The 72,089-nt window shown below is 41.0% G+C and overlaps 1 protein-coding gene across 1 annotated transcript; it reads left to right on the forward strand.

Annotated features, from left to right (window-relative positions):
- Nucleotides 1-15,568: 15,568 nt before the first annotated feature.
- Nucleotides 15,569-49,070, forward strand: LOC311033434 (uncharacterized protein; the record flags this gene model as incomplete). Its single annotated transcript, XM_084040945.1, has 6 exons — nucleotides 15,569-15,776; nucleotides 17,262-17,372; nucleotides 18,841-19,002; nucleotides 19,430-19,565; nucleotides 42,998-43,122; nucleotides 48,988-49,070. The coding sequence occupies 6 exons, from the start codon at nucleotides 15,569-15,571 to the stop codon at nucleotides 49,068-49,070; spliced, it is 825 nt and encodes a 274-aa protein (XP_083897071.1).
- Nucleotides 49,071-72,089: the final 23,019 nt, after the last annotated feature.

Below are 72,089 nucleotides of genomic sequence, written 5' to 3' on the forward strand. Positions count from 1 at the left end.
TCAGTTCACATGGTGATGGAGTTCACTGTCAATGGTAAACTCTGTCAACTGCACCTTACATTAAATTATGCAGAAAGTAGACAGGGTATCATTATGTGACATCTGCGGTGTCACCGAGCACTGCCAAAATTATAGCCCGGAGTACCGTGCGATTGGCACTTAATGAGCAAATGTGAGTGACAATGAGACTCGGCCCCGGGGGCAACAACAGCACGGGGCAGTGGTAGGTCATGAATCTGGAATAATGAAACCGTAAACGGTCTCCATCACTGTTATTGATTTTCCTTAGGCTCACAGTGCTTTATGCCCGTAACCGTGCACTAAAAAAATGATAGCCGCGCACGCACAGTAAGGCGAGATGGACATGAGGCAGCAGTGTTGATTTTGACAGCAAATTTTGATTTAGTTTTAGTCATAGTCTTTTGAATACAATTTTGTTTAATTTTAGTCATATTTTAGACATCCGAAATGTTTACTTTTAGTCTAGTTTTAGTCGACTAAATCTACAGTCGATATAGTCGACAACATTTTTTTTTTTGGCGGGCCGTGATGGCATCGAAATGATTTTCACTGAGCTGCATGCCGAAAATAGCCGATCTACAAGCTCACAATGCGTCGCAGCTTGTAGATCTGCTATTTTCAGAGCGCAACACCTGAGCACAACCAAGCATACCGTAATGGCTTGTCTTTTATCACTGAATCTCCTCTCCACTAGTCCCTCACTAACATTTTAGTCTAGTTTTTATTTGTTGACGAAATTGTCAATATATCTAGTCTTAGTTTTAGTCATCGTGGCTTAGTTTTTATTGAGTTTTTAGGACAGCTCAAGCGAAGCGAGCTGTCCTCTATGGAGAGAGATGAAAGGCGTCTGAGGTATGTGGGATGTAACCTCTGCAGGCTTATAAAGAGAGGAGGTGGCTTAGGCGAAAAAGGGGCGTAACGGGGCGTGATTTGGTCAGGGACTCTCTGTTTGTGGGAAAAAGTGGGCCGGCTTGCTAAAAAAGGGTCTGGTTGCCACCGATTGGTTGCTGCAACTTGGATTCATGCAGGGAGACGCCCCCTCTTTGCTCCAAACACCGATTGGTTGCTGCAACTTGGATTCATGCAGGGAGACGCCCCCTCTTTGCTCCGAAAAATTTGGAACGGCTGCCTGTTGTCACAGGCACTCAGGCACTGCAGAGAAGTAGACACAGTGGTGGAAAAAGTACTCAAATTCTTTACTTAAGTAAAAGTACCAATACTGCAATATAAAAATACTCCGTTACAAGTAAAAGTCCAGACTTAAAAATGTACTTGAGTAAAAGTACAAAAGTATTGGCATCAAAATGTACTTAAAGTACCAAAAGTAAAAGTACTAAATATTTGAAAATAGCCGATCTACAAATATTTGAAAATAGCCGATCTACAAGCTCACAAGGCGTCGCGATGCGACGCGTTGTGAGCTTGTAGATCTGCTATTTTCAAATAGCCTATAGGTATGAAATAGGGCTAAAGTGGTTAATGTATATTTCATTATATCATAGTTTATATCTGAAAAGTAACTAGTAACTAAAGTTTTCAACTAAATGTAGAGTAAAAGTGCAATATTTGCCTCTGAGATGTAGTGGAGTAGAAGTAAAAGTATTGTAAATTGGAAATACTCAAGTAAAGTACAAATACCTCAAAACTGTACTCAAGTACAGTACTTTAGTAAATGTACTTAGTTACTTTCCACCACTGAGTAGACATGTAGACTATAGACTATGGAGGCATCAGAATTTTGTATTAAATTATAGAATGCACCAAAACATTAATAAGTGTTGACTTGAATCTATTTAAGCCACAATAAAGCCCCGCTTTTATTTTTGATTTTTATTTGGGGTTTATTTAGCATAGTTTTAGATGATTTTCTGTGCACATTTCTTCATTTAAGCATCGCGAGCTGCGAACGGCCTTTTTGCATGTAGTTGAAGCGCAAGGGGCGGCGGGGGGGAGAGAGTCGCAGATAGACAGCTGGAGAGTTGAATAACCTCCTCTTCAAATAACCAGATTTATTTACCAAAGTAGCCTATGTAGGCGACCTACATGTTTATGTTTTAGCTTAGACACGGGTAGCCTACAATAGTTGGTAGATGATTGGTAAATTATTAACCAAGCTACGTGCTTAACTGAGCTATCCAGTTTAGTAGACCTTGTATTGCGAATTTGTACTTCCATGTACTGTTATGTACTGCCATGTACTGTTCTCATGTCTTACTAAATAAAGTACATCAATCAATCAATCAATCAACCATGACAACGACTCAAAGACTTTTATTTTGTACTTTCTTGAACCACAAGCATATCGCTGCACCAGTAGGCTACATGAGAGAGAAAAAGGGGGGGGGGACCACTTGATACACAAAAACAAAGCTGGCAATGTATTGCTAATATCCAGGGATGCTTTGTTAGGCTACAGAGTGCAAAGCACTACATTTAGCCAGTGAGAATTGCAGTGTACATAAAGTGCGCTCGGAAAGGTTTATTTTAGGAGCGCTTTGTGATGCACCGTGCAGTCAAATCCGCGGTGTCAATAAATTCCACTGCCCGCTCTTTGATGAGTCCTCCATCCTCCATGAATCGAATACAAACTGCAACTAGTTCCCGTTTGGAAAGCGGGAAATCTTTATACGCGAGTAGGCCTATTGCAAAATATTGTCCAATGTCCACTGAGTTCAGCCTTTATTTTACCAAGCAGGACTGATGCTGCAGCCTGAAGCAGCTTGCCCTGAAAGTGGTTTAGGCGACCGTTCGTTTAGGCGTCCTCGCGTCGCTGAGTTTGCTCTGGACAAACTTTTTTTTTTACGCTGGTGCCATTGCTGCCTCTCTGCTGTCTCAAGAATCAAACATGAAGAGAACGAGGCCACTCAGGCCAGGACATGTGTGTGGTGTTTATATTGTGCGCTTATGTCAATAAACCGGTTCTGTGAATGAGGGACACAGACAGACACATTTCACACTCGAGTGTGAAATGGGATTCTGAGAATACACATTGGCTCAATTGCTCAAAAGACCCAACATCCTCCAGACACGCAGGACGTAGAGAGAGAATGGATGTGTATTACGTTATTTGTCAGCCTTAAGTATAGGGGCGATATTCATAGTAAATACACAAAAAGCTGTCTGGCGGAGTTAAGGCACAGTGGCCCTCATTTATCAACGCGGTGTAGCCCGAATAATGAACGTACGGCGATATCACCGCACCTTTCGGCATTTATCAATATATCCGGACGTGGGCTTCATCCTACTTTACGCTGAGATCTCACGTCTGGTCGAGACCAATTGTTGACGTTGGCTGCGCCCGTTTATTCCATTCTAGACCTGCGGAGCAGACGGTCTGACAGGCATCTCACATATATCCACTCCAAAATGTATATCTACACTAATAAATAATCCCTGTGAAAATATAACATTTTATAAAGTAATTTAAACAAACTGCTTTAACAGTCATTCGGTTAGGCTTGCAGATCTGCATGGCTGCGTTGGCTATTTGAAAATAGCAGATCTACAAGCTCACAACAGGTCCCATCACTACGCGTTGTGAGCTTGTAGATCTGCTATTTTCAGCGCAGCAGCGATTCTGCGAGATAATTTTCGGGAGCCCCGAGTCCCCGACATTCTTTTCATGGACAGTGAGGTCCAGAGAGAGAGAGAGAGAGAGAGAGAGAGAGAGAGAGAGAGAGAGAGAGAGAGAGAGAGAGAGAGAGAGAGAGATAACCACGATAACGCAATGGTGATTATGAACCACGTACCCAAACCCGTTAAAGGCTGCTTTTCCCAAGCTGAACTATACTATTGTTCAATGAAAAGCATTGTAATCCGATTAGTGGCCATTTTTTCATAATGTATTCGAGTGCAATACACCTACCAACCGATAGGGTCACTCTGTTAAAAGCATATGGCCACCGATCAGATTAAAATGCTTTTTATTGAACAATACGGATGATACAGGTACTTTTGAGAGCCCATATATACATGTAACCTCCGTCGCCATGGGATAAGCACTTTATCTTTGAAATATGAACGTTTATGTAGATGTACGGGTCATAAATGGAGAAAGTGCAAACACTAGGTTGAAGTTCATCCATGACGGTCGTGACAGTCGACCGTCGTGTATCCGTGGCTATTACTCCCTCTAACATTTCCCATGTTTTTAGCAGTGGTGGAAAAAGTACTCAAATTCTTTACTTAAGTAAAAGTACCAATACTGCAATATAGAAATACTCTTGTTACAAGTAAAAGTCCAGAATTCAAAATTTACTTGAGTAAAAGTACAAAAGTATTGGCATCAAAATGCACTTAAAGTACCAAAAGTAAAAGTACTAAATATTTGAAAATAGCAGATCTTCAAGCTCACAACGGGTCGCGATGCGACGCGTTGTGAGCTTGTAGACCGGCTAGGTATAAAATAGGGTTAAAGTGGTTAATTTATGTTTCATTATATCATAATTTATATCTGAAAAGTAACTAGTAACTAAAGTTTTCAAATACATGTAGTGGAGTAAAAGTACAATAGTTGCCTCTGAGATGTAGTGGAGTAGTAGTAAAAGTATTGGAAATTGGAAATACTCAAGTAAAGTACAGATACCTCAAAATTGTACTTATAAGTACAGTACTTGAGTAAATGTACTTAGTTACTTTCCACCACTGGTTTTTAGTGTATTGAAATAATGTCATGCATATTTGTCCAGTGCATAGCCTACTGCAGGCCTTGTTGACTAGATTTAGAATAGATTTTTAAGCTCTTGCTCCTGAAATGATCGATTATTTTTTAAGGGGAAACGCCATCATTTAACATGCAAGTCAATGGGTGAGAAGGACATTGCCAGGCACAAGTGTAGGTAATTAATGTATTTGTGCAAGATGACCCTGCTACTGTATATAAAATGTGTATATTACTCGTTCATCATGGTTCATGTATAGGATATTTTACAACAGTGCATGTTATGAGAAAGGCACTTGGAAGAAAGCCAATTTAGAGCTAGTCAGGATATATAGAATACAATGTGTGTGTCCCATTGTCAACATGTGAGCTAAACATGTGCAAGGCAGCAGCCATGAGATCATGCCTTGTATAACATACATACAATTGCATTATGCAGGTTATTAGATTAGATCTAAACAGTATATGAACACACTGCGAGCTGTCCTCGGTAGACAGACACACAGGAAGATCTTCCAAGTTTTGACCATTGACTGTCTCCTTCTTGAATGTAACAATGATGGAAGCTAAATAAAACTGAGCAACTACTCCTCAACTTTGATCCTCTGATTCCGAGTTCGTATTTTCATACAAGCTGTTGAAAATAACCAATACATGTTCAAATAGCTCAATCCAAAATATAATGCTGTAGGCCTAAGTGTTAGGCTGTATTTACGCACCTGCTTAATTGTAATTAATGCTTAAATATAGTTATGACCGGTATTTTTTATCAGATGTCTGATACATTTGATTCATTCCGGACATTGGGACCAGCAGGTTACAATCCTATATCGTAACCCCTGGTATTGACCACATTGCTTAGCAGAGTTCAGTGATGCAAATGCATGTCAAGTTGATCAACAGATTGTATTATTCTCCAATGCAATAACAGTACTGAAATGAAGGCTATAAGGGCAATAATGGGAGCCCTTTCTTTTTTCACAGTAACGCATTACTTTTTGGTGTAAGTAACTAGTAAAGTAACTGAGTTACTTTTACATGACAAGTAACTAGTAATGGTAACTAGTCACTGGTTTTCAGTAACTAGCACACCACTAGCACAACACTACAACGGTGTCTAACCGAGAGTTATACTTCTCCAGTACAACGGTGTCTAACCGAGAGTTATACTTCTCCAGTACAACGGTGTCTAACCGAGAGTTATACTTCTCCAGTACAACGGTGTCTAACCGAGAGTTATACTTCTCCAGTACAACGGTGTCTAACCGAGAGTTATACTTCTCCAGTACAACGGTGTCTAACTGAGAGTCCATGCAGATCACAGTTGACAAATATTATATATTATCGGAGCTATTATTAATGTTATCGGTTTTATCGTGATGACGTCATAATTCCTGATATCGAACCGATAATTATCGGGCCGATACTTATCGTGCACTAATAATTTTATCGCAAATTATTGTCTCCGCCAGGCCGAAGGCATGGCGAGAGAGTATGTTTTACCCCCTGTCCGTCCGTGTGTCTGTGTGTGTGTGTGTCCGTGTGTCTGTGAACAGCTAATCTCTGGCACCGTTGGCTTGATCGCAGTGAAACTGTGCACACACACTCCCTGGATGCCAGAGCAGAACCTCTGCCTGATTTTCCATATTCCATCCTGATTGGCTAAGGTTGGCTTCCAAAGTTTGCAGGATTGGTCCATTTTGAACTAAATGCCTCAAATCATGAACGCAGCTTGTGATTTATGTGAAATTTAACACGCATGTTCCCACTAGGCCGAGGAAGAAATGCCATTTGAAAATGTTCAAATCAGCCTCATGGTGGCGCTATAAAAGGCAGATTTGTGTTTTTAACTATCTGCACCGATCTGCGTGAAACTTTGCACACATACTCCCTAGAGGCCAAGGAAAAATATCTGCCCTGCATTTTTCACATTAGCCTTTTATAGCGCCACCAGGAGGCCGACTTATGTAAAACTTTTTTTTTTTTAGATTAAGCCTTCACATTTTTTCCAAATTTCACGCAAATCGGTACACATGATCTCTATAGTCATGTGATCAAGATGCATCTGTTTGATATTTCATATTCCATCGTGATTGGCTAACATTGACATCTAAAGTTTGCAGGAGTGGCCCGCTTTGAACAAAATGCCGCAAATCATGAACACAGCGTCCAATTGTGGTGGAACTTTGCACGCACATTTGCACTACGTTGAAGAACAAACGCCACCCTTTTAACATTGCCCTATTATAGCGCCACCAGGAGGCAGATGTTTCTTTTTTATATTACTTTTAATTTTGTCCAAACATGCAAATCAGTACACATGATCTCTATAGTCAAGTGATCAAGATGGATCTGTCAAATTTTTTATATTCCATCCTGATTGGCGAATTCCGAAAATTGCTGGCCCACAATAACCTACCTGACCTGGCGGAGACCTGTGCTCCGAGGAGCACTTTTTCTGGTTTTTATATTTTTCTCTGTTGTTGGTGACAACTCTAGTGCGACGCCACGACGGCACGACGGTGTCATGAATGCGTCCTTTCACAATATTGTGCGTCAGCGACGCAGGACGCAGGCCTATGAGCATCTCTGCTCAGTGCGGCTGCAGAGTTCATGTGCAACATCGCATGGCTGTGGCTTTACAGTTTTCCTTCGCCGTGTCTGTAGGTCACCCCCAGGGACCCCCAAGGGTCTCCAGGGACCCCTAAGGGGGGGGGACGACCGCGGACCTCCTTTTTTTTTTTTTTTTTTCATCCCATGCTTTTGTACCCCCAAAACTATTTTCTTTTTTTTGGGGGGGGGGGGTCCTGCGCTGTCCATCATGACATCTATGTCATTCTTTCTTGTTATTTAGTTTTTGTCAGTGAAAAAAGGTAGTCGACAAACATTTTTCGTCATAGTTTTAGTCAACGAAATCAACACTGCCGTGCACGTACAGTAAGGCGAGATGGACACGAGGATGCTGCGCCTTTGGTATAGGAGAGGAAACGCACAGCGGGAGCCCATTGGCCCCGCCATGCCCCGAAAACTCTCTGTCTGACTGCCCCGCTCTTCCCCCCCCCCCATCATTTATTACACATCTCTCTGCCTTCCAGGAGGCTTCACAGGGTCCTGATCGAGGGTCTCCTGTCAACATTTATAAATGCACAAAAACGATGCCTTGGCCAAAGGCAGAGGACTTTGATCTCTGAGGTCTGTCCGTCTTATCTATAGCGTTTCATTAGCATTCCGCTGCCGGAGCTCTCCAGAAAAGTAATTCTCACGGCGCACGTGCACGCGCACACACACACACACACACACACACACACACACACACACACACACACACACACACACACACACACACACACACACACACACACACACACACACACACACACACACACACACACGTGGAAAGTAACTAAGTACATGTACTCAAGTAGTGTACTTCAGTCCATTTTTTTGATATTTCACTAGTACTAGATATACTAGATATTTACTAGTTACTTTGTAGATTTGGATTATTATTAAAAAACATACACTAACCACTTCAGCCCTATTTAAACTTTGGCTATTTCAAAGATGCGACGCGTTGATCGTGAGCTTGTAGATCGTCTTTTTTCAAAGGATCTTTTATACATTTAAAAAACATTCTGGACATTCTGCATAACGAGTACTTTTACCTTTTGATGCGAATACTTTTGTACTCTTTACTCAAGTACATTTTGAATACAGAATTTACACTTGTAACAGACTTTCTATGGTAGGGTATTGACACAAGTACTTCTTCCATCACTGACACACACACACACACACACACACACACACACACACACACACACACACACACACACACACACACACACACACACACACACACACACACACACACACACACACACACACACACACACACACACACACACACACACACACACACACACGTGTGCGTGCCGACAGAGGCCCCAGCTCTTCCGTGCTCTACCATTATTGAATTCCCAGTGGTGACACTGGTGGTGGTGGTGGCAGCTCCACTCCACTCACCATCTGTGTTGCCTGCCTACTTGCCTTGAATCTGCCACGTACATTCCAGCCCTCAGCTGCCATCTCACATCTAACACCGCCTTTTTTTTCCCCAAGTTGTGTTTCCATAGAATCAAGACTGCCAGGTTGTGATATTTATGTACCGTCACCAAATTAGCCGGGCGCGACATCTGCGCCTTCCCCCCCTCTCAACCTATTAGTGCTGTCCGTGGAGTGATGTGATATAGGCTCAGCAGTGCATTAAGGGTATATGCATGGATCATTAGTGAGCGTTGAAATCTATACAGCTAGACAAAACACATACACACTCCCCCCGCCATGTTCTCTCATCTATATAAACCTTTACACCAGGATCCATCCTCCCCCTCGCACTTTAACCATCTTTACACATGTTGTGTTACGGTGTCGCATGGCGGAAATACCAGATCTACAAGCCTGTCGCATCGCGACACGTTGTGAACGCCTAGATCTGCTATATTGGATTGAACGTGGTTAATTGACTTGTCTTTTTTGCACTATACTGCCGTGTTTACAATGGCATTTTGCACAGTTCTATTAAGAATATCTTATACGGTATATTACCTCACACAGTGTTTGCAAATATGTTGGTTTGTTTAGTGCTTCTTTCTGCACTTTCTCTTGATCTGTACTTATGCTATGCGTGACCTTACATCGTACCGCCTGGTGAAGCCGATGTACTATATTTACAGGGTCTGATTAGAAGTGAAAATGTTTCTTTAATCTTCTGAGCAGAACTACACAATTTTTTTACAGATTGGCTCTGCAGGAGGCTAGATGTCAATAAGAGGTCCTGCGTGCGTGTGCGTGTGTGTGTGTGTGTGTGTGTGTGTGTGTGTGTGCGCGCGCGGGCGCGCGCATGCGGGCGGGTGTCTGGAGCTAATCTTGTAATCTCTCTGATCAGCTCCAAACTTCAGAAGTATCACCACTAATTATCTTTCACATTTGTTTTATAATTTGTGAAATATTTAAGTCAATGGGGCTCAGATTGGGTTGAAGCTTTGCCCAAATTTGGAGTCACACCGGTGGTGGAAAGTAACTAAGTACATTTACTCAAGTGCTGTACTTAAGTACAATTTTGAGGTACTTTTACTTTACTGGAGTATTTCCAATTTTCTATTGCATACTTTTACTTCTACTCCTAAATATATCTGTACAAGGACAACATAATTAGTTCTTTATAATTTGATGCCACATGTTGAATTATTGTTATCTGGTGAGCTTGATTGAATTACTTAAGGCATTAATATGGAAAAACTAAATAGCTTAAACAGGTGTGTACTGTACTGTATATAACACCCACATTAGGATCTCTTTGTATTACAGTGCCACCAAATGAACCACATTATGAGAGAAAACCCGTAAAAAGGACAAAAATGCTCCGTTTACAAGCAGAATATTCGAGTGTATTATTTTTAACTGGGAGCTCTCCAGAATTTCATCTGCTCTCTTCACCACATTCCTGGCAAATATAATTACTTGTATACACATGGAGCAGATAGGCATCAAAGACATCAAAATGACTTTCGGGTGATTTCACAGTTTTTTAATTGGATCCTATGGATAGAACAATTTGTTATCTCCGTTTAGGGGAGTGTTTGTGACTCAGGGCAAAGACAGGCAGGGAGAGGGTCTGATTTGAATAGGAGAGGGCCATTGTGGTGGTGCTAAATTCTCTATCCTAGTCGCCCACCTTTGTGAGAGAAGTATTGAGTGCTCCATTCAACGGGTACAATACTATAATGATATGCCACCAAGGTTACTGTGGTTCAGTCAAACAGGATGAAAAAAACACAAAAAAACCCCACTACTATTCATCCAAAAGGGAATTGAATTCATATACAAAAACCCATCAACCTTTATTTTAGCAGCCGTTATTTCTATTTTTTCTTCTTAAAAGCCTAAATTAAAACAAAATCTCAGACAATCCATTAGGAATGAATGTCCACTATCATTGTTCTGAGACATGGTAATAACATCTTCCCCAACCAGTGTGTGTCATTACTGGCAACATTAGACACATCAAATATCTACCCTGGGAGTAATTCACTTTCCCCATTAACATATTAATCTAACTAGAAAATGCACTGAAATTACGATGAGACAGAGATACAAAAAAATAGATGAAAATAAGCTATGTCAGAAATGAAACCGTGTATAAAGCAACAACCAAAATCCTGAAACTATTAGAACAGAGAATTTATGGCAATGGCTATGGCTTTTGTCTCTTGCTAGACTTCATCATTTATTTAAAGTCATGTATTTATTATTAACGTTAGTGGTTAGCTGATAAGGATAAATTTATCATAAGCTCAGACATCAAAACCTGCTGCCAAAGAGTATTGCGCTAATTCGGCGGGAGACAATTTTTTCTTGTAGAAATATTGAGAAAAGTTTTTCAAACGGTAAAAAAGTTTTTCAAAGACGCAAATAGTTCATTGTTCATGTTGGCTTTCAACTGTAGGGTTTCGCTGCACACACTATTCAACAATTTGAGTCGAGTTGATTTGGGACTGATTGTGGCAGATGTTTGGTGTAAAAAGATGGCTCAGGCATCTGAATTGCCGGTGCTGAAGGCTTCTTTTCTTATTGCGATAACGTGTGAAGGAATATACAGATGGACTTCATCCAAGCTAAAAATGAACCCCTTTGAAAAGCCCTATTGATCTTTTACTCGCTATCACTCTCTCCTTTTCTCTGCCAGGCTGTCTTTTTCTCCGTCTGTCTCTTCCTTTCTCTCAGTATCTGTGTCTTTGTGTTGAGGGGGTGTAACCAGATAAGCCCAAGTGTCCTTGGTTGGACCCTAAGTCACAAACACTAGCTGGCACACACACCTGTCCCCACACACACACACACACACACACATGCAAACAGGCCCCGCAACCAACCAACCACGCGCACGTACATACATACAGTATATGTGGGGGTCCAGGGGACTCGGGGAGTGTGGGATGCGAACGCAGTGGGCTGTGAGGCCGGGTAATGGAGGACAGTGTGTGTCCTGGGATCACGCTGGATGGATCCTCCATTGCGAGGGCGATGAGACCTGAAGGGCGACAGGGAGACGGAGGCGTTGAGGGGAAAGAGCAGCCGCAGCCCAACGCTCTGTTAGGCACCTAATGGAGAGTCGGCAAGGAAACAGGAAGCACTACAGGGCCCAGTGCTCACAGAGGAGCCGTACGAGAGAAACACAACCACAAGCCGAAGCCAAGGAATGTCAGGCAGCAAGAGGGGATGGATGGGATTGGGTCACTTCTGCTGTGTGAACAACACACAGATATAATGGTGTACTGTGGATTACTAAACTATTTTCTTTATACCGTAGCTATGTCTTCAAGCTAGAAAACATTGCATTTGATGGTGGGTGTCGGTGTGGTGAATCTGCCTTTATCATTTAAAATAAATGTCACATTAGTGCATGTGGTGCAGTATGTGTAACATACAACATATTCAATAGTCATTTAAGGATGTAATGGTATAACATTTTAAGGTATATGCAGTGGTGGAAAGTAACTAAGTAAATTTACTTAAGTACTGTACTTAAGTACAATGTTGAGGTATTTGTACTTTACTTGAGTATTTCCAATTTTCAGTACTTTTACTTACTACTCCACTACATCTCAGAGGCAAATATTGTACTTTCACTCCACTACAATTATTTGAAAACTTTAGTTACTAGTTACTTTTCAGATATACTTTATGATATTATGAAACATTATATGAACTACTTTAGCCCTATTTTATATATAGGCTATTTGAAAATAGCCGATCTACAAGCGATGCGACGCGTTGTGAGCTTGTAGATCGGCTATTTTCAAACATTTTAGTACTTTTACTTTTGGTACTTTAAGTACATCTTGATGCCAATACTTTTGTACTTTTACTCTGAGTAAATTTTTAATTCTGGACTTTTCCTTTAAAAGAGTATTTCTATATTACAGTATCGATACTTTCACTTAAGTAAAGCATATCCAGCAACCACGGTTCTGAAACACAAGCCTTTCCCTGTAATACTATGCCTACAGTATAAATTAAACTTGCATTAAATATGTTTGTGTCAATGTTACGATGCTGATGCATGAGAGTTTCAGTTATAAACGCACGCACACACGTGCACACGCTTCAGTTCAATAAAGCAATACGTTTCTTCAAAGCAATTTCTTTCATGGGCCATAGTACATCGACTAAAATGTACTTACTACTTGCTTACTAAAATATCCTTTGATCTTGAGTTTTTTACCCCCCTTTCATGGTCTTTTATAGTTTCTTTTAGCTCAGTATTACATTATTAACGGTTAACCCACACAAACCAGTGCATTTCACATATGAGAATCATCAAATATGCAAATGTGGAAAAATGTGGAAAATGGTGTGATTACAATGAATGACCGAGCACTTCAACGTACGGAATCTGTACCAAAGTTGTGAACATGAATATTTAAAGGCCCTCAGTCATATGTAGTTAGCTACTGGGGAACAATTGAAATGAATAATTGAAATAAAGGTACTACACTTGCATTATTGAATGATCGAATTACAGCCTGCCTGCTGAGGTTACATAAAGGCAGAAAAGAGTAGGCCGTTCAAGTGTACAATATGAGCTAAAAAAGTATGAAGTACCTTCATGACTATTTCTGCTGCTTTGCAATCAGTACCGTCTGGGACATTACCATTAGCTATAGAAACAGGTAGATTCATTGGTACTCCTGAAGAGGATAGAATTTGTTTATGTGACTTGGAAGAAATTGAAAATGAAACATTTGTTTAGTTTTACTGTCCATGGGGAATTAAGACATTTATTTTTAAGTAAATTGTCATCTATTTGTGATAACATTTTTTGGTTGGATGATTATGAAAGACTTGAATTGAGGGAGTTCCAGGGGGTCTAAAGCTAAATGATAGATAGTTAGGAACCAAATGGACCCTTATGGGTCTGTAACTCTGAGATTTAACTCTCTCAGAGTTAAATTAACATTGATTTTACAATATAAATTGGGGTCCCAGAGATAGAAATGCCATTAAATGGGGGTCTGTGGCCTAATGCATGTCAAACTGGGGGTCCTTAAAACTAAAATGGTTGAAAATCACTGCTAGAGCCGTAAAAATCTTCTCTTATGGAGGTATTGGCATATCTTTTCAAATGGGGGTCCGCGGGATAATAAGTGTCAATTTGGGGGTCCTTGACATGAAAAAGTTTGAGAACCACTGTTTTAGAAGATTTTATATGTAAGGCTTTGGAAAAAAGACAATGTTCTATATGTTTGAAATGGACACCTATGCAATGATGTATATGTTGTGTCCTATAAGTCTATGTGGGCAGGGGACCTTTGATGTATGACACACAAATAAAGAAATCTACCTATCTATCTATCTATCTATCTATCTATCTATCTATCTATCTATCTATCTATCTATCTATCTATCAGTACTGTACACTACTACTGGGAGATTTTGTCTCCTCTCTTGTGTGGCTGAATTAATTGAATCTTAAATAAGAACGTGTGGGGGGGGGGGGGGGAATAGATTGTGCACGAAACCTTGAGATGGCAAACATTATTTAAAGTCGTGCAATCTGTGCACGGGAGTGAGTGCAAAGTGTTAGTCAGCCAGTCACGCACCAACGATCACACGTTTAGATGCTTAAGAACAGGAGTGAATAGCGAGTTATGTCACCGGCTGTTTCAAAATGCATTTGTTATAATGCGAGGCTGCAAGTATGACAACAAACAACGACTTCCCAATTACAGAGATAGCCTATCTGTGTTCGAGGGAGCGGAACTGAAGGCAGTAGACAACGATGTTCAAAACTGGTACGAGAGTATTTAAAAGGTTGTTGTTAAAACAAAAAAATGTTTTGTTAAAAGGCTAAGGCATTACTGCATATTATGTAATCATTGCTATAGAGAGTTTGTTCAGGGGTCTCCCCGTCTCTCCAGCTCTTTAATACAAATAAAATATATTTTCAGGTGGGTTGCCAAATTTCAGCCAATCAAGGCAAGGCAAGGCAGTTTTATTTGTATAGCACATTTCAACAACGAGGCAATTCAATGTGCGTTACACAGAGCATCAAGCAAAGGAAATACATACAATGAGAGAGAGAGAGAGAGAGAGAGAGAGAGAGAGAGAGAGAGAGAGAGAGAGAGAGAGAGAGAGAGAGCGCGAGTGTGTTTGGAGCAATGTCGTAAACTGCTGGATTGTTCAGTAGCACGTTTTATGCACACTGTCAGTAGGCCAAGTATTTTTTCTCAAATCGGCTTCATGTTATTACTATATCAGCCCGCTTATGTTTTGGCCTATAAGTCAAGCAAAAAAAACAAAAAAAACTCTCTGAATTCTGTGGATCATGATGCAACTCCTTATAGGCTACACCCATTTCTGCCAAACTAGATTTTGTGGAGAAAGTGTCCTTTTTATGCCTACATATTTATCTCACTTCTCTCTCATACTAAACCACAGTTGCTCTCCTCCCTGCTCTCATTCAATACAAAGCCCGACCAGGTTAGGTTGTTTTGTTTCCCCTTCTGATAAGTCTGGATTTTGTAAGAAACAAATTAACTGATGCTCAATCCAAAGTCTTCAGAGTACGATGGGTGCTGACCTAAAAGCTTGGCAAATAATAAAGTAGTCAGAACCCTCAAATAAGTATATAACACTTTTACTGACGCACAGCAGCAGAAGGAAACAGCATTGGCCCTCTCTGTGTTTCTGAGACGTGTGGGTGGGTGTGTGAAGTGTGGTTTCAGAACATGATCTGTGCACGTGGCGACCAAAAGTGTGAACTTGTTGGGTTCCGACTTTTGCAAGGTTAGACCTTAAACGAAAGTAGTTTGAAGATGAACTAGAATGGCGGAGGACGTGTACGCCGTACCAGACCTGACAAAGAAGGTCAGATATGGCCGAAGAGAGAGGCAGCAGGAGATGGAGGAGAGAGGAGAGAGAGAGGAGAGGATGGTAGACAATGACATCTATGTCTCTGCAGATGACCTTGACCCTGACCCTGGGACCCAGCAGGATGCTGTACCGCAGAACACAACACAACAGCGAAATGGAGGTAAAACTAAACACTACAATGATTAACTAACACATCTATGGATGTTACGCAAGAGCAGTGGTGTAGTGGTGTGTCTAGTGTGGCTATACTCTAATTGTACACAACGTCCCGTACCGTTTGTTGCCGTAAAGGAACAGTGTCCTTTGTAAAAAATAAAAAACCAAAGACCAGAAACAGTGACATGAATTCTTAGTGCTGCCAAAAAGATACAATTTGAACATTTTGTGCTTATTCACGTGTGATTAAGCCACACGTTTCATGTGCTCTGCCTTGTTTAATCTACAAAAAAAAACTTGAAAAGTTTTGATATTCGATACCATGGGGTGTGTGTGGGGCACAGGTACACTAACCTTATCTTCACTATTTATTCATTGTATTATTAGAGTGATGCTCGTTGGGAACGATTAACGCATGCCCGCCTCTACTTCTGCAATACCAGTTGTAGGCTATCTGTTGTATCTGTTGTCAGAGTACTTAGTGTAGATCTATTATCATAGTACTTGGAGGCCACTCTATGATGTCAGTATGACATCATATTGATGACACATACATCTGCAAACACATCTAGTGACAATTTAAGATAGGATACGTTTAGGTTAAAACAAAAGTTTTCTTGTCAAAGGCTTAAAGCTCTATATTCTGATCATCATAATCATTGCTATAGAGTGTTGGTTCAGTAACAGAGGTCTCCCCGTCTCTCCAGCTCTTTAATACATATAAAATACATTTTCAGGCGAGTTGCCAATTTCAGCCAATCAGGAGAGAGTACCCATTATCAGCTTCCTTTTAATAGTGTTCCAGTTACAATTTTGTCTGCTCAATTCTTAGTGTCCGATAAGTCTGATTCATAGTGTCAGGGGCTTTGTCAGAGTACCTGTTTACCTGTGTCCCTTTTGTGGCCATATATGGGGATAGCTGCATCTGTCTGACAACTGGGTATCCAAATACTGTATGTCCATATATGGACATATCGGTCGGATCGGCGATTCTGGACAACCGCATATCCAAACTATTCGGCGGCGGGCACCACACTCCCTTAATCCTTACCGATGCGTGAGCCAAGTTTGAAGTCGCACACGCATAAATGTGCATGACCATATATGTGCATAGCGGTCGGATCTGTGGCTCTGGACAACCGGATCTCCATGTATGCCTATATATGGGCATATTGGGTTTGTTTATGGTTATGTCTGAGTCATAGTGACATGCCTATATGGACGTTTCGGGTTTGTTTATGGTTATGTGATAGTCAGAGTGACGTGGCCGTGGTCCTGCCTATACTGTATATGGGGGTATGGGGTTTGTTTATGGTTATGTCTCAGTCAGAGTGACGTGGCTGTGGTCGGCCGGCCTTAAGACAATTTTATTATAGGATGTTTGACTTGTTATCTATCATAAAACATCATAACTTGTTAAAAGGTGTCACTTATTTTAAACTTTAATCCTCTGAAGTATCCTCATAGGATTGTCATGATTGTTTTACAGCCTCTGATGAGTCCAAGAAGAATGGTTCCAGAGCTGCAGCAGTGTGTCTGGGTCTGTTGGGTCTGCTGTGTGTAATCCTATTGGCTATCATCACTGGCCGGGTCATATACAGTGAGTAATTCTATAGTAAATACTGTAGTATGTTTATATGTACATTTTTGTCAGAAATAGTGTTGATGGCTGTTGCTTTAAATACATTGGGTGCTATTTTGGGGGAGGTGGATTGGCATGAGGTGTGCAGGAGACAGGCTTATTGACCATTTCTGTTGGCAAAGTACCTTGTTTTTCACCACATTTGTGTGTTTTGGGGACACAAGCACACACTTGTGACTTGTGCGTTACTATTTTCAGAACACTTTATCTGGAGGAGGCTCACCCAGACACGTCTCCAAAATCACACTAACCTGCTTTTATATTTTGTTATGTTTCCCCGTTTCATTTTAGTATGAAGCTCTCAAAATGGAAAATAAAATATGTTAGCCCGTTTTAAAGCATTCTAACCCACACGTGACAATGTTTCAATGCTGTAATCCAACACTGTGATCTTTATAAAGCCTTGCTGATTATCAGTTAGATTAATACACATAATGCCCAAGTCGGTCATTATTGAACAGTTTTGTAGACTTTTTGTCTTTCATAGTCCAGTGTACTCTAAAAATACTTAGAATATTTCTCATGGACAGTTATAGGAGGTCAATGCAGCAGTATTTTTGTAGATGTCCATTTAGCTGTATTTATCAATTCCTCCCAAGATAATTGTACATCATCTGCGCTGGCAGTCTGTTTGAGGTGCTGTAGATATTGTATTTTTTATTTTCAGTTGCCAATTCTTTTTGCCCCTGTTTCTCCACAATTTAGTCATTATGCCAATTAATTTCTTCCGCTGCTGTTGTATCCTACTGGCTCACCTGTCAGTGAGGAGCCCCCACTGGGGGGACCCAGCACCTCTCTCCCACTCCTCCCGCCCAACACTCCCTGCTGACAGGTGCCGCCCCAGTCTGTAGGAGTATGAGCTGTGACAAATATCACCCTCCCTACCCTGCTTTCCACCCAAAACACGGGCCAATCGTGTTTTTATAGACACTTGACAAAGCCGGATGCACCACAGTTGATTTAATCCCCTTGACTCCGCCTTTGTGGGCCAATTGTTTCCCTCCGATTCAACCGGGCCCCCGTGCGTGTAATGAGCCGAACTCCGTGAGGAAGGAGGTCACAGAGAATATTCCATGATTCTTCAAAGGTACAGTAAAATCGCCGTTTTCGCTGGCAAGGGGACAGTAGATGGATGAATTCATTAATGAATTCCTGGCATTGAATGAGTTGGTCACGAAAAGCAATCCTTGATTGGTCATGATCGAATCCACCTATAAAACACACCCACCCTAATCCAACCCATCGAACCTCTTAACTGTGGGTACTCTGCCCTTCTCTAGTCTGGAAAATACCAAGTATCTGTCACCACACCACACCAGTTCACCTGTTCCCCCAAACTAAGAACCTTGTCTTAATGTCAAATATAGATTTGCTAAAACAAAGTTGTATGTAAAACTCATCAGATTGTTGATTCTCCTTATTACAGATTCTGACCTGCTTAACAACCTGACCAAAGACCAAGAACAGTTACTGTCCAGATATAATAACATCACTAAACAGAAGGACCAGCTACAGTCCAGTTTTGACCAGCTACGGTCCAGATATAACAAACTAATTGAACGAAATGACATCAAGAAGATGCTTTGTGGTCAGTGAGACATCAAATTTGTTGTTTTTTGTTGTTGTTTTGTTTCATTGTTATATCATGTTGTTCATCATTTATCATTAATCTGAGCAAATTACCAAACAGTGGCTAACTTTATTATTTTGTTTTTAGAATCACATGGGTTTAAACTTGTTAGTGGTGTGTGTTATTCTTACAACTCTACTCCGATGACCTGGGAGGAGAGCAGACAACACTGTACAGACAAGCAATCAGACTTGATGGTTATAAACAGCAAAGAAAAGCAGGTGTGCGTGTGTGTGTGTGTGTGTGTGTGTGTGTGTGTGTGTGTGTGTGTGTGTGTGTGTGTGTGTGTGTGTGTGTGTGTGTGTGTGTGTGTGTGTGCATGTGTGTGGCGTGTGCGTGGCGTGTGCGTGTGTTGTAACATAATATTGTACAGTGTGTATTTCAGTAACCACCATCCTTTCTGTCCAGGACTTTGTTAACAAAGTTGTTATCAGAAACCAGAAGGCTGTGTGGCTGGGTTTGGACAGAGAGGAGGAAGGAGTGTGGAAATGGGTAGATGGAACGCCACTGACCACACCAACGTAAGGCTTTGCATTCATTATTCTATTATGTATTTAAACTATTGTTATAAACACATTTCACATACAGGGATTTCATCTTCCCTACTTTTTCTAAATGGTGTTGAATCCAAATGGTATAAAATATTATAATAAAATGCCTACCAACCACACTGTCACTAACACAATTATACATGTTGTCTATTTCACTATTCTGTTAATTTGCGTCTAATATCTAGAACATAATTTGAGGTCATGGTTTAATATAATGTACTGTAAAGGTATTGTAATGAATTAAATGTTCCTACTCCAGGTACTGGCGAGCTGGTGAGCCTAATAACTCTGGAAACTGTGTTGTGCTTCATGATGGAAGATGGGTCGACATGTTATGTTCTACCATGAGCCGTTTTATCTGTGAAAGAGTTTTCAAGTGAAATGTTGGTGCAACTACATGATGCCAAATATTTGGACAAATTGTACTTTTAAGTACCAATTGAAATGTTATCTTTATTCAGAGACACGTGCAGGAGGGTACCTACCCTTTTGCCCCTGATGCCCAAAGTGCCCTTTACATGTTTTATATTAAGGCCTGCCCAACACCCACAGCCCTTATCATGAAGCATTTTCTGTTATAATAATAATTTATAATTACATTATAAAATACATGAGGTTGCTGCCATCAGTCAGGTCTCAGTTTCAGTCTTTACCTCATGCAGTGATGTCATGTTCCCTCCCACCTCGTTAAGCATGGAGTCCTGAATTTAATTGTGCGATTCACTTATACTTATTTTTTTGGTACAGATTACACAAATGAGATATTATGTGTTCATTTCATTTGTGAGCTTTTGTGAGCTTTGTACAGAGATGGAATTGTCTCTGTAGCTAATAGTTTTCCCCTACTTCCAATCGATGTGATAATTAAGTTAACTGGCTCCTGGTTGTACAGTAGGCTAACCTTTGAATGTGAAATATTTCTGCTTTGTCTGCTCAGTGTTAAAGTAGCCAACTAAATAAACTTATACTTTTGTTTATTGTTAACATTGGTTGAATATGTTGCTAAATTTCTTTTCAATAAAACGTTTCTTCCGTCACTATGTGTTCCCTTTCGTCTGTACAGTCCTGTGTCTCAAAATAGATTTACAATTCCGATATAAATACCTAGTTGCACTGTCTGTCAATATGGGATACGGGATATACAGAACATTAAGTCACTCTGGATGAGAGTCAGGTGTTCAGAAGCATTGATGCTGTTCTACATGTGGTCCAATATATGCTGTTCCACCAATCCACCCTGAGCTGAACAGGTTGCGAGCACTTTGAACTGATCTGCCTTAACCCTAACATAACTGTTTTTGTTTGTTTTTGCACGACCCACATTGTATTGTATGGGTTTAATGGTCTACTTTGCCTACTGCACAACCCACACTGTGGTGACAACACACACTCTGACCTCAGTGACCTGCTCACACACTGGGATCACAACCCTGAACACACACACACACACACACACACACACACACACACACACACACACACACACACACACACACACACACACACACACACACACACACACACACACACACACACACACACACACACACAAATATTTCTAAAGAAGAAGAAAAAAAGGTTGTTATGTATAACCTATCAAAATCAGTTGGACATATTACATTTTGATGTGGTGTCATAATTAAACTTCATGTTGATATGGCACACTGACTACGAAAACGAAAATGAAAACATGGCACTTCATGTCAAAAAGGTTGCCGACCCCGGATAGCTGATGTTCGTGTGGGAACAAAAACCACAGGTTTAGACCTGCAGTATAAGACAGACCACATCCTGTTGAAGATGACTCTTAGAATTATGTTTAAAGTTCCTCTGTACTTCTTAGAAACACACAGAGAGAGAGAGAGAGAGAGAGAGAGAGAGAGAGAGAGAGAGAGAGAGAGAGAGAGAGAGAGAGAGAGAGAGAGAGAGAGAGAGAGAGAGAGAGAGTCTTCTTAGAAACACACACACACACACACACAGAGAGAGAGAGAGGTGGAGAGAGAGAGAGAGAGTTTGGAGCAAATATCGCAAACTGCTGGATCGTTCAGCAGCAAACGTTTTATTAAGTATTTTTTCTCAAATCGGCTTCATGTTGTCACTATTCCAGCCCGCTTATGTTTTGGCCTATACAGTAACTCTTGAACCGTCGGTCAAGCAACAAAAAAAGAAAAAACTCTCTGAATTCGGTGGATCATAATGCAACTCCATATAGGCCACACCCATTTCTCCGCCAAACTAGATTTTCTGCTATTGTGCATTTTCTTCAAAACACACTTGTTGCTTGTTACTAGTGTTTAACACCGGGATTCCCGGGATGCGGGAATCCCGGGAATTCAGTTTTTTTTTACCATCCCGGGAATTCACTTCGGTTCCCGGGCTTCCCGTTTTTTTTTTTCTTGTTAGAAATGAATACTAATTAGTAGAAAGCCCTATCTACAGCGTGGAGGAATTACTATTATAATTAGGCAAGTTACTTGCCGCGTTGCCGACCAGGGCAGGGTCCCATCGTCCCGTTGTGAACCAATATGGGACGCACTGAATGAATGTAACAGTAATGAACAAAATAAAACACAATTGGCCGTGATGCCCCATGCCTGCCCTGCACAGTGCGCACGCTGATTTCACTGTTTCCTCTGCTGTCAATATGGTAGACACCAGTTGACTAGTTCAGATTCAACATCATCAAGTGAAACGCTGTATAAACAGTAGGGCCTAGGTAGGTTTGATCGAGCCTATATTCCAGCTTAAAATGCGCACAAGCCAAGCAATGCTTTTGATAGAGAGAGAGGACAGACCGGAGAGCTGAAGAGAGAGAGAGCAAGAGAGAGCGCGTGAGAGAGAGAGAGAGAGAGAGAGAGAGAGAGAGAGAGAGAGAGAGAGAGAGAGAGAGAGAGAGAGAGAGAGAGAGAGTATTAGACCGATGTGGTCCGTTTTTTATCATCATTAATATAGCCTACCCTACCTACACTTGCATTTTAGAACGTTCAAACTACCATTTTACTAGAACTACCCAGTAGAACAAGTGAACTGCACAACGGCTGTCTGTCTCATTGATTGTCAGTGCTGGCAGCGCATGCATGTGTACATCAAAATCACACTACAAAACCCCACATTTGATCAACAACAAAATATAGATTAATAGACAACATACAGCCAACATCCCAAAATGGAGTCTTATAATATCCAGCAAGTAGCCTAATATAAATTAATAACTGCAAACAAATGACAAGTTTAGGCTATCAAATCAATATCCTACAAAAGTAGAGAAAAGCTGTGACCTCACCGGCGCTCTGATGGACAATAAATACATATTCCTTTTGCAAATTCTCTTGTCAATAATGATACAAATGGAACGTTTATTTCAGCAGCTAGAGTTTGACATTGTTTGAGTGCGTTTTGAGCGCAGCTCCTCGTTAAGTTAATTGTCTTCACCCGCTGCGCAACAGGGCAGATCTCCGCCAGGGCAGGGCACTGGCTATTATATATTATATTTATATGATTTTAAAAAATCAAATTAAGTCATTATTAGTGCAAGTTCATAGGTGGACACAATAGGGACATTTGGGCACCTCGGTGTAAAATTGGCTATTTAAGTATCTACATATAAATGCATTTTAGTGGGCACTTTTTTTTTTTTTTTACCCTTTGACGGGAATTCCCGGGAAGCCCGGGAAAAGGTCTGAAAATTCCCGGGAATTAAAATTAGCTATTTCCCGGAAAATGTTAAACCCTACTTGTTACTACTCTACAACTCACACACATCACTACAGATGATCTCTGGAGTCATACAATGAACACGTATCTTTAAAAAAAAAATCCATCAATCTATAATATATTATACATTGACATTAGAATGTATACAAACAAACAAAGACAAACAAAAATGACAGATACAGTTACAGTGCAGAAGTGAAAGAAAAGAGAAAACTAACTCAATCAAAGGCAGCGCCAAACAGAAAGGTCAGGAGACAGAATCAGGAGAGAGAGTACCCATTTATCAGCTTCAATTTTATAGCGTTACAGTTCCAATTCTGTGTCCTTATTTCTTTGTCATCACTTCCAATTTCAGTTTGTTCATCCTGTATCCTGTGTGAGTTCTCTCTCCTGATCGGATAAAATTGGTATCGTTAAATCCTTTTTCTGTTAACCCATTGAGACCTGAAGCCGATTCTACATGTCTCCTAAATCTCAACAGTATTCTGAAAAACGTATGTTTCTATATCAGTGGTGCTCAATCTTTTTCATGTCAAGGACCCCCAAAATTATATGTATTTGGCCGCGGACCCCCATCAAAATATCTTGTTCCAGGGATCCCCCAGAAGCAAAGATTTGAGTTAAAAATGTTCGCTTTAAAAATATTTAGTCCAAAGTGTAAAATAATGCTTTTTAGCTCAAATCTAAAAATGACTGCAGGAGACCCCTGTTACTGAACAAACATGCTATAGCAATGAGTGCTATTAGAATAAGGAGCTATATTTAACACTTATTTACATAATAAAGAAAAATCACTTACCCTACCTTTGAAAGGAAATAACTTCTAATGTTTTGAACCTCATTACTTACGTTGCAAATAAGATTTACCAATAGCAACGTTGCATGTTCAATGTCACACCGTTTGACAAATGCAGGGTCTACCAGTTGACTAGTGACATGATTTTGCCCTGAGCAGAGTTATAGATAGATATCTATGGGCTGGTTGTTAGCTAATGCTTGGATGGGGAAGTTGTACAAATGGTTGTTCACAGCTTGATATATATATACCTATACCTATAACCAGTGGTGGAAAAAGTACTCAATACTGCAATGTAGAGGGAAAACTCCAGAGTAAAAGAAAAAAGTATTGGTATCAAAATGTATTTAAAGTAGCAAAAGTGGAAAGTACTCATTATGTAGAATGTAGAAATCCCGTTTTCAAATGTATACAAATCTTTTGAAAATAGCAGATCTACAAGCTCGCATTGTGAGCTTGTAGATCGTCTATTTTCAAATAGCCAAAATGTATATGGGCTGAAGTGGTTACTGTATATGTTTTGTAATAATAATCAAAATCTACAAAGTAAATTGTACTCCACTTGTACTCCACTACATCCACGATGCAGTGGAGTAGAAGTAAAAGTACAGAGAATTGGAAAAATTCAAGTAAAGCACAAATACCTCGAAATTGCATTTAAAGGGGAAATCCACCCATTTTCAATATTTAACTATGTCATTAATATAGCATAAAGGAGTTGTGTGGAAATAAGAAAAAAGTTCCCCCCTTTCTGTGTTGCCTTGAACTGGAGGATTGATTGTGGGTTTAACATTGCAAATTACAACGTGATGACTCATCATGTTGTAATTTGCAATGTTAAACCCACAATCAATCCTCCAGTTCAAGGCAACACAGAAAGGGGGGAACTTTTTTCTTATTTCCACACAACTCCTTTATGCTATATTAATGACATAGTTAAATATTGAAAATGGGTGGATTTCCCCTTTAAGTACAGTACCTAAGTAAATGTACTTAGTTACTTTCCACTACTGCCTATAACTACTGTACCTGCATGAACATTCTAGCAGCAGACACACAAACGTTATATTGATCCGAGACTCTCTCATTGCGGGCCCTGCTATTCCACTGTCTCTGTTGTTTCACTTTTAGTGCGTGATGTTGTGCACGCGTACTCAACAAACGGGAACTGGTTCATTGAGAAGACATAGCAGGGAAACGCGGTTAGGGAAAGCGGAGGCCCCCAGAAGGACTCCGCTGCACTGCACTCAATAAGAGGAGTCCTAAACGGATCTGTGTGAGGAGGGGAACCGCTCGGGGGAAAAAGTGAACAGATTGACGGTTACACATTCTGCATTCTAGTGCTGGATGAGCAGCAACAGCGAAACCTCCTCATCGACAATTACAGCAGAGGGAGCAGTGGGAGAGATAAGACCAGGGGAGCCCATGCATTTCACCGAGATATTAAGCCCCGATTTATACTCCGTCGGACGGCGGTGTTGTCGCCCGTCTATAAAAATCGCAGATCTACACGCTCGCGGCGAGTCGCATCCGCGCCGGGTCGCGAGCTTGTAGGTCAGCTATTTACGGCGCACGGACACCCTCAGCACGACGAAGCATAAATCAGGCATTAGGTAATAAGGGCTGGAGAGAAGAAAATCTGCACAGCCTTTTTCCTCAGTCTTGTTCCGGCAGCGTGTTTGTGTGTGCGAGGACTATAGTCTCGGCAGCATTACACAGGGTGTGTGCAACTCAAATCCTCTCATTGTATTTCTGCAGATTCAATACATTTGAAGGTCACCGATAGTCACCCGCAGGTGATTATTACGAGTGTGCAGCAAACGCAATAGACCCGATAAGCTCCTCTCTCTCTCCATCTTATAACTGTGAGCCTGTTTGACAAAGAACCACATTTATCTCGACCATTGATTATCAGCAAAAGGAGATTCAGCTGCCCCACTAATGGAATGAACGCACACGATAAGCAAAGATATATACCATGTTATATCATCGAAATGCAACAGACATTTCTATAGACCGGGTGTCATTGTAAACCCTATAGGACAACAATACAATACATGGCACACAGTGAGGTCCATGTTGTACAACGTGGCTGATCAGAGGTGTGTGATGACACGACCACGGTGGGTGCGCTCGGCGAGACGCAAGTGAGAGAGAGATCCGATGAGGGTCATTATTCCACATCCGCACGTTATTTCATGGAGCATCTATTGTCTAAACCTCAACTCGAGAGTTAACCCGTTAAGACCGTGAACGCAGCATCTGTGTGTCATTTTTAGATTTCTTTGGGCTATTCAAAAATAGCAGATATACAAGCTCATAGCGTGGCACCGAGTGCCGCGCTATGAGCTTGTAGATCTACAATTTTTGAAAAATCATGAAAATGTGTCTGAATATTTCATTTTCTTTTTTGCGGACATTAGTAACTCAAATGTTTGCTTCTGGGAGTCCCTGGAACTAAATATTTTACAAATGTTTGCAGAAAATATATATATTCCAAGAATTTCACGAATTTTCACGATTTTTAAAAAATATCTACAAGCTCATAGCTTGTAGAGCTTGTATATCTGATATTTTCGAATAGCCAAAGAAATCTAAAAATGACACACGGATGCGTTTCCCGGTCTTAATGGGTTAATGCGGGCTCAGCAACCACCTCTCCTCCGCGCCCGGAGTTTTAGAGAGCAAAGCTAATACGGGTAGAAAGGTTTCCCCAGCTCGGCTGATAAACTGTAATCTAGCGGTATGGGACACAATCACTCTGGCAGAATGGGCGGCGAGACAAGCCACCTAGCAATTCAAAGGGACACGAGGCTTCAACAGCACATCACAGGTACTATCCAATGCACACGGCGAGAGAGAGAAAACAGCAGCATTTCTTGGGAAGGGGGCTTTGATTGGAAAATCTCTCTCTCTCGCCTTTCTCTGCTGTCGCCTCATTCGCCGTGGGAAACGTGTGGCTTGGCACGACTTTTGAAGTCTCACTTGGACACGCGCGCGGCAAAGGCAGGGGTTGCAGGTGTTGATTAGACGTCAGCTTTACTTTGGGAGATAAGTTGCCGCGCGAACAGAACGGTCTTGATTTTTCAAGGGCACAGGATGCGATTTGAGAGACTGCCACAGGTCGTTCTAACTACATGCTGCTGTTCCTGTTGAAAAACAGGCTGTGAAAGAAAATGTCACAAAGCAGAAGGGGCCATGATAGTGTTGTGTTTTTCTCTGTCTACCGCCGTGACCTCAAATGGTAGCCTTAAATTATTCAGAGAACATACTGGAGGGCATTGGGTGGGCCACCTTTTCAGGCATAAAATCTGCCTAGACGTTTTTTTCCAAGGCTGGTGTGATCTAATTTCACCAGACAGTGTAAACTGCCACCGCGCTTATGGCTTATTATAGGCTGCCAAAAGAATAACGCAAACATAGAATAAGAATAAATGAACTGAATAAGTCAACAGTTTCATTTTAATTATAATGGTAAAATAAATTATTTTAATTAGTGTCATGCACCGAACAATAATTAAAAAAAATATTTATGGGACTATAAAATACTGATGAAGGTTTCATGTACGGTACACACACATTTCAGTTAATTATTTATTTTTCTAAGTTCACTGTCGGCTGAAAGTGTTATTTTAGTTTTGTCCGAAAACGTCAATTCCGAGTTCCCTTTCTCTGCCATCACTGCAGTTGTTGCTAATGAGACAAATACATACGGTGCTTGAAATACTGACAGCACTTGATCCAGTTCTATGTATGGTACACATACTATATAGTATATTGCTGAGATTTCAGTTCCTCCTTTTTTCTTGTCTGGAAAAGTCTCTTCTCGCCATCACTGTGCGGTTGTTGATGATGAGACGAATATTATTCCATTCAACGTGCAAAGAAATAATACTCTTCCCATTCTGCATGGACATTATAATATGTATTATGTATGTTATGTCTTGTGGTGTTTCTTACCGAACTCATTCTCAATACTGTTGTCTCGTCTCATTAGTTGTGGTTGAAAACTAGTAATAGTAGTAGCCTAGTACTAGGTGACATACCTGGACATTCATATGCTGACAGAGATATTCCTGTGTTAATTTGCACTAGTCAATCCACTGATATGATTCACTGGAGTTCATGGTCAAACAGGCAAACCTGAGCATACTGTAGATTGGACGGCGGATGATATGATTTAATGTTTTTGTCTGGGTTTTCAAAACATCAAATCTTAAGGAAAATGGTTGACCACCACTGCGGTAAGGCAGTGGTTCTCAACCTTTTCAGGCCAAGACCCCCCAAAAGAATCATATTTGAACCGACCCCCCCACGCTGATAAGCACTTAGGAGTTGAGCCATTACATTTTGTTTGACTTGGTTCCACAGATAAATATTGTGAAAATAGCCGATCGTTGCGAGGCGCTGTGAGCTTGAAGATCAGCTATTTTCACAATTTCTTCTTATATTATTTGACAAGTTGGCCAATGTTTGAACAGTAGCTTGTTGATTACTTTTGACACAGTAATTGTCTTTTTTCATTTAAAAAAAAAAAAAGTTATTAAAAAGTCTTTAAATTGTCACTTCACTGTCATCTGGGGACCCCCCCCCCCCAAAAGATCAGTTTGAGAACCACTGCGGTAAGGTAACGATGATCTCTTTAATCGTTAGCATGTAGCAGTGCTAACGATTAAAGAGAGTTAAGACTAAAAGCCTGGTAAGGCTACCAAAAGACAGGCATTAAATTCAGTGATAATCAAGTGTCAAATGTCTATCATTAGATTGCAATAGGCCTGCATTACATTCATTACCAATCCAGATTAGAACTACAGCATGACGTCAAGATATCTAGTCAGTCTAAGTACATCAAATAATCCTGATTAGTCACTCAAAAGGCTGCTGAACTTGATGTAATTAAATGAGAATAATAGATCTGGCTGCAGGTAGTCCGCCCAGCAGGTGAAGGCCGCAAAACATCCCTTGAATGATTCAAAGCCAGCAATATGGGCTGGCATCATTCACATTGTGTTAAGACAATGCAGATGCTGGTGACACGGTTGCCAGGCAACTCTAACCACACTTGGTAATTTATTGAATAAAAAGGTAGTGTGTGCGTGTGTGCGTGTGTGCGTGTGTGGGTGTGTGTGTGTGTGTGTGTGTGGGTGGGTGTGTGGGTGCGTGGGTGGGTGTGTATGTGTGTGAGGATTGAGAATAAAGTCTATAATTGATGCAAAATGACTGTAATTCCTGGTATTTTGGCAGCTGTTGCTCTCTGGAGGCCTTCTTAAAGGCCATGGAATACTATTTCTCCTCTTCTTACTGTATCAACACGATGTTGAGGCTGTAGTGAACAGCACATTGGGTAGCTATCGTCACGAGGAGGGCTGGTGCTCCAAGCTTGTTTACCTAACGAAGAGACTGCAGACGGTGATGAAGTAGTCTTGCGTAGTCAGACAACCATTCCACAATCTCTGAATGCTTTATAGAGTCTGGAATTATCCCTGACTAACTCATTTCGGCATTTCCGTTCATGAAAATATACAGTATGTTAAAATATCATTACATTAAATGTATTGATTTTCATTTCTGCTAAACAGCAAGCTCGATTATGCTTAGATGATTTTGATTTATATTCTGATTTTTTGTTGTTGGAGGCAACAGTCTGGCTCGCGAGACTAGTGATGAAGTCTGTTGAAGTGTGTGTGTGTGTGTGTGTGTGTGTGTGTGTGTGTGTGTGTGTGTGTGTGTGTGTGTGTGTGTGTGTGTGTGTGTGTGTGTGTGTGTGTGTGCGTGCGTGCGTGCGTGCGTGCGTGCGTGCGTGCGTGTGCGTGTGTGCCCATCTGTGTCTCTTTATCATGTTGTATCCGTGTGTGATATATAGGCATTTCAATTAAACGATCAACCCTGCAGCCGTATTGTATTGGCACAGAAAGTCAATATCTGTGCTATCCGTGTAATATTTATCTATGTAAGCCCAGTCAGAAGGTACGTTATTCTTGTCGATATTTGCCTCTGTTGTTCAAATGTACAGTTAATCATCCAAAGCAATGGAGGATCCTTGTGATGAGAACCATGCATGAGACTGGTGGAAGCCAGACGGAGAGAATGGCACAACCACTGTCAATGATAAATATTCATTTATTTTGGCAAATATCATTGGTATTGGGGGCTCATACTGTAGGGAAATATGGGTTAAAGACAGACCCATTGACTGTTTTGGCTGAACGTCGAATTAAATCGAATGGCGAGCACATTTTCGGATGACAAAGTGGATATTCCTGTTCATATTCATGCACCAGACTAAACTAAAAGGGGGAAAAATGGCTTCTTTGTGACCTCACCAAAAAGCCAACCTGGTGAGATCTGAAAACACGTGGTCTGACCCTTTCACCCAGAATTCTGACCTCACCTTTTTTGTTCCGTCTAAAAAGGGTGGGATGAGTTGACTGTTGTAGTTAGCCCAACCAAAGCCAAATGCAGACCTACAGGTAGTGAGATTCAACAGGCGGCCCATGGGCCAAATCCAGCCCCTGGGGAGCTTTCTTGTGGCCCCATTCCAGATTCCAATGTAAAAATATATCATTTTATTACTTTTTTTAGCGCAAAGGTACATGTCCACCTACAATGTTAAAGTTGCAACTACTTCATGATTTCTGCCCAATTCTGCCTTACACGTTAAACTTGGAGAAATAAACAGTGGCATATAAAGTGATTGAAAGTCAAATACTTGAGTAAAAGCTAAATGTCAGTGGCAAAACAACATAAAAGAGCATAACAGATTAGTTTTGAGTGCAGTTCGTCCATCACATGCCATCTCCATCCATTTCTAGACTGCTACTGTACCGCATATAAGTATAAAGACCTTTTCATTGTACAAAGAAACAAAACAGCCAGAAATGTCATCTACTTCTACTACTTCTCACTATACTTTCAGAATGATGTAGCTTTCAAGTAGTTCAGCGATTTTCTTTTTTTCCCCACCATGTAGCTGGGTAACAACATCAACATGAATGAACACAACAGATATGACTTTTGAGTGCAGTCCGTCCATCACATGCCATCTCTATCCATCTGTAGCTACTGTATTTCTGAGTTTTGAGAGGATGTTGTTACATCAAAGAAAAAATTCTCCATCTGCAGCCATGCTCGTATGTTGTTTTAGTTTTGAGTGGATTTTGTCCATCATCTTCATCCACTTGAAGGTTTTTCACGGGTGCTCAGACCAAAATGCAAAAACCTTTCATTCATACGAACATGTAAACACTTCACTTTGCCTTTGTCTGCCTCAAACACTTTTCTCACAAAGACGCATCCATGCCAGGGACCCGTGCACAGAACATACTGAAATATCGTTTTCAAATCATTTCATTTTCATCATATCAAATGTCTTAACACATTAACCTGGAACTGTGTCTTTTTTAGATTTGAGCTAAAAAGCATTATTTTACACTTTGGGCTATTCAAAAATAGCAGATATACAAGCTCATAGCGCGGCACCGAGTGCCGCGCTATGAGCTTGTAGATCTGCTATTTTTGAAAAATCATGAAAATGTGTGCAAATCTTCTGAATATATATATTTTTAAAGCGAACATTTTTAACTCAAATCTTTGCTTCTGGGGGTCCCTGGAACAAAATATTTTGACGGGGGTCCGCGGCACATGAAAAAGGTTGAGCACCACTGATATAGAAACATACGTTTTTCAGAATACTGTTGAGATTTAGGAGACATGTAGAACCGGCTTGAGGTCTCAATGGGTTAATATCAAAATCGAGGCCTGTGCAATATAAATGGCTCCCACAGACAATATCCTATCAAACATCAAAATGCATACATTTTTGTTGTCACAGTCTTGCGGCCCCCCGACTTCAAGTCATTTTAGAATCGTGGCCCCCTGCCTAATCTAGTTGAATAACCCTACCGTATAGTCCTTACACAAGCATCCTATTTCTGCGGGTGGCAAAATTCTTAGATGCCTCCAATATTATTCCAATGCACTGCAACCGCTTTAGCAGAAATGTAGGTCATCGACATCTCCCAGACTCCCCCCCGCCCTCCACACACACACACACACACACACACACACACACACACACACACACACACACACACACACACACACACACACACACACACACACACACACACACACACACACACACACTCTCAAATCCAGTTGACGTCTTTGAGGTAAAGAAGTCTCGGGCTCCACGCTAATCCCCCTGGTCATACCGAGTTTCAAATTCAATCTCAGTTTTCTCATTACTGGTTTTGGAGATACTGAGACCCCATATTGGTCAAGAGATAGTTGAGCTTAATCTGATGGGCTTCTGTGTTATAAGGCCAGTAAGAAAAGCGATGATCCTGCATGGATCCATGGGTTGGGGGAGAAATCAACAGCGCAGTGCAGCAGATGGGAGCTTGAGAGGGGAGACAGTCAGCTAGAGGCATGCTGAGTCAAGCTTTGCTCACTGTTATTTGCCCAGATATCCGTAGGATTTGAACAGCACTTCTCAAGGTCTGTCTGTGGGGTAGAGTTCCTGACAAGGAGATGGCATTTAAAGGCAAAAATCAAACTGAGATGCCATAGAGTAAAATAATACTTAACGTTATACAACAGTTCGTCCCGGTCAAGTGGTTTGACTGGAGAAGAGGCCTAACATGAGTGCTGATGCAATACAACAGCACAGGAATGTTTTACTTGAACAGCTAGCTAGCTGCAGTAGCTAATGTCAGCCTATGATTTCCCCACTTAGTCTGGGTTGTTTATATGTTGCTTTGTAACATCTTTGCTGAGCGGCACATACATAAGTACTAAGTAGGCTATAACATTAGGTCTACATAACGTACATAAATGTATTTGTTTTGTGTGTGTGTGTGTGTGTGTGTGTGTGTGTGTGTGTGTGTGTGTGTGTGTGTGTGTGTGTGTGTGTGTGTGTGTGTGTGTGTGTGTGTGTGTGTGTGTGTGTTTTTGCTAACTAATTTAAGAACATGTTGCAGGTGGAACGCAATAACATCAACATTAAAATACTGGTTCTGTTCAGAACAAACAAAACATAGTTTTTATGCCATGGTTGCAAAGCAACTGAGCCAAGTCTGATCAAGCCATATTGACCTATTTGTAATTGGTTGAAAGCAAACTTGGATAATGTAGAATAAGTTGCTCAAACTGGTACAAAGAAATAACACAACCATCTAACGTGGTCTCTTAATAAATGGCTCAATAATTCTCAAGCAAGCACGCACGCACACACGCACACACACACACACACACGCGCGATTTAGGATTCACTGCTGCGAGTATTTCACATTATATTCTGATGAAGTCTCCTTGTATTCCCCATGACAATACTTAAATGAAATACCACTAAATGTTTAGGAGAAGGTCTAAGTAATTGTGTGACTGGGTGATAAGAATCTAATTCTGTCACATAACGGGGCTAAAATTCCTGCTCATTGCACTGAGCAGCTGATCAATACTGTTGACGTTCTCGAAAATAGGTCAGGATGTGTCTGAGTGGATGTGTCGCAGGGGAACAACAGAGGCACTACACCGACATCTTATCACACCTTACAGCCCCTGCAAGAAAATGACCAAAGAAAAGAAAATGAAAGGAGTGCTTTTTGGACTGGACCCAGAAGCACATGATGGTGACTAATGAAATTGTGAAAGGCAAAAGTCTCTGGAGGCGAGAGACAGAGCGAGGCCACATCTCGCATATTCGCGGGTAATGTGCTTTCTGTGATTAGCTTTGAGTAGACCCTCATCTATCCTGTTTCAACGGTTTACTTAGGCTAACGCAGCGCGCGTAGAAACGTGCAAACACACCCACGAGTGCACACATCACGATCTCGCACTCACGTGCACAACGTGCACATAGTTGCGACCCCGTGTTCCATGATGTGAGGGAATTAAATGCCCTGGAGTCAGTTGCACCACCTCACACTAAGTTCAAACTTAGCCTAGTTATAGCTTAACCCATTCAAATGCATCTCTGTCATTTTAGTTTTATTTGGCTATTAAAAAATAGCAGATCTACAAGCTCATAGCGCTATGAGCTTGTAGATCTGCTATTTTTTGAAAAATCGTGAAAATGTGTGCAAATCTTTGAATATATATATAACTCAAATCTTTGCTTCTGGGGGTCCCTGGAACAAAAATATGTTACAAATGTAAAAAAAATAGTATAATATTTAAAGTTTTGCACACATTTTCACGATTTTTCTAAAAATAGCAGATCTACAAGCTCATAGCGTGACACTCTGTGCCGTGCTATGAGCTTGTAGATCTGCTATTTTTGAATAGCCAAATAAATCTAAAAATGACACAGATACTTTCCTGGTCTAAATGTTTATTTTTCAAGCCATTTGACTTAGTGTGAGGTGGTGCAACTGGGTCCTGGACCTTATGACTGCAGTACAGCTTTTCTTGTGCAACCGTTTGTTACGCAAAAACATCCGCTTCTTGTTGTTGCCTCACTTCATTCATGTTGAACGCACATGTGGAAGGTTTTCAAAAGATGTTGACCCCCCCCCCCCCACCCCAAGACTCCCATGTTTCATACACAGTAAAAAACCTCAGTGTCAGTCCAACCATGTGTAGACATGTGTTTTTTTTGTGTTTTGGTTTAAACCACATGTAACCTTGAGAGTGAACAAATGGAATCAAATGGAACCATAATTACATTTGTAATTAACATTCAGACTTAAATGAACATAGTAACAGAAAAGAGACCAAAACAGAAATAATACATGTAGGCTAATAGCCTACATACATCCGACAAACAAAAAGAAACAAACAAACCACGCAGTAATAACCAATGAAAACCTCGAAAACGCCACAACCATAAGTTCACTAAAGTGGGCAGATAAGTAAAGAGTAGGGGGAGATTAGTCTCGCGAGCCAGACTGTTGCCTCCCACAATTTTCTCCTCCCCGCTTCCGTTTCGTCTTTACAGTCGCGCAAAATTTACAAAATCATCGAAGCATATAGCTCGCTGCTGAGCAGAAATGGAAATAAAAAAATGTAATGTAAAGATATTTTTTAATAAATTTACATGAACGGAAATGACGAACAGATGACAGCTTCGTGCCTCGGATTTCGGGACGTGTAGTTACAGACTCTATATACTGTAGTATTTCGGAGATTGTGGAACAGTTGTCTGTCTACGCGAGACTGTAGGGTGGGATTGGATCAACAAATATAATCACCTTTTACAGTGTACAGTGTTTACATGTTGGGCGGAAGGAGGCCACAGTTATTTGGGGTTGAGTGATTCCCTCTTCCTATCGGGGATGATTACAGTAGGTGGGTCCTCTCCAGCAGGGCTCTGACCCATTTACACTCTCTTAATATACGGTGGAAATTAAATACGGTGGAAATTAAGGGGGAGCCACAGTGCGAAGCACATCGGTTCGGTAGGATGATCTGCCTTTTCCTGACAACTCTTTTTTCTCCGGTCTAAAAATAGAGCGAATGGGAGAAAAAAAACACGGATGTGTTTATTTTTTTTTCTCTGCCGGAGGTGATTAAAGTTGTGTCCCAGGTTGTGGAGGAAGTTGGGAAAGTTGTGTTGAAAGCAGTGTTATATAGCTGTGTGGTGCTTGGACCTCTGTGTTAGACCTGTGTAGGCTGATGATGATGTGCTGCAGGCTCAGCATCTTCTAGCGTGCCGAGTGGATACCACACATGGAAACGGGTCAACGGATCAACACAAGCAAGCATGTGACAAGGAACGCAGTGATAGGAGTGATCACAACAGGGAGGCTGGCAGCTCACCATATAGGAAAAAGAAAAAGGATATGGGAGCATTATTACATTGCTGATTTCGTCGACTAAAACTATGACGAAAAATGTTCGTCGACTACCTTTTCTCACTGTCGAAAACTAAATAAAAACTAAATGAAAACTAGGCCATGATGACTAAAACTAAGACTAAATCTATTGACAATTTCATCAACAAATAAAAACTAGACAAAAATGTTTGGTTGCGCTTGGGTATTGCGCTCTGAAAATAGCAGATCTACAAGCTCACAACACGTCGCGCTGCGACGCGTTGTGATCTTGTAGATCGGCTATTTTCAGTGTAAAAGTGTAAAATCAGCCATTACGACGCCATCAAGGCACCACCAAAATAGTTTTAGTCGACTAAATCAACTGTAGATTTAGTCGACTATAATTTCATGATATTTAGTCGACTAAAACTAGACTCACAGTAAAACATCTCAGATGACTAAAATATGACTAAAACTAAATGGAATTTGATTCAAAAGACTATGACTAAATCTGAATCGAAATTTGCTGTCAAAATCAACACTACTTTATTATCGTCCCTGAGGAAAGGGGAAATTACTTTTCTCCATTCGCCCAGCAGATGGCCTGTTCAGATGGCTTTTTGATGAGCGCTCGGCCGGGGGAACTATTAGGGGGACGCGTGTCTTGATATGGGGCTCTTTAATTGACACATAGATGGGCGAGCCAAGGGTCAAACCGGTGAACCGGTTTAAGGCTTATCTACTCACTTAGCTATAGTATAGCTCCCCCAATGACCCCACAGCATGTACAATCCTCAGTGTTAATGTACCCAAATGCACCCGTAAGGTTCCATTTAGTTTCATTTCTACACTCTTAGAGTTATACTGTAAATAGCAACACTTACATTTTTCTGTGTAATCACAACATCCCAGGTTCGATTCTTGCCTGAGCCCTGTGTTTGCATGTCCTGCGTCAGCTTCCTGTATCTCTGCTGTACTGTACTATCAAAATAAAACAACAACTTAACTAAAAAAGTGATAGACAGAAGAAACACAGCTTAGACTGCAGTTGATGGTCATAGCCAAGTCAAGCCGTGTAAGATTCGGAAAGGTTGTCGGTAGGACCTCTGGCTATAGCCCAGAATGACGGCCCAATCCCAGTGTCCACCCTTAGTGGTGGAAGAAGTATTCACATTTTGCACTTTGAGTAAAAGTATCAATACCACAATGTAGATAGGTTAGATCAGCAGGGCCGGCGCGTCCATACAGGCGACCTAGAGTGGCCGCCTAGAGTGGCAGTTTGGAGAGGCGGCAAAAAAAGGCGGGAAAATAAATAAATAAATGATAATAAATCTGTAAAATCAGAATTAAATAATATAACCCTAACCTAACCCTAATCCTAACCCTAAAACCGAAATAAAGTAGCCAAAAACGTATCATAATCCGCCCAAAACCCGAAAAATCAATCGCTGATCAGCCTAGAACCGGCACTGTAGATCAGAGATAATTTAGTTACAAGATGACGGACAAGAGATAAGAAATGAGTGTATTAAAAGCAGTGGCGTGCACAGACATTTTGAGGGGCAGGTGCTCAAGTAAATTATACTTTTTTTTTGTACTTGGTCTGCTCTTTTTTCCCTCTACACCTATACCTCTTTGCCAAAAATAGCCGATCTATAAGCCCACAACGCCTCGCAGCGCGAGGCGTTGTGGGCTTATAGATCGGCTATTTTTGGCTAAAGTTCTCCTCAGAAAAGGGATGCTAGTGGTTATGGTGAAAAGAAAAATCATATCACATAAAGATTTGGCGGACCCCCTGTAGTAACTCTGAGGACCCCCTAGGGGTCCCGGACCCCCTGTTGAAGACCCCTGCTGTAAACTCTTTTCTTCAAAAGGGCACTTCTGGTCAAGAGGGCAAAGGGCAGGTGCTCTAGCATCACCTAGAGTCTATCTGTGCACGTCCCTGATTAAAAGTACAAATATACAGAAATAAGGAAATAATAAAATCGAAAACTAATAATATACAAACCCTAAACGAAAAAATACATAACAACCTAAAGATAAATAATCACAATAAACACTCACAGCCTTTAAAAAGCACCAACTGCGCGTAATTAAGGACAGCAAAGAGTTTTAAAAGTTATTGAAAAGGGTCACGAATGAAGGACTCACCTTCAAAGCACTGTCACCGTTCCTATTTATACCACTTTGAGGCCTCGCAGCCTCTCGCACTCCAGCACACACACCAGGTGATGTGACGTCAATTAAAGTCTGTGAGGGTTCGGGGCTTACGGCGTTAGAGGGGACATTGGGATCGGGTTCTATTGTGTCTATATAAGTGTCCCTATAACCCATTCAATCCGGGAACGCATCTGTGTCATTTTTTAGATTTCTTTGGCTATTCAAAAAATAGCAGATCTGCAAGCTCATAGCGCGGCACCGAGTGCCGCGCTATGAGCTTGTAGATCTGCTTTTTTTTTTTTTTAATAAATCATAAATGTGTGCAAATCTTTCAATATATATATACAATTTTAACTCAAATCTTTGCTTCTGGGGGTCCCTGGAACAAAATATTTTGAGATGGGGGGGTCCACGGACAAATACATATGATTTTGGGGGTCCTAAAGTTTGAGAACCACTGATATTATAGCAACATACGTTTTGTTTTTTTTCACAAAAACTGTTAGGATTTAGAAGACATTTGTAGATTTGAGTTAAAATTTTTAGTTTTTAAAAATATATACATTCAAAGATTTGAAGAAAAAAAACATAACATTTAAAAAAAAAAAAAATAGCAGATCTACAAGCTCTGAGCTTGCATATCCGCTATTTACCGGATTGAATGGGATAAGCAACACACTCCCCGAGCACTGTGAAAAAATAGTCGCCCACTGCTCCCAATAGTTAGGCTGGGTAAATGCAGAGGATTTCTGGAAAATGTGCAAAACGTACTTGATAAAATGATATTCCTTCAACAACTAAAAGGCACAATTATTAATTATAATTGTTGAATTGCTCCGATTCTTGTTTGAAGGGGTATTACATCAGGTCACAGCATCATGGCCATACAGAGGAGTGTGTTTTGAATCATAATAATGAATAATGTTATTATGCTAGCATATTGTTCAGAAAGACTATTCGTTTCTCTAGAGTAGACAATTACACAGCAATCAGGTAACCGGTAGAATGCAGTGGATGATAATTATATTATTTCAACGCACTGTACAGCAGTGGTTCTCAAAATATTTCATGTCAAGGACCCCCAAACTGACACTTATTAGCCCGCGGACCCCCATTTCAAAATATATGCCAGGGACCCCCATAAGAGAAGATCTTTTACAGCTCTAGCAGTGATTCTCAACCATTTTAATTTCAAGGACCCCCAGTTTGACATGAATTAGGGATACGGACCCCCATGTAATGGCATTTCTATCTCTGGGACCCAAATTTATATTGTAAAAACAATGTTAATTTAACTTTAAGGGTCCATTTGGTTCCATTTGTACACTCTCAGAGTTACAGACCCATAAGGGTCCATTTGGTTCCTATCCATCATTTAGCTGGGGACCCCCTGGAACCCCCTCAAGTACCCCTGGGGGTCCCCGGACCCCACTTTGAGAACCAATTCTGTACAGTATATACGGTATGTATTTAGCATATAGCAGATATAATAGCAGATATACAAGCTCACAGCGCATCACTTCGTGCCCGACGTACCGCATTGCGAGCTTGTACATCTGCTATGTTTGGACATTTTTGAAAAAATCTTGAAAGTGTCTTGAAACATTTTGAACACAAATTAAACACAAATCTTCTCATCTGGGGGTCCCTGGTGGCCATATATATATATATATCGATTTGGGGGTCCTTGGCACGAAACAAGTTTGAGAACTACTGATTTAGAAGGCATTTGTAGAACCGGCCTCAGTTCTTAATGTTTTAAGAGAGGGACAGTAGGTCGACTAAAGTAAATCTCCTCATAACATGTCCTCATACAAGAGGTCTGCCTTATTTGCGATGTGCAGAGAGGGAAGTTAATATCATCAAAGTCAACTCGCCCTCTGAGAGGAGGGTGTGATGATTAACCCTTTAAGGCCGGGAAGGAAACGCATGTGTCATTTTAAGGTTTCTTTGGGCTATTCAAAAATAGCAGATATACAAGCTCATAGCGCGGCACCGAGTGCCGCGCTATGAGCTTGTAGATCTGCTATTTTTTTTGAAAAATCGTGAAAATGTGTGCAAATCCTTAGTTTGAATGTATATATACTTTTTTAAACCGAAAGTTTTTAACTCAAATCTTTGCTTCTGGGGATTTTACAAATGTCTTCTAAATCCTAAAGTACTTTTTTCCGAAAATTAGATTTTTTTTTCATTTTCTTTTTACTTATGTTGCTATATTATCAATGGTTTTCAAACTTGTCAAGGACCACCAAAATAATATGTATTTGACCGCGGACCCCCTCCCATCTAAAAATATTTTGTTCCGGGGACCCCCAGAAGCAAAGATTTTAGTTAAAATGTATAAAGATTTGCGCAAATTTTCAGGATTTTTCAAAAAAAAATAGCAGATCTACAAGCTCGTATCGCGGCACTCGGTGCCGCGATACGAGCTTGCATATCTGCTATTTTTGAATAGCCAAAGAAATCTTAAAATGACACACATGCGTTCCCTTCCCGGCCTTAGAGGGTTAAAGGGGGCTTTCAAGGCAATCCTAGGCTGATATTCAGCTGTATTGAAGGCTAATGCTGTGATTATTAGTTACCTGACTGACAGCTGCTCGTGATGCACTCATGCTTGCCTGCGGGCACGCACGCACGCACGCACGCACGCACGCACGCACGCACGCACGCACGCACGCACGCACGCACGCACGCACGCGGGCACGCACGCACGCACACACACACACACACACACACACACACACACACACACACACACACGTGCACACACACACACACACACACACACACACACAGGTTAACAGAAACATGCATACACACATTCAGAACGAGCCAACTTGTTAAAGGGATAGTTTACGCCCAAAATGGCTTTTTTTTTCTCTATGGATTCGTCACCCCATGGAGACTTGAATTCATTGTCTTTGTCGCAATCATTTGATGACCGGCAGCGATTCCGGTAGGAGACAGAGATAAAGAGTCTCCTTTGTGTCTCCTACCGGAACCACAGAGCCTATACCAGTCCGCTGGACATCAAATTATTGGCTTATAGGAATGCGACAAAAACATAGAATAGGAAAAAAAAGTCATTTTGGGGGTGAACTATCCCTTTAAGATAATAAACTCTATCTATCTACAGTAGTAGCAGAGTGCCGATGTACTGTATGCTGCATTATTGTTTATCTGGTACCAATTGAGTGTGTGTGTGTGTGTGTGTGTGTGCGTGCGTGCGCGCGTGATTGTTGAAGTAAAAAAAACAACTAAAACATAAATTGCATTCCCTCCCAGCCTAGTACAATATAGCTACCCAGCCAGCTTGTGAGAATGAGGTATTGATGATAATTGAATCTAGTGAACCTCTGGGTGCAGACCATGGGGGTGCACATTGAATAACCCCCACATGGCAGCGAGCCGGGCTATGCTCAAGTGCACAGCTATGGATTAGCGGTTAGCCCAGTAGCACCCCTTGATTATACACTCTGTGGTGACAACCTAAGCACGACTCCATTATAATTGACCTCCTGTTAAGCCGTTGAGACCGGGAACGCACCTGTGTGTGTCATTTGTAAGAATTCTTTAGGCTATTCAAAAATAGCAGATATACAAGCTCGTAGCGCGGCACTCGCGAGCTTGTAGATCTGCTATTTTTGGGGGAAAATCGTGAAAATGTGCAAATCTTTATACATATATTTTTTTTCTTTAAAGCGAACATTTTTTATTCAAATCTTTGCTTCTGGGGGGTCCCTGGAACATCATATTTTGAGATCCGGGTCCGTGGCCAAATACATATGATTTTGGGGGTCCTTGACATGAAAAAAGTTTGAGAACCACTGATATTACAGCAACATACGTTTTTTTTCAAAAACTGTTTGAAACTGGATTTAGAAGAGATTTGTAGAATCCCCCAGAAGCAAATATTTGAGTTAAAACTGTTCGCTTAAAAAAATATACTATATTCAAAGATTTGCACAAATTTTCATGATAAAAAAAAAAAAAAATGCAGATCTACAAGCTCGTATATTTCTGCTATTTTTTAATAGCCAGAGAAATGTAAAAAAAACAGAATTACAACACAGATGCGTTCCCGGTCTTAATGGGTTAAAGCAAGCAAGCGCACGCTTCGCCATAATGGGGGGGGGGGGGGGGGGGGGGCCGTGAATAAACCTTTAACTTCTTTACCTCGATGCATGGCCGAAGTCACGTGACATTTTCACTCTTCAATTACCAGACAAGAGGCGCAGCAGACCTCCTCCTTGCCCTCCACACTTTATTATCACTTCATGCTCTTTGGGTCTCCCAAATGGCAATTATCTCACCATGTTCACAGGTGGTTCAGCATGAGTTCAATTAGTCTCCGGGCAGAGCGATGTGGCATTAAGTTCGTGGCCTTTTAGACTGCAGGGCTAAGCTGGTTTCCTGGTGCCACAAGGGCTGAGTCATATAGGAGGAACAATGTCTGGAATCTAATTAAAACTAATTCAACATTTAAGCCACGTTCTTTTGGGAGTCGAGCTGGTATGTATTTGTTCTGTGTCTGTTAATACAGTGTAGCTTATAATATATTGTTGTTTGAGGGTTGTAACCACTTGCTGTAAAAAAATCTAGCTTAGAATATTTCATGGAATCGCCCAGCAATGGTACCATTTTCTCGTTATTTATGGGGATGACAAACTGTGCGATACGTTATTATAACGTGATACATTCTCATACATACCCAGATATAACATTGACAAAAGCTTTCTCGAAACCTTCATAATAGCAGCTTTGATATAGTTTTCACCTCTTTCCTGAAACGGAAACGGCCAAGTTGTCAAATCGGTCACGTGATTTCAAACCACCCAATCAATTCTCCTCTACCGAAAAAAAAAACAAAAGAGGGGGAAAAAAAGGATGCCAAAAGAAATCTGGATCCCCAGCCATCATGGAGAACAGGTCCCTGTGGTATATATTGCACTGCTCATCTGTGTGATTGATGATAGGGTCCTGCTCTCCGTGGTCTATGAGTGGGCCTCGGTGGATCAGCCCCCGCAGCAACCAGTCAGACGTGACAAGCCTGGCCAGGTTGGTGCGGCTTGCAGTGGCAAGGTGAGAGCGGGACAGATGGGTATGCATCTCTCCAGAGTATCGGCCACAAAGCGAAACCAACAATCTGCTTATAAGGATTCGCTCTGTCTGGATGCCCGTCCAGCTTCTACTGGGTTAACCCATTAAGACCGGGAACGCATCCGTGTCATTTTTTTTTATTTCTTTGCGCTATTCAAAAATAGCAGATATACAAGCTCATAGCGCGGCACCGAGTGCCGCGCTATGAGCTTGTAGATCTGCTTTTTTTGAAAAAAATCGTGAAAATGTGTGCAAATCTTTAGTTTGAATATATATATACTTTTTTAAAGCAAAAGTTTTTAACTCAAATCTTTGCTTCTGGGGATTTTACAAATGTCTAACAGTTTGTTTTCCCTAAAGTTTTTTTAAATAGATTTTTTACTTATGTTGCTATATTATCAATGATTTTCAAACTTTTTTCATGTCAAGGACCCCCAAAATGATATGTATTTGTCCGCGGACCCCCTCCCATCTAAGAATATTTTGTTCCAGGGACCCCCAGAAGCAAAGATTTGAGTTGAAAAAAAAGATTTGCAAAAAAACGTTCTAAATTATTTTTCTAAAACATAGCAGATCTACAAGCTCATAGCGCGGCACTCGGTGCCGCGCTATGAGCTTGTATATCTGCTATTTTTGAAATGCCCAAAGAAATCTTAAAATGACACACATGCGTTCCCTTCCCGGCCTTAAAGGGTTAAAGCTTTCTCCTCTCTGGGCCCTTCCACAGGTCCATTTCACTCTGCAGGTTTGACACCGCACGCTCTTCACGCCTCTGTGGCACAGCTAGTGTTCCCCAGGTCGTCCAGTTGTTGAGCGGTCTGGCGGGCGGGCCGTGTACAGTACAGCACTTAAAATAGTAGTTCACCCAAAAAAGGACTTATTTTCTATCAATTACACACCCCATGAAGCCTTGAATTCGTGGAGATTTGTTTTTTGGTCGCCTAAGCTAATAATTTGACGACTGGCGGAGACTCAAAGAGTCTCCATTGAGTCTCCTATTGACCGATGACCCGGTCATCAAATCATTGGCTCAGGAATGGCTCAAAAACGTAAAAAAAAAATCTCCATGAATTCGAGGCTTCATGGGGTGTGTAATTGATAGATAATAAGTAGTTTTTTTGGGTGAATCCTACTCCTTTAAGCCATTAAGACCTGGAACTGTGTCATTTTTAGATTTGAGCTAAAAGCATTATTTTACACTTTGGGCTATTCAAAAATAGCAGATATACAAGCTCATAGCGCGGCACCAAGTGCCGCGCTATGAGCTTGTAGATCTGCTATTTTTTGAAAAATCTTGAAAATGTGTGCAAATCTTTGAATATATATATTTTTAAAGCGAACATTTGTAACTCAAATCTTTGCTTCTGAGGGTCCCTGGAACAAAATATTTTGATGGGGGTCCGCGGCCAAATACATATACATTTTGGGGGTCCTTGACATGAAAAAGATTGAGCACCACTGATATAGAAACATACGTTTTTCAGAAAACTGTTGAGATTTAGGAGAATCGGCTTCAGGTCTCAATGGGTCAATCCCACGGAATTGATCATTTTATACAGAGTATAGTATTAGGCAATGAGCTACAAGCTGTAACACTGCACACATCTGTGAATGGAAATGTGTTTGGACAGGCAACGCTCTCCTGCGAGCAGCCGTCAAACTTTTACAACAATGGATTGGAGGGTGAAGGGGGGGTGGAGGGGGGGTTGGGGGGTTGGTGCTGACGGAACTCATGTGGGTCACCGGAGGGGGGGGGGGGGGGGGGGGGTGGCAATTCACACACTGCCAGTCAAGCTGGACCCGCAGCCCCTCCTCTTCACGCCTGAACAGCATCCTAACCCATTGTAACCGGGAAAGGCATCCCGTGTGGCATTTTAGATTTTTTTTAAAAAACAATTTTAACCATTATTTTATACTTGGGCTATTCAAAAAATAGCAGATATACAAGCTCATAGCGCGGCACAAAGTGACGCGCTATGAACTTGTAGATCGTGAAATCGTGAAAATGTGTGCAAATCTTTGAATATGTATATTGACCGGGAACGCACCTGTGTGTCATTTTAAGATTTCTTTAGGCTATTAAAAAATAGCAGATCTACAAGCTCGTAGCGCGGCACCAAGTGCCGCGCTACGAGCTTGTAGATCAGCTATTTTTTGGGAAAAATCATGTGCAAATGTGTGCAAATCTTTATATATATTTTTTTCTTTAAAGCAAACATTTTTTACTCAAATCTTTGCTTCTGGGGGGTCCCTGGAACAAAATACTTTTAGATAGGGGTCGGCGGCCAAATACATATCATTTTGGGGGTCCTAAGCTTGAGCACCACTTGATATACATTTCAGAAAACCGTTAGGATTTTAGAAGTCATTGGTAGGAACGGTCCTCATGGTCTTTAATGGGCTAAACATGGCTGCGCTGACCTTGCGAACAGCCATAAAACACCTGGAGGAATTCTATCCCATCTAATTACATCTGCCACTGCCAGCCCCCTTCAGTGGGAGAAAAAAAAAGGACCAACAATCCCCCACAGTGCTGTTTTCCACAAAGTGAATAGTGGCAGGTTAAGTTTATTATCCTGCCTCTGTGGTTGGGTTTTAGTCACACAGTGTTTTCACTGGTCCGATGCCGTCGCCGCCTTTTTCCCAAGGATAGTGAGAGCCAGAGGTGTCATGATGCTTTTTATAATATATTTTGTTCCATCTCATTAAAAAGTACCAGTGGTGGAAGAAGTACTCAGATATTTTACTTAAGTAAAAGTAGCGATACCACAATATAAAAAGACTCTGTTACAAGTAAAAGGCCTGTGTTCAAAATGTTACTCGAGTAAAAGTACAAAAGTATTGGCATCAAAATATGCTTAAAGTACCAAAAGTAAAATAACGAAAATGTTTGAAAATAGCAGATCTACAAGCTCACAACGTGTCCCGATGTGATGCGTTGTGAGCTTGTAGATCTGCTATTTTCAAATAGCCTATGTGTACAATAGGGCTAAAGTGGTTAATGTATGTTTTATAATATAATCATTTATATCTGCAAGTAACTAGTAACTAAAGTTTTCAAATAATTGTGGTGGAGTAAAAGTACAATATTTGCCTCTGAGATGTAGTGGAGTAGAAGTAAACGTATTTTGGAAATACTCCAGTAAAGTAAAAATACCTCACAATTTTACTTAAGTACAGTACTTGAGTAAATGTACTTAGATACTTTACATACATACATAGATACTTTGTTTGCTTGCACAAAATGTCAATGGCATACAGTGAGTATAGCAGCTAATTTCTTAATGAGGTAAATGTGGCACGCATATTCACTGTATATGAATTTTCATACCCAGGCCTCAAATGTCACCATATAACATGGATTAAAAATAATGTAAGTAAATAGTAACAAGATATTTGCATACCTCAGAATCTCAGCTCAAACTGGCATATCCCAGCTGCCTTAACCCAATAAGACCGGGAACGCATCTGTGTCATTTTAATATTTCTTTGGCTATTAAAAAATAGCAGATATACAAGCTCATAGCGCGGCACTCGTGCCGCGCTATGAGCTTGTATATCTGCTATTTATTTATTTTTAAATCGTGAAAATATGTGCAAATCTTTCAATATATACATTTTAACTCAAATTTTGCTTCTGGGGGTCCCAGGAACAAAATATTTTGAGCTGGGGGGTCCAAATACATATCATTTTGGGGGTCCTTGACATGAAAAAAGTTTGAGAACCACTGATTTTATAGCAACACACTATTAGGATTTAGAAGACATTTGAATAGAATCCCCAGAAGCAATTTAAAATATATGTATTCAAAGATTTGCACACATTTTCACGATTTTTTAAAGATAGCAGATCTACAAGCTCATAGCGTGGCACTCTGTGCTGTGCTATGAGCTTGTATATCTGCTATGTTTGAATAGCCAAAGAAAAAAAAATTACACACAGATGCGTTCCCGGTCTAAATGGGTTAATATTTTTCTTATTTTCTTTTTTTTCTATACCGAAAAAGGAGGCATGCCATTTTACAGTTCATGCAACCCCTCCAAAAATACTCCATGGAGAACACACAAATATTTGCAAACACTCATGTGTCCTGCATCATATAAATTACAGGCTGACAAATAATGCATCCCTTTGCCAAAAAGACACACACACACACACACACACACACACACACACACACACACACACACACACACACACACACACACACACACACACACACACACACACACACACACACACACACACACACACACACACACACACACACACACGTTCACTTTTATAAAATAGATATGGTTATACAAGAGAAGACATAGTGTGTAGTGTAATGTAGCTCCGCTGAAATGATGATTCACACCGACCGCGGGTTGTCTGACAAACACTGGAGCAATTCCAGAGTGGCTGCGGCATGGATGGCTGAACGAAAGGCATCACTTTGTAGGTAGACAGGGTGCTGAGCGGGGTGAAGCAGCAGGGGGTGGGGTGTGTGTATGTGTGTGTGTGGGGGGGGGTCGTATAGTTTTGGTATACGGCATCACTCCAAAGCTCAACCATGCCTTTTCAGAGCAATTACAGTGCTGTCATTGTTGAGAATTGAGTGTCAAATTCAGAGCGCTAAGAAGAAGGCAATTATACACCCACAGCTGACAGGAATGGAGAATATGTCCTGTTGTTAACATCAAGTTTGACCTATGCATTATGCATCAACTCCCGTGGAGGAAAAACTATAACCCCACAACTCTGTAATGCAAGAGTAATTTGAATATATATCTTTGCCTTAACCCATTAAGACCGGGAACGCATCTGTGTCATTTTAAGATTTATTTGGCTATATAAAAATAGCAGATATACAAGCTCATAGCGCGGCACCGAGTGCCGCGCTACGAGCTTGTAGATCTGCTATTTTTTGGAAAAATCGTGAAAATGTGTGCAAATCTTTAGTTTGAACATACAGTATATACTTTTTTCCCCCTAAAGTTTCTTTTTCCTAAAGTAAAAAAAAAAAATTCTACTTATGTTGCTATATTATCAATTATCAATTTCATGTCAAGGACTCCCAAACTAATATGTATTTTTGTCCACGGACCCCCTCTCATCTAAAAATATTTTGTTAAAGGGACCCCCAAAAGCAACGATTTGAGTTAAAAATGTATATAAAAGATTTGCACACATTTTCATGTTTATTTCTAAAAATAGCAGATCTACAAGCTCATAGTGCGGCACCAAGTGCCGCGCTATGAGATTTTTGAATAGCCAAAGAAATCTTAAAAAGACACACATGCGTTCCCTTCCCGGCCTTAAAGGGTTAATACATGTGCATGTGGTTGTTAGCCTGTTTGTGTTTTATTGTGTACGCACAGTTGCCTCCGAGTGTGGGCGTGTAACAGGTAGTGCAGGCAACAGGATGTTAGCGTGCACTGCTCATGAACCCGGTTGCCGGCTGTGGACTGTCTCAGAGCCTATACTGGTCCAGGCTTTTAGGCTCTACGGGTACCTCTAGCCAGATATAATAGCACCTCAAACAGTCCTATATAGGTTCGGTTCGGGTGGCTTTGGGATCTGTGATGATTCTGGGGGCTTTACTGACACGTCGTCCAGTATATCTTGGATGGAGGGAGAGCTCAAATCAAGTGATGCTCTGAGCTGTTCGTACCACCTTCTGCAGCGCTTTGAAATGTACAGTAGGGCAGTGCGGTTCTCATGCCAGCCAGTGATGCATCCAGTCAGGATGCTCATGGTGGTTGCTCTGCAGAAGGCCTGTATAGGATCTCGCGCCCCATCCCAAACCTCTTCAGTCTCCTGAGGTGAAAGAGGTACTGCGCCTTTTTCACCCACATGACCTGTTATGTGTGCTCATCCCAGGTGAGGTCCTCAGTATTGTGAACGCAGAGGAACAAGCTGCTGACTCTACAGCGGACCTGTTGATGACGATGGGGTGTATCTAGCCTCTCTGCTCTCTTCCTGTAGTCCAGTGGTTTTCAGCCCTTTTCATATCAAGGCCCATTATTTATTCGGCCCATTATTTATTGAGCCACGGACCACCGTTTGATGAGATTTAGCCTCTCGGACCACAATTCCATGCTGTATTGATGTTGGTACCATAGTTGAGATAACAGGCAAACGTTGATCAAAATAACAATTATTTAATTAAAGGTAGGGTAAGTGATTTAGTTTGGTTAAAATAAGTGTTAAATAGCTCTATATTCTGATGGTACTTGCTATAGAGTGTTTGTTCAGTAAAAGGAGTCTCCCATGTCTCTCCAGCTCTTTATTAAACAGAAAATGCATTTTCAGTGCTTTCTCCTGATTAGCATAAATGTTGTCACCTACTGTACCTGAAAATGTACTACTGTTTACTAAAGAGCTGGAGAGACCCAGAATATAGTACTTTAACCTTTTTAACAACAAAAATAATAATAGCAAAAAATATCACTTACCCGACCTTTAAGTAATGCAGATGCTTAACAATAGTTTAAGTCTTGAGAGCGTAAAATGAAACCAAAAGAACCCGTAAGGGTCCATTTGGTTTCATTTTACACTCTCACAAGTTAAATATCTATAAAAGGTCCATTTGGTTACCAACTCTCCATCATTTAGCTGGGGACCACCTGGAACCTCGTCAAGGACCACTGGTGGTCCCCGGACCACTGGTTGAGAACCACTGCCGTAGTCCACGATCAGCTCCTTGGTCTTGTTGTCATCGAGTGTTTTTTAAGATGAGTATTACCAAAATACTTTCAACACATCCACAGAAACACACAGGGAGATAGATACTGTAGTTTACTTGACCACTGCTACTATCCCTTCAAACCAACGTTCTGCAAATCGGACCACTACTCTTGCACCCAGCTCCTAGCCCGATAATAACAAGGCCGAAGCTGAAGCAGCGCCCAACGTCAGGAGGACGATCAAACAGACGCTGTGTTACAGAGACTGTTTTTGATCATGTGGACTGGGAGATGTAGCTGTGATGCCCCGTGATTTGGAGTTTAAGTTTAACCCATTTAGACCGGGAAAGAATCTGTCATTTTTAGATTTCTTTGGCTATTCAAAAATAGCAGATATACAAGCTCGTAGCGCGGCACCGAGTGCCGCGCTACGAGCTTGTAGATCTGCTATTTTTGGATAAATCTTGAAAATGTGTGCAAATCTTTGAATATATATATATATATTTTTTTTTAATGCAAACATTTGTAACTCAAATCTTAGCTTCAGGGGGATTCTACAAATGTCTTCTAAAACGGAACAGTTTTTTGAAAAAACGTATGTTGCTATAGTGATGCTCAAACCTTTTCATGTCAAGGACCACCCTAAAATGATATGTATTTGGCCGCGGACCCCCCATCTCAAAATATTTAGTTCCAGGGACCCCCATGAAGCAAAAAGAAAAAAAATACATTTAAATATTCGCACAAAATGTAAAAAAAAAAAAAAAACTAGCAGATCTACAAGCTTGTAGATCTGCTAGTTTTTTGAATAGCCCAAATGAAAATCGATAAAATGACACACAGATGCGTCTCCCGGTCTCAATGGGTTAACCTCCTAGGAGGCTAACAAAGGCAATTTGGAGTCACCGATGCATTAATGTAAAACAGCGTTTTCCTCCCTGAAGAAAAGGCCCTCATCATACCTCAGTTCCGGCAGCATAAGTGGATGAGTAACAAGGATGGATGAGGGTGTGCCTCCCGACAGCACTCTGACTTTTCTTATTACCACTGTTTCTCTACAGTGCCTGCCAAGTGCCATATACATACTGTAGACTAACACGGCACACAATGCTATTTTAACCCATTCAATCCGGGAACGCATCTACAAACTTTTTCATGTCAAGCAGGGACGGATTACACCCCCGCACGGGCCCCTGGGCCGCCTTTTTTTTAGGGCCCCCCCTAAGAAAAGACATTTTGGAGGAGAAAAAAAAATAATTTTCTTTCTTGAAAAAACATCTTTTTTTTGGGGTGTGGTCCTCAAAGAGCAGCAGGGACCCCCAGCCTGGGGGGGGCCTTGGAGGGCCCCCCCAGGAGCCCTTGTCAGAGCCTCAAACCCAGCGAGAATCACTGCTGTAAATACAGAGGATATTTGATTAACCTATACATTTCATTTTAGTAAATTGTCGATGGCAGCGCGGCCCAGTTCCCGAAGGGCCCCTGAGAGAGCCAAGGGCCCCTGGGCCACGGCCCCGGCGGCCCAATGGCTAATACAGCCCTGATGTCAAGGTCCCCCAAAATTATGTTTTTGGCCGCGGACCCCCATGAAAATATGTTGTTCCAGGGACCCCCAGAAGCAAAGATTTGAGTTAAAAATGTTGTTTCAAAAAATGTTTTCAAAGATTTGCAAAAAAAAAATCTCAAGATTTTTCAAAAATAGCAGATATACAAGCTCATTGCGCGGCACTCGGTGCCGCGCTATGAGCTTGTATATCTGCTATTTTTGAAAAGCCAAAGTATAATACTAATGGTTGAAGTGGTTACACAGATGCGTTCCCGGTTTCAATGGGTTAAATACACATTTTAAATGGTATTATTATAATCGTGACTGCAAAGCTGGCATTTTCCGTCACTGGCAAACTTTTTCTCGGTTCCGACAGTCTCTCTGTCACTCTCTCTCTCTCTCTCTCTCTCTCTTTCTTTTCTTTTTTCTTTGTAGCGTTTGTTGTGCTAGGAGACCCTGATAAGGGCTGGGCTGGGTAGAGGAAGCAAGCATTAGTTTCAGATTTTGTGGATGTAAACAACCGAATAAGCTGACACCGCACCGCCGCGATCCTGGAATGCAAGCCCAGCTTGCGTGGAGCCTCTCTTTTCTGTCTCACTGCTTTGATGTTTGAATCCAGTCAAGGAAACTCCATTGTTTTGTCTTCGTTGTCTGGGCCTTAATCTGCACCCGATCTCTGCTGACAGCTCAACACTGCGAATAAGAATGCACTTGGCATTGAATTACGCATACAATGGTTACTTGAGAGGAAATAAGTGCTGTACAGTAAACAAACATTAGCTGCTAGCAAAACCGTTTATTTATGTTTCACGAGGCAGGAATGAACTCTTTAGAATGCAGAGCTACTCGAGCTCTTTGGAATGACAAGTAAGCATACGCTTCATTTGGTTCAAATACCACCGGCAATCACACAGTTGTCATGTTTTGTGAGAGATAATTGACTAAGATGCTGCTCATTTAACTCTTGTTCACTGAACAGTACTCTAGTTGATAGACTAATGGCGGGTTCACACTGCAATATTTTAGCATTTTGACATTATTTTGTTTGGCGTTCACCGACAAAGCTCAAGATCGGAGGCAACCCGAGGTTTTGCTTACTGCGTGCGTGAACGGTTCAAAGACCGGGAGCTGAGTGCGATCCCAACGCTCGCACATGCCTCCCTGAGCGATCCCAGATATCTGCCATGTTTAACACATTGCCTGCCAGAGTTTTTTCAGATTTTTAGCTGTTGCCTGCCAGGGTTTTGCCATGTTTTTGGTACCTGTTCGCGTAGCCACAGATTTTTTTCCTCCAGTATGATTGATCCCCAGATGGTTTCTAATCACAGATGAGATTCAGGTGTGGTTTCACAAATGTCAACGAGGTCATTTTGACCTCGTTGACATGTTTGGTTGATGTTTCAATATAGCTCAAAAGCAGTAGTTTTAAACCAAAAAACAAAGTGAATTGTTTGTCCGTTTGAATTTTAACATTGAAGTGAATGGAGCAGCAAATCTTCGAACATTTTTAGCTCCTAATCTGTTCATAATTCGACAAGGGTTGAAATTATAAAAAAATGCAAAAAAAAAAAAAAAATTTTTTTTTTGAAAAAAAAATTTTTTTTTTCCCTTTTTTCCAAAGACGTATATATACGTCATTGGCAGGCAACAGCTGATTTCTAAATGACGTATATATACGTCTTAGGCAGGCAATGTGTTAATGTCTGGAAAATCATTCAGTATGAGACCAGAGACGTGCTACAGTCAATGAGAGCACAGGACAGGTGGACACAGGTGCTTGTTGGACGGATGGACGGACAGACAGACAGACAGACAGACAGACAGACAGAACTGCTAAGCGATCTGACAACTATCTGATGACTTGGAAAGTGGTGCAGTGTGTCCGAGGCTTGTGGTTATTATACCTAGTCAAAATGTGATCTTGATGCTATATGTTGGCAAAAAAAACTAAACTAAATAAAATAAAAAACTTCTTAAAAGAAACTTGTTTTAAAACCAACTGGTTCGATGTCTGACATTGTTATATACGGTGAGCATTGCAAACAGCCACCAGACCACACAACAACACAGAATCTTAAAACCTATCGAGGGGAGAATGTCCCAAACAGTTATTGCGGTGGCTTTTTTTTACGAGGCCTTGTTTCTTGAGTCCAGCTTGTGTTTGTGTGCGCAGGCTGATCACCCTTCGCGGTGCCATAAAGGCCGGATGGCTCTGCACAATGGCACGCCGGCCGTTTCACGACGCTCCCCGATGGTCAATGACTCTGCCTTGCACATTGTTCCACACCATTGTGCAGTTCTCTTTTTTTATGTGCCCAGCTGCCACCTGTCTACCATACAGTATTATCCTCCAGCCCTGGGAAAGGCATTCTGACACTGTGTTAGAGGACTGGCCATAATACAGACCACACCACTGACAAACATTTGACTAGCCGCTTGATATATACGGCACTAGGAGAAAGTACTAGCCTTTTGAAACGAGATCAACTTGCACGTGACGCGGCCCGTAAAAGGCACTCTGTGCTATATTCGGAGATGTTGCGCTTTTTATATGGAAACAGAAAACCGCAGCAGAATGATCGGCGGAATGATCGCTATCGAATTTCACGAGTGGGGTCCCTCCAGCTCAGCCATTAGCTTCTTTGTTAACCCATTTAGACCGGGAAAGAATCTGGGTCATTTCTAGATTTCTTTGGCTATTCAAAAATAGCAGATCTACAAGTGGATCTGCTATTTTAGAAAAATCGTGAAAGTTTGTGCAAATCTTTGAATATATATTTTTTAGTTATTTGTGTAACTCAAATCTTTGCTTCTGGCGGATTCTAAATGTCTTCTAAATCCTACAGTTTAAAAAAAAAAAGTATGTTTCTATATCAGTGGTTCTCAAACGTTTTCATGTCAAGGACCCCCAAAATTATATGCATTTGGTCGTGGACCCCCATCTCAAAATATTTTGTAATAGGGACCCCAGAAGCAAAGATTTGAGTCTTTAAAAAAATATATATATAAAATAAAATAAAATATATATTCAAATATTTGCACAAATGTTCACCATATTTCAAAAATAGCAGATCTACAAGCTCATGGCGCGGCACTCGGTGCCGCGCAATGAGCTTGTATATCTGCTATTTTTGAATAGCCAAAGGAATCAAAAAATGACACAGATGCATTCCCGGTCTTAATGGGTTAATTTCATGCACAACAAGATACTCTCTCCGACACCCTCCCTGGGTGTGTGCGTATATATATGCACATGACCGCCACAGTTTTAACTGCTGAGTCAACTCAGACATTTACAGAAGAAAAGGTCAAGACATTTTTATTAACGTCTAATTGACATCAGATTAGTTTTGCGCGGAATACAACACCCTCCCGATCAATAATCACTTATCAGTGATGAAGCTTGGGGCAAAAATATGGAAGGATCTGCATCTCTGTGTCTTTGATGAGGTTTAGGATCAATAGCAGGGCCAAACCAGCACTGTTGTATCTCAACCATTCTTATTAAAGGGATAGTTCACCCCCAAAATGACTTGAATTCATGTTTTTTTTTTGTGTGTTTTTGTCTCATTCCTAAGCCAATAATTTCATGACCGGCAGCGGTTCCGGTACAAAGAGTCTCCTTTGTCTCTCCTACCGGAACCGCTGCCTACCGGTCCGCTGGTCATCAAATTATTGGCTTAGGAATACGACAAAAGCTAAAAAATATCCAAGAATTCAAGGAATTCAAACACGGGGACGGGGTGACTAATCGATAGAAACAAATATTTGTTTTGGGTGAACTATCCCTTTAAGAGAGTAGGGCTATTTTCCCAAATACAGCGTGGATAAAAAAACATTAAAAAAAAACACAATGATAAATAAGTATAGTCACAGGAAATCACACAGGATTTTACATTTCTCAGATTTCTGTAGCATCACGGCTCAATGTGCCTCAACAAAATGTGCCACAAAACAACACCTATAAATATGTCTTTATGGCTCAGTAACACGCTGAGCCTCAATCTCCTTTTTACTGTGTGGCGCTATTTGAATGCCGCTGTACATTATTTCCCCTCACATTAGAAACATTGTTTTGCGTCTCTTTATTACTGTGAGTCGTGGTGAGATTTCACAACATTGTGAAATTGCCAATTATGCGAGTGTATTGGCGACGCACACCTCGTCTGGGAGCTCAGAGGCACACTGCACTCAATAGGCCTCCTCGGAGAGCCACAAAACGCCTACCCTCGTCACGGGGCCCCGTATCCTATGAGATGGAGGTTCTTAAGACAACGGTGATGTATTTGCACCCTCTCTCTTTGCTTATGTCAGCAGGTGATTATATAGCAGTCATTGCAGGGCTTTCTTTTCTATTCTGCAGGCAATTACTATGGCTTTTCATTAATTCTATAAAGCAGGAGCTCCATGCACCATGCAGTCCCTTTCCACTTGCAGTGTTGATTTCGTCGACTAAAACTATGAAGAAAAATGTTCGTCAACTACCTTTTTTCCACTGACGAAAACAAAATAAAAACTAAGCTACAGTGACTAAAACTAAGACTAAATATATTGACAATTTTGTCAACAAATAAAAACTAGACTATAATGTCAGGGAGGAACTAGTGGAGAAGAGATCCAGTAGAACTAAGACTAGTGGAGAAGAGATCCAGTAGAACTAAAAGACAAGTCATTTTATGTTTGGTTGCGCTCCTGTGCTGCGTTCTGAAAATAGCCGATCTACAAGCTGACAACGCGTCGTGCTGGGACGCGTTGTGAGCTTGTAGATCGGCCATTTTCAGCATACAACGAAGCGTAAAATCAGGCATTACGACGCCATCAAGGCACCGCCAAAATACATTTTAGTCGACTAAATCAACTGTAGATTTAGTCGACTAAAATGATATCATGATATTTAGTCGAGTAAAACTAGAATAAAACTAAAACCTTTCAGATGACTAGAATATGACAAACTAAATGGAATTGTATTCAAAAGACTATGACTAAAACTAAATAAAAATGTGCTGTCAAAATCAACACTGCATCGTTGCCATGTCTGCTGACATGCGGTACATTTGACATTTTCATCGACTGCTCCCTATTAATATCTTGAACCAAACTCTCGCATCGAAGTAAATTCTCTCGCCATTTGGCTGTCCCCAAGAGTTTCAGCTCGTACGGTGGAAGCGATGCCACAGGCGTTTGTTTTCCAATATACCCACAAGAATCACAAAAACACATACTGTAAAATGTTGTTTGTGCCATCAAAAGCAAAAACAAAAACTGTAGTGGTGACTACAGTATACCAGCAACAGAGAAGTAGGTGGGTAGAGGATAGAGGCGCACACTGATGTCCTTGCTAGAGCGATGCTCTCCCTACGCGATGTCAAAGTAGTTTCTTCCCAGATCTCAGCAGGCCTGTTAGCGAGTTTACATGACTGCTTCTGTGAAATGACCCAAATGAGGCTGTTAGAAGGGATGTCTTCTTTACACAGCCAGTGCAACTCCAACAAGGGAGAGAAAAAATGAACAAATATATAATACAGTATGCACAGCTTTCAATTTGGGCCCAAGAAACTTTCTCAGGATTTCATCTATCATTTATGCCAAGGGTGATGCAACTTAGATGATGGAGAGGGCCACTATATTTCCACACTCACTCCAGAGGGCCACATTGCATGTACTGTCGGGCAGACACTTCCGTATTTTACCTTTTTTCGTAAATGAATGCCTTACTTCGCCATTCTTTGTCACACAAAAATAGCAAAAATAGCCGATCTACAAGCTCAAAACGCGTCACAGCGCGACGTGTTTTGAGCTTGTAGATCGGCTATTTTTTATATTTTTGAATTGGAATCCAGATTTTCTTTGTTGCTATTTTTGAATTGGAATCCTGAAAAGTAACATTTTTATTTCATTTCAAATGCGTTTAGTTATACTTATGTTAACTTTATGAACTTAAATACAAATACATTGGACATACAAATACATTATAATTTTAATACTAGTCATTAAGCTACTAATATAGACTGAAGTAATTAAAGCGGGTCATGTTTGCATGTTTGGAATTGTAACAGCTGAAATCAATAATATATCAGTATTCTGATATTAACCTGCGGGCCGCATTAAGTGAAGGTGGGGGCCGCCAGTTGCCCATGAATGATTTATGCCAAGGGGGGCACTTCACGTGACCCCCTCCATAAAAGGCAAATGAGAGCAGACCTTTATCACATAAAACCAACAGGTTTTGGCTTGGTCAGACTTTCATGTCCAGCATTTAATAGTTTACTTAGGAAATATCACAGGATTAGCAACTAGAAAGTTGCTGCGGAGGGCATATCTCGGTGGTCTACCCAAGGCTGCATACAGTAAGCTGTATGCAGCCTTAACCCATTAAAACCGGGAAAGCGTCTGTGTCAATTTACATCACAATCTTTTAACCACTTTAACCATTATTTTATACTTTGGCTATTCAAAAATAGCAGATATACAAGCTCATAGAGTGTCACTTCGTACCGCGCACTGAGCTTGGCCAAATACATATCAATTTGGGGGTCCTTGACATGAAAAAGTTTTGAGCGTTGAGAGGCGGGCGACTTCACCACCCTGAAGTTGAAGGGTGGTGAGGCGAGCGTGAAATTTTCCCGTAAAATGTTCGCGCTCGAGCTCGTTTGTACACACGCGCACGGACGGCAAGAGCTGGATTGTGTTCAGCTTTTTTTTCCCCCTGCTACGTGCTGGAGGACAAAACAACAATGATCGCGGCCCGATCTCCGCTGATCCGATCGAGACCGCCCGCGTCCACCGCTTCCCGTCTGTAACAACCTATACAGCAACATAGGTTTTGCAGGAGTGATGTTAGGATTTAGAAGACATTTTGTAGAATTGGCCTTAATGGGTTAATGTGTACAGTAATCTTACAACGTGTCGCATTGACATGTTGTAATCTGCTACTTTTGGCTAATATCCCCGCAGAATTTGGATGCTGGAGTTCAAGTGGTGAAACACCATGAAACAGCATGAAAAGACAACACAAATCTCAGTTGATACTACAGTTGTAAACTATTCTTATTAAATCACCAGCTCAACAGCCACATCCACCATCACTGTAATCGCACTGTTATTCAACAGAATGTGTTTCTGTGAAATAATATTTTAATGAATGTGTAATGAATCTGCCAAATTACAGTACATTTTTTCAGTATTAAATTATGGCTCGGCAATTTGTAAAGTAACTGCCAGTGTGTGTACAGTGTACTATATGGTTTACACGGTACAGTAATAAGTGACAACTGCTGACAGTGCATCAGTAGATTAGCACGGCGGCCCTCGGAGAGCCATCAAGCAGAAAATGATAATTAATTAATCACGGAGAGCAAGGCAAGCTCCTTTCCATTAGCCCTATGGTAATTGTTTCCCCACGGCCACAGTATGCTATAGCCATAGAGACCACGCTCCTCCAACCAGTCATGCTCATTCAGCAGCACCTTGGTTACAGCAAAGACAGCTGCTCAGAGAATGCAGAGGACCTCTAACCTCTAGCATCGTTCAGACACACTATTAAACAATCGAGAGATCGGCAACATGTTCGCCGTAGGCAGGGCAACCGGATCTGTGTGGCAACCATGTTATGCGCCACTGCTGTCATTCCTCTCCTACTTCCCTGCTCTCTTAATGAAGTAACTTTCTGTTTTTGGGTGGTACGTATACCGTAGGGCTTTTAACCACTTGTACCCTAGCGTGCCTTCCTGTTCTGGGGGAATATTTGCCAGAAAACAGGGCGACGTGCTGATCAAGAACCTGGTGTCCGTTTTGCTCTACGATCCCCCCAGAAGGCTAACCCTAAAACCTAGGGTTAGAGATAGGGTTAGCCTTCTGGAGGTCGTAGAGCAAAACGACGACAGATTCTTGATCGTGGCGACGCGCTGATCAAGAATCAATGAAAAACACAAAAAAATATGAAAATTGTGTTTTTTTTTTTAACGAGAATCAGCCGATCTACAAGCTCACAACATGTCAGTAGACGCTGTTAGATTGGTTATTTTTGTCGAAGACATTTAGTGTGACATTTAGACAGTGTAACTTACTGTCTAAGTACTGTACAGTAAGTAACTCAGGTCTGTTTAGACTGGGTTTAAGTGGTTAAAAGGACCACACCGGTGGTCTGACATTCAGTGTATTTACTATAATTCTCTCTGTATACGTTACATTACTGCCGACCATTTCCCAAAGCATACTGCAGTTTGTTTGATTTTCTAGGAACATAATGGATTCCTTTAATTTGAGTACGTTCTGAAAATCAACTTGCAGAGCCCTAGGTAGATAGGTAATCCAGTACACTAAATATCACTAGTCAGTGCATTTATCATCTCCTGTTCGGGCACTTGCCTTGCACTGTGTGTATACCGTAGCATCCAACATTCCATCCGAGTGTCTCTACAAAACACGTCTGTTTGACATTGCATTGGCAACATGCAGAAAGGTATAGGGGGCATTTTAAGCGTAATCCACCCAACACTGCAGAGCTTGAACAAGTGCAAATTGTAAACGGTCAAAAGAAAAAAGCCACTCACGCAGGATGTGCCAACGAGATGGAACAGTTCTCTGAAAATGATCAAGCATGTTCAGAAAAATCAACAACCGCTGACAACTGCAATGGCCAGTGGCCATACATACAACAAAGGTGTGTGTGTGTGTGTGTGTGTGTGTGTGTGTGTGTGTGTGTGTGTGTGTGTGTGTGTGTGTGTGTGTGTGTGTGTGTGTGTGTGTGTGTGTGTGTGTGTGTGTGTGTGTGTGTGTGTGTGTGTGTGTGTGTGTGTGTGTGTGTGTGTGCGTGCGTGTGTGTGTGTGTGTACTGTGTACCACTCAGACCTTGAGTGAGTGAATGTAACAAGTTCCTAACTGAAGTGTTTTTCTCTATTACTGCAGGTACATGAGTGAACTATTTGGAGGAGAAACGTTTATTTCATGCTCAATAGTGCTGCCTGCTTGCTTTGTGTTTCTTCTATCGCAAAAGGAAACATAAGAAAAGATCAGCTCTCACTGGGTTGCCCCCAGAGTCTGACTCTGACGAAGAGGAGGACTCTATTGAGGAATGTGTTTGGGCGCTACACAGAACAGAGCACAGCTCGCTAATGACATGGAGCACTCTCCCCAGCAGCGGTGCGGTCCACAAACATGAAGTGGCACACAGCTAGTAGCCTGCCTCGCACACAAGTACTTGGCAACCGGCGCTGCCACATCAGTAGGCTACCATGTGGGAAGTTATTTTCACTGTCGTCCGGACGTATTGTTCAGAAGAAGTGAGCTGCCATGTTGTCCGACAATGTAAACAGGGCAGGCCTGTCTGGTTCGGAGTGAAGAAATAGGAGTGTGGCCAAAACTGCAATATTGTAGTTTTGAGTCTAGTTTTATACCATATACCATTTACACCTTTCCACTGTTTCCTGCTCACTTCATTGTTTGTTTTATTTTGTATCATGATGTTTTGATCCCACACAGCAGAATGTGGCGTTTTTGTGAGCCTAGATTTTCCACATTGAAGTAGGCCTGTTATTACATAATCGCCTTATCGCAGTTATTTGAGATAATCACATTACTTTTCATAATCGTTTCCATGTTGGTGTTCATAAATCTTCTAACATTTTCCAAAAAATAGCTGAAATAGCAGATCTACAAGCTCACAAACTCATTGCAATGCGACACATTGTGAGCTTGTAGATCGGATATTCATTAAATATTTCAAAAGTATAAAATTATTAAATATCAGTCATTTATGTATATATTTAAGTTATTTGTTATTTGTTAAAGCACAATTATTTGCATGACAATTAATCGTGAAGTAAAATGTCATGATCGTGGCAGCCTTACACGTGAGGTCGGACACAATTACATTGTGTTTTGCTTTAGAAGTGTGAGGTATCCAGGGAATGTGAGTAATGGAAAATGCAGCTGACCAATGTACAATACAAAATAAATATATATATATTATTGTGATGCATTTTGAAGTCCATTTTTGTGTTAAACACTTGCATCCCTACTCCGGTGCTAGAATTTGGCTAATATAGCAAGTCTACAAGCTCACAGCAGGTCACAAAGCATTGCAATGCAACATTTTCTGCAAAGATATTTAGTGTAGACGGAAAATAGGATAGGGTTTAAGTTAATGCTTAAAATAAACTGGGGTTTGTTTTAGTAAACATTTATAAGTGAAAAGTTGGACAGACTATGTGATTACTCATGTTACTAAGTAATATACTGCAGCAAGTGAATAGTAAGTTACATTTTAGCATGTACAATGAATGTACAATGAATGTAAAATGAATAAATCCATTTGTTGTTGCTAGTTGGGCTTGCGTCTGCATATTTATTCTTAGGCTAAATGCAGTGCCTTTGAGGGTTTCTGGACCATATTTGTCAATGTTTTGTGTGATTAATTTATTTCCAATAATGAATAAATACATTTGCCTAAAGCAAGCATATTTTCCTCACTGCCATGTTGATAGTCACTCTAAATATACATTTAAGGTACACCTTGAACAGATACAAATGTGTGATAATTTTAATATACAATTGTGCAATTAATCACCGTTACATATTTGAATCGATTGACAGGCCTAATTGTAATGTATTTCAAAGCACCGAACCAGGGCCGACTTGACCGAAAATAGTCCCTAATGAAAAGAATGAAACGATTGACCGTGTGGTGATTCTAAGCCGACTGAATTATTCGTACGCTCTGTAACATTTTAACGACTTTGGAGAAAATGGAAACAAATGTGAATTGTAAAAATGAAGTTATTATGACCGAAAGCTGTGAATAGACAATGCCCACGTATTGACATCACATCGGCCCTTTGGTCCTTTAAGGTCAAAGGTCAAGTACGAGGAAACATTCTCTGCAAGTTTGACGCAGCAATGCTGACACATCATACAGTAGATTAACCAGTGGTGTAAAGTAACTAAGTACATGTACTCAAGTACTGTACTTAGGTACAATGTTTAGGATGTTAATTTTACTTTACAGGAGTATTTCCAATTGTCAGTACTTTTACTTCTACTCCTCTACATACATCTCAGAGGCAAATATTGTACTTTTTACTCCACTACAATTATTTGAAAACTTTAGTTAGGCCTACTATGGTTACTATGTAGATTTTGATTACTATTATTATTGCAAAACATACATTAACCACTTCAGCTCTCTCTATATACTTTGGCTATTTGAAAACAGCCGATCTACAAGCTCACAAGTTTTGAGCTTGTAGATCTGCCATTTTCAAAGGCTTTTTTTGATATATTTGTTAACTTGTGAAACGGGGTCATTATGCAAAATGATTACTTTTACTTTTTGTACTTTGGTATATTTTCATGCCAATGCTTTTTGTACTTTTACTCAAGTACAATTTTGAATACTAGACTTTCACTTGTAACCGAGTTATTTCTACATGTATTGATACTTGAGTACTTTCTTCCATCCCTGTAGATTAAAGCCAACCTTTCCCATCTGCATACACAACCACTGCTGCATGATGAGATATTATTTGGTGGCTTCACGACTGGGTTCAAATGTGCTTCACATTTTGCAAGCCGCGTTGGAAAAGTTTGGTCGTTGTCCAAGCAGCTCCCTCTCTCTCCCCATCGTCAAAGACTGGATTGTGCTGAATCATGTCTCCTTGCTCTCTCTCCTCTCTCAAGGCTCTGCTAATTTCATAAGTGTGAAATTGAGATTCAGCAGATCTGGATTCGCAGGGCCAACGCCTTGCCTCCCCCCCCCCGTAGCAGCAGCACCGGCTAAGGATAGAAGATATTTTAGTTTTATTTTTTCCACCAGATTTGATCCTTGAATAGTCTTACTTAGCAATAATTAAAGTATAGTTTCTTTGCTATTTTAATCCATTAAGACCTGGAACGCGTCTGTGACAATTTTTTTATTTGAGCTAAAAAAAAGCATTATTTTACACTTTGGGCTATTCAAAAATAGCAGATATACAAGCTCGTAGCGCGGCACCGAGTGCCGCGCTACGAGCTTGTAGATCTGCTATTTTTTGAAAATCTTGAAAATGTGTGCAAATCTTTGAATATATATATATTTTTAAAGTGAACATTTTTAACTCAAGTCTTTGCTTCTGGGACCCCCTGGAACTAAATATTTTGAGATGGGGGGTCCGCGGGCCAAATACATATCATTTTGGGGGTCCTTGACATGAAAAAGATCGAGCACCACTGATATAGAAACACACATTTTTTTCAGAATACTGTTGGGATTTAAGAGACATGTAGAATCAGCTTCGGGTCTTAATGGGTTAAAATATGATACAGGGCAAGGGGTTTCAAATTAAATCTAAGTAATGTAGGGGAAATCAAGCTCCACCGTCATGAGCTTGATGATCAATGTCTCAACACAGCCTTTAACACACGGCCCACGCACCTGAGGTGAGGTTAGGTAACAGATAGCATCAACTTCCCTCACGCGGTGATTAATGGTCACGATTAATGATTAATGATCCCAATTAATCACCGTAATTAACAACTTAATATAAAGTGTAACTGTAGCACCGAGCCAATTAAAATGAAATTCTGCCCGTTTAAAAATACATAAGTGCCAGAATGAGTGTGTTGTTCTCATTAGTATCGCGCTGATATATCGAGATGAAACGATCCTCGAGGAGAACCACTAGTCATTGCCATAGCCACAGTCAAAGTAAAAAGGCTCATAAATTGATTTCTAACTATGTAAAATTGACTGTCTGGCAGTGGTTAACGTGGCACCGCACACCAGCTATTACTCAACGGCGGTGGGATTTCGTATGCGAAAGCATGCCTGAGCAATTACAAAGCAAGCCCATAAATTAGCCGCCGAATCCGTCTTAAATCATGAGAGAATGCATCAAATCCCATCCAGCCCCCTCCCGATTGGGTTGTCGTCGACACTGCAACGGGAACTGGGGTACTGTAGTTGAGTTTGACAAGAGATAATCAGTAGCCCCCCGAGGGGTGTGTGTGTGTGGGGGGGGGGGGGGGGGGGGGGGGGGGGGGGGGGGGGGGCTCGGGAGGGACGACGAGGGGGCGATTGTTAGTAAGCGGATATTCTCTTCTCCGCAGGAGAGCAAGGGAAGACATCAGACGCTATAGAGCTGCCGTCTATCTATGCCACCCAAGACCTGTTGTATAACGGATACGTTTCTGCTGAAAATGCGTAACCTCGATTCCTCGCCAAGTTAAATGACGACTGACTGCTGAAAAGAGAGAGGGAGAGAGAGAGAGAGAGAGAAACAGAGAGAGAGAGGAAAAAAATCCCCAAGGCCAATTTATACTTCACCGTAGTAGTAACGAGTATAAATTAAGCCTATAGGCTTTATGAAGCTTGGAAAGACACAGGTAGCAGCGATAAGCCCGTGCAGGATGGAGAGACTCACAAAAAGAGCAGATAAAAGCACTGATAAAACGCCCTGACCGACACACACCGGATTCAACATTTCAACACGTATCATAAAAGTAACTACCTTAAGACTCCACTTTGTCCTGCATGGCGCCTCAGCCACCTTTGCTTAATCACGAAACATAAATCGACGCCTTACAGGCTGCTCAGAACGCACGCATTTATAGAACTCACGACTTCCTCACCGTCACCGGGGTTATATATAATAATACTGTAATGCAAGGCAACGATAAATGAAATATGGTTGCTTTGTCAGAGAGATTGTCGGGAGAAAGACAGCGGCATGTGTCTTCACACATGACGGTGGTCCCATGAGTACCATTTGGGCCACAAACGATCTCATGTAGGTCTGTCTAACGGCATTTTATGGGGCTTGTGGTCTGGCAAGGACAGAGGAATTAGCCTCATCCACATTCATTAACCTCATTCTCATTCTCCGGAGCAACTAGTGCTGAGAACCACGTGTGTCACCGCAAGCCTGAGAATGATGAATTGGTAATCAGTTGAAAGCTAGTCAAGAAAGCGCCACAAAATGCAAAATTTACGCACTTGTTTGCCCTTGCATTAAGCATTCGCAATCAAATCACAATTTATTGTTGGCTCGGTCAGACATGTTTTATGAGCCCACGTTGTCATGTATACACGGGAGAGAGACAACGGCGGTAGCGTTTTTTTTATTGGGGGCAGCATTGAATTCTGGGTGAAAGACAGAAGTGTACGCCTGTCCTGTAATTTCAAATAGCTGGGGTTGCTTTGCCCCTAAAGCTTCGAAACGTTGGTTGTGATTCATTTTTAATCAGCCTCTTAAATTATTCACAATTTCCTTAATGAAAACATATCGGCATACGCAGCAAATCAATGTTTAGCCACTCTGAAAAACAGGGGGAAAAAAGGAAATTTATAATATTATGCCTACTCCTTAATCAACCTAACAACATGTGTGTGGTTTAAACAAAGCTACGCTATAGTTTACACTCATACATATTACAACCATACTGCGCTCGCATAAATCCTCAACATAGATTCAGCAAAACTCGCGGCGATGAGCAGCTCTGAGTTTGGTGAATAACTTGGCCTCCCCTGGAGAGAGAGAAAGCTTAACCCATTCAATCCGATTTTAGATTTCTTTGGCTATTCAAAAATAGCAGATATACTACAAGGTCATAGCGCGGCACCGAGTGCCGCACTACGAGCTTGTAGATCTGCTATTTTTGAAAAATCGTATATTTTAAAGAAAAAAACATTTTCAACTGAAATCTTTGCTTCTGGGGATTCTACAAAAATGTCTTCTAAATCCTAACAGTTTTTTTTTAATTTTTATTATGTTGCTATAATATCAGTGGTTCTCAAACTTTTTTCATGTCAAGGACCACCCAAAACGTTGTTCCAGGGACCCCCACAGAAGCAAAGATTTGAGTTAAAAAAGGTTTGCGTCAAAAGTATACATTCAAAGATTTGCACACATTTCCATGATTTAAAAAAGAAAATAGCAGATCTACGAGCTCTTAGCGTGGCACTCGGTGCCGCGCTAAGAGCTTGTATATCTGCTCTTTTTGAACAGCCAAAGTATAAAATAATGGTTAAAGTGGTTACACACAATTTGCATTCCCGGTTTTAATGGGTTAAGTGAAATCAATACAGTGACAGCTGTGGCCCAGAAAACCCAGGCTGTATCCTAATTAGGGGTCAGTTTGCTCCCAAGAATTCCATCCCTCCCACCTAATTGTGCTTAAAATGTCAGTCCCGGCCGGCGAGTAGGCTGCATTGATAGCGTAGCCTAGCCGTAGAGTAGACTAGTGTCCACAGTGGTGGTCAAGCCGATGGGGTATATAGCCTATGCGCAACCTGTTGCTAATGGGCCCGTGTTTTAAAAAGTTAATGAGAGACGGAGTTAGAAGCAGCATTAGCCCAAAGGCTAGGTGGAGTCGAGCTATGTGGATTAACTTTTCATTACCCCCTCATTAGGTGAGCCTGGGGATTATGGAGACCCCTAGTAAGAAATGTAGCATGGAAAATTCTCAAGTGGGCCCTTCTTAAGCCATTCAGACCGGGGAACGCATCTGTGTCACTTTAGGATGTATTTGGGCTATTCAAAAATAGCAGATCTACAAGCTCTGTGTATTTTTTTTGATTTGAGCTAAAAAAAAACTTTATTTTACATTTAGGATATTCAAAAATAGCAGATATACAAGCAGATATACAAGCAGATATACAAGCGCTATGAGCTTGTAGATCTGCTATTTTTGGGGGGGAAATCGTGAACGTTTCTGCAAATCGTTTGAATATATACTGCTCAAAATAATTAAAGGAACACTTTGATCCCTTAATTATTTTGAGCAGTTTTTGTTAGCAGTATGTACACAGTTCATGACAACTCAAAATAGGGGGGGTCCGTGGCCAAATACATATAACTGTGGGGGGGTCCTTGACATGAAAAAGTATGAGAACCACTGATACAGCAAAGTTAGTTTTTCAGAAAACTGATTTAGAAGACATTTGTAGAATCCCCCAGAAGCAAAGACCTGAGTTACAACTGTTTGCCTTAAAAAATATATACAGTATATTCAAAGATTTGCACAAATGTTCACGATTTTTCGAAAATAGCAGATATACAAGCTCTTAGCGCGGCACTCGGTGCCGCGCTATGAGCTTGTGTATCTGCTATTTTTGAATAGCCCAAAGAAACCCTAAAAATGACACATATAGACGCGTTCTCCCGGTCTCAATGGGTTAAGCCAGCGTGGATGGGGGTGGGCTAGAAGAGTTAAAAGAAAGTGAATGGGCTCTTTAGCCTCCCCCCACCTCATCCTCACTGAGGAGAATCCCTCAACAGTCAAGCTTGTCTATATTAGCCAATCAGAAGGTCTGTGTTGGGGGGGGGGGGATGTCTGCTTTACCTATTCCTGAGGAGGTGACTTTGAAAAAGCAGATTGGGTCATTAAAAGTAGAATAAGGAGGCCATTATAATCCTCACGTGGAGTTCTCAATTTATTTGCGTAGCGAAGTCCCCGGTGCTGTAGTTAAATGTCACTCGCGCCAGCTTTAATGAGAGTAAAGTTGGATGATGTGGCCAGGGCCGCACTAGAATGGTTGCTAGAGCAACTTCTTCCCCTCGTGTCCCACGGACATAGACGGATTAAAGTGGAAATGGGCCCTGTGCACAAAATCGCAACGGACCCCCCCCCCCCCCCCCCCCACGCGCGCAGCGCGCGCGGATTTTTTTGCGGTTATTGCGGTTATATTGGCCGTTTTGGGGCGATTTTTGGTTACTTTATTTCGGTTTTAGGGTTAGGGTTAGGGTATATATATATATATTATATATATTTTTTTAAAAGCCTATTAAATCCAAGGCCCCCCATTGGCTCAGGGCCCTGTGCATGTGCACACTTTGCCCAAGCCGTAATCCGTCCCTGCCCACGGAATAGCCTTTTACTGTACATCAACACCTGTTTCTAAGAGAGTATATACTGGGGCTGGGCAATTAACCGGAAATATCTCGAAACCCATATTTAGAACCAACGACAGACTTATACTTGCACGTGTAAGTTAATCGTATAATCAAGAAGATCGATGGATAGATATGTTTTTATTTCTTATATATCAAGGAATGAACACAAAACAATTATAATAGATTTTTTTTTAATTGATTAGTTTCATTAAACACTTAACCGCTAAAACAGCCAATCTACAAGCTCACATGTCACGATGTGCAGTGTTGTGAGATTGTAGATCTGCTGTTATACACAGTATATACAAAATCATTTGTTAATCGTAATTGAGGCAAGAGTTTTAAATAATCGTGATATTGATTTGAAGTCATATTGTCCAGCCCTAGCAAGTACTGCACAACCATGTCCACTGCTAAGCAGTATGTGTTGTTCAACCCCAATGCAATGAGTCGACTGCCAATGGCTGTAGGCTCAGAAAAAAAATGTCTGAAGTACGACAAACACACGCACACGCACGCCCGCCCGCCCGCCCGCCCGCCCGCCCGCCCGCCCACACACACACACACACACACACACACACACACACACACACACACACACACACACACACACACACACACACACACACACACACACACACACACACACACACACACACACACACACACACACACACACACACACACACACACACACACACAGAGCACCTTCAAAGTAGCTGTGCTATGATGACGAAAGAGACTTATTGCCATACTACTTGTTGCGATTCTTAATCATTGTCTCCGCCAGGCCGAAAGGGCGAAAGGCATGGCGAGAGAGTATGTTTTACCCCCTGTCCGTTAGGGTTAGGGTTAGGATCTATCCTATTTCCCATATTACATCCTGATTGCCTAAGATTGGCCTCCAAAGTTTGCAGGATTGGTCCGTTTTCAACATAATGCCTCAAATCATGAACGCAGCTTGCAATTTCCGTGAAATGTCACACGCACATTTCTATTAGGCCGAGGAAGAAATGCCACCCTTTTACCATTGGCCTGTTATAGCGCCACCAGCAGGTATAATTGTGCAAAACACATTTTTGGAACAAAATGCCTGAAATCATGAATGCAGTGTCCGATTGACCACAATAACCTACCTGACCTGGCGGAGACCTGTGCTCCGAGGAGCACTTTTTCTAGTTTCCTTTGTTATTGTTATTATTGCTGCTGTTTATTATTATTGGTGATACGATGTTGAGGAACCAAAACTGACTTGTTTGAATTGGAATTCTGACTTGCTGTAAGTTATTTGTGATTATACTGTTGTGTGTCAGAGTGTGTGTGTGTGTGTGTGTGTGTGTGTGTGTGTGTGTGTGTGTGTGTGTGTGTGTGTGTGTGTGTGTGTGTGTGCCCGCGCGCGCGCGTGCGTGCGTGCGTGCGTGCGTGGACATGTGCATCGTCTAATCTGTCTACAGTCAGACCAAAATTAGGTTCTAGATCTAATTATAAAACGGGTGAATTAATTGGAACCCCCCGGTTCCAACGGTTTTGGTTAAGAAATTGCAGGTGAAATTTGCTGCTAATTGCTGCTAACTGTTATTTAAGCAAGAATGCACTCAAGGCCATGATAAATTGTTTTATATCACTGCTATGGATGTTTGAGGTATTCCGCTTCACATCACGCCACCATCACCCATAGCCATGGTATAATCACAAAACGTGTGGTGTAAAGTTACAAAGTACATGTACTCAAGTACTGTACTTAGGCCTACTGTAAGTAAAATGTTGAGGTATTTTTTACCCCACTACATCTCAGACGAAAATGTTGTACTTTTACTCCACTACAATCACAGTAGATGAACACTTTAGTTACTAGTTACTTCATAGATTTTGATTATTATTACAAAACACACTAACCACTTCAGCCCTATTCATTTCATCCATTTGAAAATAGCCGAACTACGAGCTTTTAGATCGGCTATTTTCAAAAGATGTTTTTCACACATTTTGAACTTGAGTCTACATTGCAGTATTGATACTTTTACTTTTACTTAAGACAAACACGTGAGTACTTCTTCCGTCACTGGTATAGTCACAAAATACCATGGCTTCCCAATGTATTATCACATTTGTGAAATCAGATCTCTTGAGATCAGTTGAATCCTTAGTTACAGTTTCAGATTAAGATGCATTGTAAAATGATGCAAATTGTGAATAGCAATAATTACCTATGCAAAATAACTTAATCGCAAATGAGATTCAAGACAGTTGTTTGTTTGGACTGTAATAATCGACATCCACAAGAGTAATTAATCATTTGATTTATTGAGGCATACGGACAAATTTTTTCCATTATGTGTAACAACATTTTCTATCACCGTTTTTACGGCAAAGGGCCATAAAACACGTCAAATTATTAGCGTCTGTCTTGCAACCCGCACAGTACTATCCATCTGGGAATCACCTCAAAGACACGCATGGTTGGAATTGTGGGCACGTACAACAGTAATTGTCACTGTTTTTCGCTCTCTCTGTAACAGCTCAGGGTTTAATATATACTGTAATAATCAACTACAATCAACACCTCTACCAGTGTATTCAAAGATAATAATACCATCATCTACACTTCTGCAGGAAATGTATGGGTTATTTCGTATTTGTACATCCTTGTGTCAAAAAGAAATAAGAAAGGGGGGGTGAAGAAAACATGTTAACAACCCCTGAGAGGTGTGAATATAATCTGAATTGATGGTTTATATAGGAGTAGATCAGTTTGCAGTTTACTGCGACTGGATTCATACCATTCAGATAATTAAAGCAACTTGTTTTGACATTCAATGCACATTTGTCAGATGTCACATTGACAACAACTGGCATTGCGGCTTGCCTCACTGACAGCGTTTATGATCACACTTTGCTTTGTTAATTTCTATTCTGTCCATATCGTGGCTGACATAGATATCTGTAGGCTATACACGGTATATATATCTATGTATCTGAAACTGTTGAAAAAATAACCTGTGTTCCAATGGATAAAATGTAATTATTATTTAGTAGTCACATGCTATTCTTAATGCTTTTTATTGGTTCAATATCAGATAGACATAACCACTTTAAATCTCAAATTTTGAACATGTTTGTATCGGCAAAGGTCCACATTTCTTCAAAAACAAAACAAACAGAATTAGTGACTAGCCGATCTACATGCTCACAATGCGCTGCCATTTTACATGTGAGCTTGTAGATCGTCTATTTCTGCAACTTTTGAAATATGGAAGTATGTAGATAAAATATATATATACAATATATATATGTAGATAAAAGGTTTCTGCCTGACAGCGACAATATACTTGACTGATTGATTGAATACTTTATCAGACAGAACGGTAAACAGCACGAGGTACAGATAGACATTTGCGCTAAAAGGACAACTGCATCTGCATACTGCATCTCTGGTACTGCACTGCAAGGTAAGGGAACCACTAGCATAATATGCAAAACTGAACCCGAGCCACCCTGTGTATACTGTACGTAGCAGCCTTAATGTATATTTTGTGATAATTATGCCGGATAGAGTACAGTACGGTAACACATTTTCGGCATTCATTGTCACTGCCATTTGCCGTGAATTTCCATTGGGATTAAAAAAAAAAAGGAGTAGTTTCCTGAGCATGTTGCTAATGCTGGTCCCTGACAAGTTCCCCCCAAACACCAGCTCACTGGGATAGCAAACACCATTTTCTGTGACACCGTTTCAATGGCTGATTTCCCTCGCTGGCCAATTAAGGAGCAACACAAAGGAAGTTAGTTATAGTCACACTCCTTTTCTCTTCCTCTAAGTGAATTGAAATGATCACTCATGGGCAACATGAAACAAAAGCGAGAGCGCATTCCACAAAACAAGTC

This window comes from Gymnoscopelus microlampas, assembly GCF_963454915.1.
Source record: "Gymnoscopelus microlampas genome assembly, chromosome: 18".
NCBI classification, from domain to species: Eukaryota; Metazoa; Chordata; class Actinopteri; order Myctophiformes; family Myctophidae; genus Gymnoscopelus; species Gymnoscopelus microlampas.